Below are 70,580 nucleotides of genomic sequence, written 5' to 3'. Positions count from 1 at the left end.
ATTCTTTGAAACTTAGATCTATTCCTCCTAAGCATGATGTCAATGAGTCTCTCAAAGCCATGAGAATTTACATTGATGAGTGCAAAGAAAGAACCGCTAGGATGCGTGCTAAGAAAGATTGCTTTATAAAAGCGTGTTCTTCTAATTTCTATGAAAACAAAGATGAAGATCTAAAATTTATTGATGTGTCCCCTATTAAATCTTTGTTTTGCAATATGAATCTTGATAATGATGGGACTGAATATGATCCACCTTTACTTAGAAGGCATTCCAAAAATTTGGAGTTTTTAGATCTTGATGCTAAAATTGACAAAAGTGGGATTGAAGAGATCAAAACCCTAGATGTTAATAAACCCACTATTTTGGATTTCAAGGAATTTAATTATGATAATTGCTCTTTGATAGATTGTATTTCCTTGTTGCAATCCGTGTTAAATTCTCCTCATGCTTATAGTCAGAATAAAGCTTTTACCAAACATATCGTTGATGCTTTGATGCAATCTTATGAAGAGAAATTTGAGTTGGAAGTTTCTATCCCTAGAAAACTTTATGATGAATGGGAACCTACTATTAATATTAAAATTAAAGATCTTGTGTGATTTGGGTGCTAGTGTTTCCACGATTCCAAAAACTTTGTGCGATTTGCTAGGTTTTCATGATTTTGATGATTGCTCTTTAAACTTGCACATTGCGGATTCCACCATTCAGAAACCTATGGGAAGAATTAATGATGTTCTTATTGTTGCAAATAGGAACTATGTGCCCGTAGATTTTATCGCTCTTGATATAGATTGCAATCCTTCATGTCCTATTATTCTTGGTAGACCTTTCCTTAGAACGATTGGTGCAATCATTGATATGAAGGAAGGGAATATTAGATTCCAATTTCCATTAAAGAAAGGCATGGAACACTTCCCTAGAAAGAAAATAAAATTACCATATGAATCTATTATGAGAGCCACTTATGGATTGCCTACCAAAGATGGCAATACCTAGATCTATCCTTGTTTTTATGCCTAGCTAGGGGCGTTAAATGATAGGGCTTGTTGGGAGGCAACCCAATTTTATTTTTAGTTTTTTTGCTTTTTCTTCTGTCTAGGAATAAATCGTTGTTCTAGCCTCTGGTTAGATGTGTTTTTATGTTTTAATTAGTGTTTGTGCCAAGTTAAACCTATAGGATCTTCTTGGATGATAGTTATTTGATCTTGCTGTAATTTCCAGAAACTTTCTGTTCACAAAAACAATTGTTAAAAATCACCAGAACGTGATAAAATGTTGATTCCAATTGCTTCTGATCAATAAACAAATTGCCTAGGTCGTCCTATTTTTGCTGATTTTTTGGAGTTCCAGAAGTTTGCGTTAGTTACAGATTACTACAGACTGTTCTGTTTTTGACAGATTCTGTTTTTCGTGTGTTGTTTGCTTATTTTGATGAATCTATGGCTAGTAAAATAGTTTATAAACCATAGAGAATTTTAAATACAGTAGGTTTAACACCAATATAAATAAAGAATGAGTTCATTACAGTACCTTGAAGTGGTCTTTTGTTTTCTTTCGCTAACGGAGCTCACGAGATTTTCTGCTGAGTTTTGTGTTGTGAAGTTTTCATATTTTGGGTAAAAGATTTGATGGATTATGGAACAAGGATTGGCAAGAGCCCAAGCTTGGTGATGCCCATGGCACCCCCAATATAATCTAAGGACACCTAAAAGCCAAAGCTTGGGGATGCCCCGGAAGGCATCCCCTCTTTCGTCTACTTCCATCGGTAACTTCACTTGGAGCTATATTTTTATTCACCACATGATATGTGTTTTGCTTGGAGCGTCTTGTATGATTTGAGTCTTTATTTGTTAGTTTACCACAATCATTCTTGCTGTACACACCTTTTGAGAGAGTCACACATGATTCGGAAATTATTAGAATACTCTATGTGCTTCACTTATATCTTTTGAGTTATATAGTTTTGCTCTAGTACTTCACTTATATCTTTTAGAGCACGGTGGTGGATTTGTTTTATAGAAACTATTGATCTCTCATGCTTCACTTAGATTATTTTGAGAGTCTTAAATAGCATGGTAATTTGCTTAAATAGTCCTAATATGCTAGGTATTCAAGAATAGTAAAAAAATCTTATGAGTGTGTTGAATACTATGAGAAGTTTGATGCTTGATGCTTGTTTTGAGATATGGAGGTAGTAATATTAGAGTCATGCTAGTTGGGTAGTTGTGAATTTGAGAAATACTTGTGTTAAAGTTTGTGATTCCCGTAGCATGCACGTATGGTGAACCGTTATGTGATGAAGTCGGAGCGTAATTTATTTATTGATTGTCTTCCTTATGAGTGGCGGTCGGGGACGAGCGATGGTCTTTTCCTACCAATCTATCCCCCTAGGAGCATGCGCGTAATACTTTGCTTTGATAACTTGTAGATTTTTGCAATAAGTATATGAGTTCTTTATGACTAATGTTGAGTCCATGGATTATACGCACTTTTCCTCCTTCCACCATTGCTAGCCTCTCTAATACCACGCACTTTTCGCCGGTATCATACACCCACCATATACCTTCCTCAAAACAGCCACCATACCTACCTATCATGGCATTTCCATAGCCATTCCGAGATATATTGCCATGCAACTTTCCACCGTTCCGTTTATTATGACACGCTCCATCATTGTCATATTGCTTTGCATGATCATGTAGTTGACATTGTATTTGTGGCAAAGCCACCGTTCATAATTCTTTCATACATGTCACTCTTGATTCATTGCATATCCCGGTACACTGCCGGAGGCATTCATATAGAGTCATATCTTGTTCTAAGTATTGACTTGTAATTGTTGAGTTGTAAGAAAATAAAAGTGTGATGATCATCATTTTTTAGAGCATTGTCCCAAGTGAGGAAATGATGATGGAGACTATGATTCCCCCACAAGTCGGGATGAGACTCCGGACTAAATAATAATAATAAAAGAGGCCATAAAAAAAGGAGAAAAGGCCCAAATAAAAAAATGAGACAAAAAGAGAGAAGGGACAATGTTACTATCCTTTTACCACACTTGTGCTTCAAAGTAGCACCATGATCTTCATGATAGAGAGTCTCCTATGATATCACTTTCATATACTAGTGGAAATTTTTCATTATAGAACTTGGCTTGTATATTCCAATGATGGGCTTCCTCAAAATGCCCTAGGTCTTCGTGAGCAAGCGAGTTGGATGCACACCCACTTAGTTTCTTTTGTTGAGCTTTCATATACTTATAGCTCTAGTGCATCCGTTGCATGGCAATCCCTACTCACTCACATTGATATCTATTGATGGGCATCTCCATAGCATGTTGATACGCCTAGTTGATGTGAGACTATCTTCTTCCTTTTTGTCTTCTCCACAACCACCATTCTATTCCACATATAGTGCTATGTCCATGGCTCACTCTCATGTATTGCGTGAAGATTGAAAAAGTTTGAAAATGTCAAAAGTATGAAACAATTGCTTGGCTTGTCATCGGGGTTGTGCATGATTTAAATATTTTGTGTGGTGAAGATAGAGCATAGCCAGACTATATGATTTTGTAGGGATAACTTTCTTTGGCCATGTTATTTTGAGAAGACATAATTGCTTAGTTAGTATGCTTGAACTATTATTTTTATGTCAATATGAACTTTTGTCTTGAATCTTTCGGATCTGAATATTCATACCACAATTAAGAAGGATTACATTGAAATTATGCCTAGTAGCACTCCGCATCAAAAATTCTGTTTTTATCATTTACCTACTCGAGGACGAGCAGGAATTAAGCTTGGGGATGCTTGATACGTCTCCAACGTATCTATAATTTTTGATTGCTCCATGCTATATTATCTTCTGTTTTGGACATTATTGGGCTTTATTATTCACTTCTATATTATTTCTGGGAGTAACCTATTAACCGGAGGCCCAGCCCAGAATTGTTGTTTTTTGCCTATTTCAGAGTTTCGCAAAAAAGGAATATCAAACGGAGTCCAAACGGAATGAAATCTTCGGGAACGTGATTTTTACAACGAACATGATCCAGGAGACTTGGACCCTACGTCAAGGAAGCTTCTAGGAGGCCACGAGGTAGGGGGGCCGCGCCTACCCCCCCCCCCCCAGGGCGCGCCCTCCACCCTCGTGGGCCCCCTGTTGCTCCATCGATGTACTTCTTCCTCCTATATATACCTACGTACCCCCAAACAATCATATACGGAGCCAAAAACCTAATTCCACCGCTGCAACCTTCTGTACCCACGAGATCCCATCTTGGGGCCTGTTCCGGAGCTCCGCCGGAGGGGGCATCCATCACAGAGGGCTTCTACATCAACACCATAGCCTCTCCGATGAAGTGTGAGTAGTTTACCTCAGACCTTCGGGTCCATAGTTATTAGCTAGACTGCTTCTTCTCTCTTTTTGGATCTCAATACAATGTTCTCCCCCTCTCTCGTGGAGATCTATTCGATGTAATCTTCTTTTGCGGTGTGTTTGTTGAGACCGATGATTGTGGGTTTATGATCAAGATTATCTATGAACAATATTTGAATCTTCACTGAATTCTTTTATGTATGATTGGTTATCTTTGCAAGTCTCTTCGAATTATCAGTTTGGTTTGGGCTACTAGATTGATCTTTCTTGCAATGGGAGAAGTGCTTAGCTTTGGGTTCAATCTTGCGGTGTCCTTTCCCAGTGACAGTAGGGGCAGCAAGGCACGTATTGTATTGTTGCCATCGAGGATAACAAGATGGGGTTTTTATCATATTGCATGAATTTATCCCTCTACATCATGTCATCTTGCTTAAGGCGTTAATCTGTTCTTATGAACTTAATACTCTAGATGCATGCTGGATAGCAGCCGATGTGTGGAGTAATAGTAGTAGATGCAGGCAGGAGTCGGTCTACTTGTCTCGGACGTGATGCCTATATACATGATCATACCTAGATATTCTCATAACTATGCTCAATTCTGTCAATTGCTCAACAGTAATTTGTTCACCCACTGTAAAATACTTATGCTCATGAGAGAAGCCACTAGTGAAACCTATGGCCCCCGGGTCTATCTTCATCATATTAATCTTCCAACACTTAGTTATTTCCGTTGCCTTTTACTTTGCTTTTATTTTACTTTGCATCTTTATCACAAAAATACCAAAAATATTATCCTATCATATCTATCAGATCTCACTCTCGTAAGTGACCGTGTAGGGATTGACAACCCCTTATCGCGTTGGTTGCGAGGATTTATTTGTTTTGTGTAGGTGCGAGGGACTCGCGTGTAGCCTCCTACTGGATTGATACCTTGGTTCTCAAAAACTGAGGGAAATACTTACGCTACTTTGCTGCATCACCCTTTCCTCTTCAAGGGAAAACCAACGCAGTGCTCAAGAGGTAGCAGTGAAGCAGAATTTTGTCTTCCATCTATGTCAGAAAGGTTTTGTTCATACCAAGCAGTGGACTTTTGATTTCCTTCAGTGAGCGTCCTCTCTCGAAATGATGCAAGAAATAATGTGGTCAAGATGCATCCTCGCAGAGTGGCTAAGAAAGTTTTGGTTTATCTTGACTTCATAGTGTAGTATTTGTGGTACGACTGCAATTGCTTCAAGACGGGATACCCCAAGATCTCCTGTTAAATGGGTTTGTTAGTGTGGATGCTATTTTGTCAGGAGGAACTGTCTCATACGTGTGTCGAAAGCTAACATGTACTAGCATGTACACATTGCTATTTTGCCGGGAGGAACTGTCTGTCTCATATGTGTCGGATTTTCAAACGGGTACATGCTATTGTTATCCTCAATTTTACATCTTCAAATCTCCATCCTTACGATGTTAAGACCGTAATCCTATATACCTAGACAGCATTGCTAAATCTCAGACAAGATCTTGCGTGAAGATCCATGTAAAATTTTATTTTATTTTTGTATGTTTTGTCACTTGACTGAGATTTAGATTAAATCTCAGATGACTGAGATATAGCTACACCTATATTTAAATCCTTCATCGCTACTACCTCTATTATCTTAACATGCACACATGTCATCTCATCAGAGTCCCACCACAACATGCATACTAGCATGAGAGGAACTTCTTCATTATTAGTTGATCTCATGCACATATCTCATCTTACCACACATGTCATCTCATCAAAGGTCCACTCAACATGATAAGAAGTATTATATTACATTATGTCACTTATGTTCAAAATATTTTTCGCCACAAATAATCAAATACAATATATAATATTCATTTATACACTAGTAGAAAAATAGGCTTCCATACGCCCCCATTAGGCCCCAAAATTATCGAACCGCGACAAAAGGGGTCTTTAGTCGCGGTTCGGGAGGAGACCCGCGACCAACTATCTGGGCCCAGCGCACTCGGTCGACAGCTGGCGGACGGGAGGGGCTTTAGTCTCGGTTGGCCTGGCCAACCGGGACTAAAGGTCCCCGAAGGCCTTTAGTCACGGTTGGCCAGGCCAACCGGGACTAAAGGCCCATCCAGCTGGCGGACGGGAGGGGCTTTAGTCCCGATTGGCCTGGCCAACCGGGACTAAAGGTCTCCGAAGGCCTTTAGTCGCGGTTGGCCAGGCCAACCGGGACTAAAGGCCCATCCCTATATATAGGACTCAGCTCACTTCACTTCACTCAGCTCACTTCACAATTTTCAGAAGGGGGTGGTGGGTTTGCTTTTGGTTCCTCCTATGCACACAAGGTGTTCGATGAAATGCCCGAGAGCCTGAAACAAACATGATATGAAGTGTCCGAGCCACACTTGAGCTTTCTCATTTATTTTTCCTCCGCGATCGCGGTTAGCAACTTGAACCTTTCATGTGTCATTGATAAAATATGCATGTGTGTAGTTCATTGTTTAATTTGTATTATTTCTAGCTAGTTAGTTTAACAAATGCATGATGGTTAATTATATACTTTATATAATAATAATGCAGATGAATCGGCAATGGATGTACGGTCCCCGACTCTCCGGCGAGTTCACTACGGGTTTGAAAGATTTCCTCGTAGTGGCAAATGCGAACAAGCAGCAAGGTTTTATTATCTGTCCATGTGCTGTCTGTAAGAATCAGAAGGGTTACTCCTCCTCAAGAGACGTTCACATGCACCTGCTTCGGCACGGTTTCATGCCAAGCTATAATTGTTGGACCAAGCATGGAGAAAGAGGGGTTAGAATGGAAGAAGATGAAGAAGGGGATGATATCGATGACAACTATCATGATCATTTCGGTGATACTTTCATGGAGGATGATGCTGAAGGTGGGGAAGGGTTAGGTGAAGGTGAAGAAGAGGCACATGATGAGCCCGCTGATGATCTTGGTCGGACCATTGCTGATGCACGGAGACGCTGCGAAACTGACAAGGATAGGGAGAATTTGGATCGCATGTTAGAGGATCACAAAAAGTCATTGTATCCAGGATGCGATAATAGTCTGAAAAAGCTGGGCTGCACACTGGATTTGCTAAAATGGAAGGCACAGGAAGGTGTAGGTGACTCATCATTTGAAAATTTGCTGAAAATGTTGAAGAATATGTTTCCGAAGAATAACGAGTTGCCCGCCAGTACGTACGAAGCAAAGAAGGTAGTCTGCCCTCTAGGTTTAGAGGTTCTGAAGATACATGCATGCATTAACGACTGCATCCTCTACCGCGGTGAATACGAGAATTTGAATGAATGCCCTGTATGCACTGCATTGCGTTATAAGATCAGAGGCGATGACCCTGGTGACGATGTTGAGGGTGAGAAACCCAGGAAGAGGGTTCCCGCCAAGGTGATGTGGTATGCTCCTATAATACCACGGTTGAAACGTCTGTTCATGAACAAAAAGCATGCCAAGTCGTTGCGATGGCACAAAGAGGACCGTAAGTCCGACGGGGAGTTGAGACACCCCGCTGATGGAACGCAATGGAGAAAGATCGACAGAGTGTTCAAAGATTTTGCAGCTGACGCAAGGAACATAAGATTTGGTCTAAGTACTGATGGCATGAATCCTTTTGGCGAGCAGAGCTCTAGCCATAGCACCTGGCCCGTGACTCTATGCATCTACAACCTTCCTCCTTAGTTGTGCATGAAGCGGAAGTTCATTATGATGCCAGTGCTCATCCAAGGTCCAAAGCAACCCGGGAACGACATCGATGTGTACCTAAGGCCATTAGTTGATGAACTTTTACAGTTGTGGGCCAGACCTGGTGTACGTGTCTGGGATGAGCACAAAGGAGAGGAATTTGACCTACGAGCGTTGCTTTTTGTAACCATCAACGATTGGCCTGCTCTCAGTAACCTTTCGGGACAGACAAATAAGGGATACAATGCATGCACGCACTGCTTACATGAGACTGAAAGTGTACGTTTGGTTAATTGTAAGAAGAACGTGTACCTGGGTCATCGTCGATTTCTTCCCCGAAATCATAACGTAAGAAAGAAAGGCAAGCATTTCAACGGCAACGCAGATCACCGGCCGAAGCCTGCGGAACGTACTGGTGCTGAGATATTTGATATGGTCAAGGATTTGAAAGTCATCTTTGGAAAGGGTCCTGGCGGACAATCAGTTCCGCGGGGAGTTGACGGGCACGCACCCATGTGGAAGAAGAAATCTATATTTTGGGAGCTAGAATATTGGAAAGTCCTAGATGTCCGCTCTGCAATCGACGTGATGCATGTTACGAAGAATATTTGCGTGAACCTGCTAAGCTTCTTGGGCGTGTATGGGAAGACAAATGATACAAAGGAAGCACGGCAGGACCAGCAACTTTTGAAAGACCCAGATGACCGGCATCCGGAATGGTTTCAAGGTCATGCCAGCTACGCTCTTACCAAAGAAGAGAAGGTCATTTTTTTTGAATGCCTGAGCAGTATGAAGGTCCCGTCTGGCTTCTCGTCGAATATAAAGGGAATAATAAACATGGCGGAGAAAAAGTTCCAAAACCTGAAGTCTCACGACTGCCACGTGATTATGACGCAATTGCTTTGAGGGGGCTCCTACCGGAAAATGTTCGAGTAGCCATTGTGAAGCTATGTGCATTCCTCAATGCAATCTCTCAGAAGGTAATCAATCCAGAAGATCTACCACGGTTACAGAACGATGCGGTCCAATGCCTTGTCAGTTTCGAGTTGGTGTTCCCACCATCCTTCTTCGATATTATGACGCACCTCCTGCTCCACCTAGTCGAAGAGATTTCCATTCTCGGTCCTGTATTTCTACACAATATGTTCCCCTTTGAGAGGTTCATGGGAGTATTAAAGAAATATGTTCGTAACCGTGCTAGGCCAGAAGGAAGCATCGTCAAGGGCTATGGAAATGAGGAGGTAATTGAGTTCTGTATTGACTATGTTCCTGACCTTAAGCCGATTGGTATTCCTCAATCGCGGCACGAGGGGAGACTAAGTGGAAAAGGCAAGATCGGAAGGAAATCCACGATATGTATGGACGGTCATTCTATGACTGAAGCACACCACACAGTTCTGCAAAATTCCAGCTTTGTGGCTCCGTACTTCGAGCAACACAAGAATATTTTACGCTCGGACAACCCGGGGAAGCCTGAATCCTGGATTAGAAAGGCCCACATGGAGACTTTCGGCAGTTGGTTGCGAAAACATTTAATGAATGACAATGATGTTGGAGATCAGCTGTACATGTTGGCCAAGAAACCATCTTCGACTATAACGATTTTCCAAGGGTACGAGATAATGGGAATACATTTTACACCATCGCCCAAGATAAAAAGAGCACCAACCAAAACAGTGGTGTCCGCTTTGATGCAGCAACCGAGAATGGGCGAAAGGTCACATATTATTGTTACATAGAGGAGATATGGGAACTTGACTATGGACCCTCCTTTAAGGTCCCTTTGTTCCGGTGCAAATGGTTCAAGCTAACAGGAGGTGGGGTAAAGGTGGACGAGCAATACGGAATGACAATGGTGGATTTCAACAATCTTGGTTTACCTTGACGAACCATTCGTCCTTGCCAAAGATGTCGCTCAGGTTTTTTATTTGAAGGACATGAGTAGCAAACCGAGGAAACGGAAAGATAAGAAAACGATCAGTACATCATGCGATGATCCAAAGCGCCACATTGTTCTTTCAGGGAAAAGAAACATCGTGGGAGTGGAGGACAAGACAGACATGTCAGATGATTATAATATGTTTGGTGAAATTCCGCCCTTCAAAGTGAACACTGACCCAAGCATTAAGTTAAATGATGAGGATGCTCCATGGATACGGCACAATCGTAAGCAAGCAGGGACACAAGGGAAGAATTGATGTGTAATAATTTAGTGTACCAAACTTTGTATTTGGTCGATGAACTGAATGATGTATCAAACCTTTTGTCAAACCTTCAAGGGATTTTAAAATGAATTATTTTTATTTTTCTGATTTTTTGATATATAATTGTATTTTTAAGATTTTAAAATGAATTAGTTTTATTTTTTCTGATTTTTTTGATATATTATTTGTATTTTTAAGAATTTAAAATGAATTAGTTTTATTTTCTGATTTTTTGATATATAATTGTATTTTTAAGATTTTAAAATGAATTAGAAACAAAATAATATAAACTTTAATAAAATAATTATCATAAAGAACTTTTTTTGTTAGAAACTTTAATAGCAAAAATAATTATCATAAAGTAAAATAAATAAGTAATTAGAAACAAAATAAAATAAAATAAATAAGTTTTTTATTGTAAGTAGAAACAAAACAAAATAAATAAAGCAAAAAAGAAAACAAAAAACAGGCAAAAAATAAAAAATATGCCACCTACTGGGCCACCACGGCCTGAATACGACTAGAAACCCATCAATGGGCCAGGATTCAGGCCCGCAGAAGGCCCAGTAGGCCCACAGGCACATAGTGACAGATTAGGCCCGTAAGCCTGCATTTGAGAGGAGCTCGAAGTGGTCAGCGCAGCCGCGCTTATAAACCACTGTCGAAGCCTCTCGGCTAGCGAGGTGGGACTAAACATCCCACCGCACCGCGCCAGTTCCAGCACAATGCCTTTAGTCCCGGTTGGGGAGGCGGACCGCGACTAAAGGGTACCCTTTAGTCGCGGTTGTTGTCCCCAACCGCGACTAAAGGGTCTTTCTGCGCGGGAACGAAAGCGGCGCCAAAACCCTTTAGTCCCGGTTGGGGAGGCGGACCGCGACTAAAGGTGCCCTTTAGTCGCGGTTGGTGTGGCCAACCGCGACTAAAGGGTACCTTTAGTCGCGGTCCGCCTCCCCAACCGGGACTAAAGGTACGTCTATATATACTGCACTTAGCAGTTTCGCCACTTCCCATTCTCCTCTCTCTCGACGCCGAAGCCCTGCCCCGACGCCGATCGACGCCGAAGCCCTGCCCCGACGCCGACGCCGACGCCGAAGCCCTGCCCCGACGCCGACGCCGAAGCCCTGCGCGCCGCCGCCCCCGTCCCCAGTGAGCGCCGCCGCCGCCCGTGCCCTGCCCTTGCCCGCCGCAGCCCCTGCCCTTGCCCGCGCGCCGCCCGCCGCCCGCCGCCCGCCTACCGCTGCCCCTGCCTGCCGTCCTCCGCGCGCCGGCAGAAGAAGAAGAAGGAAGAAGAAAAAGGAAGAAGAAGAAGAAAGAAAAAGGAAAAAGGAAGAAGAAGAAAGAAGGAAGAAGAAAACAAAAGAAAAACAGAAGAAAAACAAGAAAAGGAAGAAAAAAGGAAAAAGGAAGAAAAAAAAGAAAACAAAAGAAAAAGGAAGAAGAAAGAAAAAAAGAAAACACAAGAAAACACAAGAAAAACAAACAGAAGAAAAAAACAGAAGAAAAAAGGAAAAAGGAAGAAAAAAACAGAAGAAAAACAAAAGAAAACAAAAGAAAACAAAAGAAAAAGGAAGAAGAAAAAAAGAAGAAAGAAAAAGGAAGAAAAAGAAAGAAAGAAGAAAGAAAGAAGAAAAAGGAAGAAGAAGAAAAGGAAGAAGAAAAAAAGAAAGAAGAAAGAAAGAAGAAAGAAAAAGGAAGAAGAAAAAAAGAAGAAAGAAAAAGGAAGAAGAAAGAAAGAAGAAAGAAAAAGGAAGAAGAAAAAAAGAAAGAAGAAAGAAAGAAGAAAAAGGAAGAAGAAAAAAAGGAAGAAGAAAAAAAGAAAGAAGAAAGAAAGAAGAAAGAAGAAGGAAGAAGAAAAAAAGAAGAAAGAAAAAGGAAGAAGAAAAAAAGAAGAAAGAAAAAGGAAGAAGAAAAAAAGAAGAAGAAAGGAAGAAGAAGAAAGAAAGAAAAAAGAAAAAGGAAGAAGAAGAAAGAAAGAAGAAAGAGGAAGAAGAAAGGAAGAAGAAGAAAAAAAGAAGAAAAAAGGAAGAAGAAAGAAACCAAATGAAAACCAAAAAGAAAAACAAAGAAAACAAAACAAAATACTTGGCAGTGCTCAATAATCTTATTTTTTAATTCCTCCTCCTCTATGTCCCCTTAATCTTATTTTTTAATTCCTTTATACTTAAAGAATTTTTACTACATGCAGGAGTGACATATGGCGGACGATAGAGCCGAGCCGCTTAGGGATCCGGAGGCTGAACGTTATTTAATGGGCATCATCAACAACGAGATTCCTTATGTGCCGGGCACAGAATATGAGCAACAAGAGGATGTAGTCTCTTCTTTTCTGAACCTTGATGGTGGAACAGAGATTGTCGATGATCAAGAAGGTGAAGGAACGGACATTGTCAACGGAGGTCAACCGTCAACAAACGACGATCTCGAATTGCAAGTAGCAACCACCTCCGGCGAGGTATATATATACATTGAGCCTCTCGTGATACAAACTTACTGAAATGTGAATACATATGTATTAACGCGCGCGACTCTCTTTCTTTTTTAGCCCTCCGGATCGAGTACGACAAAGTGTGGCAAATCCAAGGCGATGAAAACAGGAGAAACATATGCCATTGAGTTTGTCAGTGAAACCGGCAAGCCCCTACAGCACACCTCAAAGTTTATCAACCAATGCAGAGTCGTTGTTAGAGACAACGTCCCGATCACCGTCCAGGAATGGAAGGAGCCAAAGAAGGCACGTCTTGGTTTCAGTTTTGTCGACAAGAGAACGAAAAAGGATTGCTGGAGAAAGCTTATGGAACATTTCATTCTACCTCCGGATACAACAAAGTCGGTGAATTCGGTAACGAGGTTCCGGGTGGACGTCAGAGGAGGAGGCTAGTTAAAGAGTTCGCTCTTCAGAAGATGGGCGAAGCATTCCGGAACTTCAAGAAAAATTTAACCCGTGACTATGTCAACAAGGGCAAGACTCCGGATTTCAATGGACAACATGAGAAACTGAAAGATGATTGGCCAGAATTTGTGAGGCAAAAGCAATCGGAGCATTTCAAGGAAATATCGAAAAAAATAAGGATAATGCGAGTAAGAAAAAGTTCCATCATATTATGGGGCCAGGAGGATACCGCCTTTCGGAGCCTAGGTGGCAGAAGATGGAGGAGGACCTGAGGGTGCGAGGAATCCCTCTAGGTACAGAGGGATGGGACCCAAGGGCCAAAAGCTGGTGGTACGGGCATGGGGGATCGCTAGACCCGAAGACAGGGGTGTGTGTTCACCGGCAGAGACAGTTTGCTCCCACCCAAGCCCTTATTGACGCAATGACCCAAGCTCAAGAGGGCTTGATCAAGTTCAACAGAGAGAAAGACGCACTGACAACAGCCCTCGGGAATGATGAACACGGAGGACGTGTACGAGGCAAAGGCAAAGTTCCGTGGAAAGTAGGGTTTTCCCAGGACAATGACCCGTACTGTTACAGAAGCCGTAAGAGAAAGATGGACCGGGATGCAGATCTTATGACGAAGTTTGCATCGGAACTCCATGAGTTGAAGCAGACCGTGCATGAACTAGTGAAAGAAAAATCGGCTGCAGGGCCGCATGAAGATCATGAAGCGGATCGCGGAAGCCAGCAGCGGAGAAGCAGCGTGGCTTCCACGGATGCCCCGCCTGGTGCTAGTGCACCGATGATCGAGATTCGTGCACTGGAGCCTCACTACCCCGTGGATGATGTAAAGGAGATGAAAGAATGTGATCTGCATTATCCCGTGGGGAACGTTTCCACGAAGGTAGCTAGCGGCAGTGCTTTACCCTGTACACCTGGAGCACTCCACCACAACAACCCCATTGCATATGGCTATGCTCGTGTCACGGTGGAAGACATAGTCCAAGGGTTTGAGGACTTGGAGATTGACAAACCTACACCCGAAGGTGAGAGAAGACTTGGAGATGTCAAGCGCCAGTTCATTCTATGGAAAAAGAAGTACATAGTGTTTCCAGGCGAGGCGCCAAGGCTAGCAAGTCCACCCCCCTCCGATGGTGGTGGTGGTGGTGGTGGCGGTGGTGGCGGTGGTGGTGGTCGTGGTGGTTCACCTACACCTCCTTCAAGCCATTCGACGCCGTCCCCCGATCCACAACCTCCGGCGGGTACGACGCCCCCCAATCCTCCTCCGGCGGGTACGACGCCCCCCAATCCACCTCCGGCAAAGAAGCAGAAGCAGGCGGACAGCAAGGAAACCCGCTCCTGGACTATTAACCCGGACCCTTCTGTACCTAAGACCACAAGGGTACCGGAGCCATCACTGAAGCCTCTCCTCCCAAGGCCTGGGGAACTTAGTGAAGCTGAAACCAAATTGGCCGCGTCTGCTGATTATGAGAAATGGAAGGCGGATATGAAGGCGAAAAAAGAGCCTGAGCCCAAGCAAGTATTCACTGAGAAGCAAAAGAAGTGGGCTAAGGATTTTTTGACGACACCGTCCCAAGCCGAGCTGAATATGCCTGACGACTATGGAGATGAACTTCGTAGGCAAGCAAAAATATTGAAGGAGGAGAAAGAAGAAAGTAAAAAAAAAGTGGTGTGACGCCCCCGATTTGACCGTACACTAATCATGCACGCAAATGTGTACGATCAAGATCAGGGACTCACGGGAAGATATCACAACACAACTCTAAAACATAAATAAGTCATACAAGCATTATAATACAAGCCAGGGGCCTCGAGGGCTCGAATACAAGTGCTCGACCATAGACGAGTCAGCGGAAGCAACAATATCTGAGTACAGACATAAGTTAAACAGGTTTGCCTTAAGAAGGCTAGCACAAAAGTAGCAACGATCGAAAAGGCAAGACCTCCTGCCTGGGACCTCCTAACTACTCCTCGAAGCCGAACTCCATGTAGAATCATCCTCGGGATCTCTAGCTCCTGGACTCCAGCATCTGGTTGCGACAATCAGGTATAGGAAGGGGAAAAGAGGGAGAAAAGCAACCGTGAGTACTCATCCAAAGTACTCGCAAGCAAGGAGCTACACTACATATGCATGGATATATGTGTAAAGGGCCATATCAGTGGACTGAACTGCAGAATGCCAGAATAAGAGGGGGATAGCTAGTCCTGTCGAAGACTACGCTTCTGGCCATCTCCATCTTGCAGCATGTAGAAGAGAGTAGATTGAAGTCCTCCAAGTAGCATCGTATAGCATAATCCTACCCGGCGATCCCCTCCTCGTCGCCCTGTTAGAGAGCGATCACCGGGTTGTATCTGGCACTTAGAAGGGTGTATTTTATTCAGTATCCAGTTCTAGTTGTCATAAGGTCAAGGTACAACTCCGGGTCGTCCTTTTACCGAGGGACACGGCTATTCGAATAGATAAACTTCCCTGCAGGGGTGCACCACATAACCCAACACGCTCGATCCCATTTGGCCGGACACACTTTTCTGGGTCATGCCCGGCCTCGTAAGATCAACGCGTCGCAGCCCCACCTAAGCACAACAGAGAGGTCAGCACGCCGGTCTAATCCTAAGCGCGCAGGGGTCTGGGCCCATCGCCCTATGCACACCTGCACGTTGCGTACGCGGCCGGAAGCAGACCTAGCCTAGTGGCGTTCCAGTCCAATCCGGCGCGCGCCACTCAGTCGCTGACGTCAAGAAGGCTTCGGCTGATACCACGACGCCGGGATACCCATAACTACTCCCGCGTAGATGGCTAGTGCGTATAGACCAAATGGCCAGACTCAGATCAAATACCCAGAACTCGTTAAGCGTGTTAAGTATCTGCGAACGCCGACCAGGGCCAGGCCCACCTCTCTCCTAGGTGGTCTCAACCTGCCCTGTCGCTCCGCCACAAAGTAACAGTCGGGGGCCGTCAGGAACCCAGGCCCACCTCTACCAGGGTGGAGCCACCTGTCCTTTCAGCCCCCTCATCAGAATCACTTGCGGGTACTTCTCGAGCCGACCCGACTTTAGTTACCACATGTGTCATGTATATAATGTATATAGTATATACCCGTGATCACCTCCCGAAGTGATCACGGCCCAGTAGTATAGCATAGCAGACGGACAAGAGTGTAGGGCCACTGATGGAACACTAGCATCCTATACTAAGTAGTAGGATAGCAGGTAAGGGTAACAACTGTAGCAACAATGACAGGCTATGCATCAGGATAGGATTAACGGAAAGCAGTAACATGCTACACTACTCTAATGCAAGCAGTATAGAGAAGACTAGGCGATGTCTGGTGATCAAGGGGGGGCTTGCCTGGTTGCTCAGACAAGGAGGGGTCATCGGTGACGTAGTCGACCACAGGGGCATCATCATCGTCACGGGGTCTACCGAAGAGAAGAGGGGGGAGAAACAGTAAATACATAGCAAGCAAGTGCATAACAAGACAACAGGCAGAGCTAGACGTGTTCTAACGCGGTATGAGGTGATACCGGTGAAGGGGGAAACATCCGGGAAAGTATTCCCGATGTTTCGCGTTTTCGGACAGACGGACCGGAGGGGGAAAGTTGCGTGTTTGCTATGCTAGGGATGTGTGGCGGACGAACGGGCTGCATATCCAGATTCGTCTCGTCGTTCTGAGCAACTTTCATGTATAAAACTTTTTCATCCGAGTTACGGTTTATTTTCTATGATTTTTCAAAGATTTAAACAAATCCTGGGATTTCTGCATTTAATTTAATTCGAAATAATAAAAAGACAAATTGCTATGGGTACACAGGAGTGTACCCAGCAATGTGTGCATCTGTATGACATGTGGGGCCAGGGGCTGGGTTGACCCAGTTAATATTTTGACTAGTCCAATGTGAACAGCGTATGTGGGTCCCAATTGTCATTGACTCATTTTAATTAACAGGTTTTTGACTAAGTTTACTTAGCTTAATTAGGGGGTTTTGGGCTAAACTAATTAGGGCCTCCCTAATTAACAAGGGGGTCGGGCCCATGTGCCAGTGGCCCAAATCGGCCTCTGGTGTGGCTGTGCCGGTACGTACGTACGCGTAGAGTACGACGCCGGCGGCCATGGTGTTGGCCGTGGGAAGGCTCGGCACAGGGGGCGCGAGCAGGCCCGGGCGGAGGTGGGCGCCGCCGGCTGAGGCGGGCGACTGGGGCGCGATCACATGCGTAGGGGGTGAGCGTGGGCGAGGAGGCGTGCGGGCAAGGGCGGTCTCCGACGGGCGCGGCGAGGCGCGCACGCAGACGTCGTCGGCAGTGGAAGGGGGACTGGGCCTGGCGCGAGGCAGTAGCAGCAGCAGGCACACGGGAGGGAGGCAAGGCGCGGGCGGCGGGTTGGCCGGAGGTGGTTGGTGGCAACGGCGGCGACAAGCAGAGCGGGGGGCGGAGCTCGGATGTGCGCGGGTGTGGTGCTGCGGCTCGAATTCGAGCAAGCGAAGCAGCTAGGTGGCGTCTACGGACCACCACGAGCACACTTGTGTGCTCGATTTGGCCCAGGTCATGCGCTCTCCACGACGGCGACATGGCCGGAGGCAGGGAGCTTGCGGTCATGGCGGACCTACGCCCTAGAGGACGAAAGAGCCGGCGAGTATAAGGGGGAAAGGTGCGGGGGGTCACAACGGTCGCAGAGTAGGGGACGGCGAGGCCGGGGACGACTTGGTCGCAGCGAATCGACGAGGAGTAGCTCCGGGCACCGAGGACGAAGACGGGATGATGGCGACGAGTTGGGGCAGCGAGGCGACGAGGAAGTAGGGTCAGGAGCGCCGTAGTGGTGCTCCTCGGCTCGGCTCGTAGTCGAAGGCGACGAGGCGGAGGGCGGCGAAGGCCCTGGCACGGTCCTAGGTGACGGGGACGGCGGAGAGCTCGTCGGCGTCGGCGGTCATGGCGGTGGTGCGGTGGCGCGGTGGATCTGGAGAGCGAAAGCGGCGCGAGGAGGGAAATGGATGGGGACGCCAGGGGGATTGGAGAGGGGATCGAGGAGTCGGGGCGTGGCAGCCTTATTCTCTCGCGGGGTTCATCGCCGGCGAGGGGGTTCGGCGGCGACCAGCCTCCTGTAGCGACGGGGTCGGGGGAACAGAGAACCGACCGGGGAGGGGGAGTGGGCCGGCTAGGGTGGGTCGACGGCCAGCTGGGCCGAGGCCCAGCGGGGAGGGGGGTTCTTTTCCTTTTCTTTTTATTTTTATTTGTAGTTTCTTTTATTTTCTTGTTTTACAAAAATTACCACTAGTGCCTAAATTTGTATTTATCAACAAACTACTGTGAGATTAATCCTTAACCCATAATAAAATAGTTTTATCATTTTATAAATTCAATAGGCATTTGTTTAATTGTTTTCACTATTGTTTTAATTGTTTTAGAGCCTTTAAACATTTTGTCAAAGCTTGGTTTCTCCACCATAATTACTTACGATTTATTTGTCACTTTTAGAACATTTTAGTTTTGACATTTGAAAAGTTTTATTGTTTGCTATATTTTGAATTGATTTTTGAATCGGTTTTGAACTAACGAAGGATTAGAAACAGTAACGGAGGTGACGTGGCATCATTAGCAGAGTTTTACTGTAGCTTGATTATCCGGGCGTCACAATTCTCCTCCACTACAAGAAATCTCGTCCCGAGATTTAAGAGGGGAGTAAGGGGGGAAGGTTTGGTAACGAATCTAGCGGGTCTTCTCATCCTGGCTTGCTCTTCTCGAAGAGGCTGGTCCAATACATTGATGTCTTCATTCTGCTGTTTCAGGTCATCATGATAAAGTTGTCATCCTTTCTTCGGGAACTCCACCGTACTTACGACAGAGTAAGGGGGTATTCTGGAAGAACGGACTTCTGCAGGGTTTACTATCTGGTCAATATCATCGGGGAAGGTGGCGGAAAGTATCTCTCGAACTAAACCTTAAGAAAAGCCGAGAGCAAGTAAGAAAGTACCATGAGAAGTTTCAAACGGGTAGGCAATCGTTCGAAGCCTGAAACAAAGTGTGAAAGGGGTTCAAAGCAATCGGAATAAGTATTATGTCTGATGCCAGTATAGATCAGTAGGACGATGGTCCGTGAATTACATACGAGGCCACGCGCGATGAATAAATTTGGGAACAGGGGCTGTACAGGAGAGTCAGGTTTCGATCCTGTGGAACAGTGGGTTATGGGCCCACCATGTGGGTTAAAAGTAGGAAGGGCGGTGACATCTTGCACGATCATGATAGCAAGGCATGTCAGAGGGTAGCCTGTCAGTTATATGTCAGCAACATAGTCGGTACCAAGGGCGAGGGACGAAGAGAACCATTTTCCTGCTCGTTGAAACGAGGCGGACCATTAGGCAAAGTTCTCGTCCATCGGTGGTTACCGAAATGTCACCAACAATAATAACAGGGTCTTACTGACAAAGTTGTACACCGAGGTGTTTACATAAGCAGGAGAATATTACTGCTTAGATCATATAGATCACCAGAAAGGTTAAACCAAACAATGGAAAGGAAAATATGATTATTAGATTAAACAGAAGAATGGAAAGGAAAATGTGTTTAAACACATATTTCAAGGGTATATCCTTCCCAAGGACAAGCAGAGCATGATATCCATGACGTGATATAATGTAGAAAACTCTTTAGGTACGGGAGAGAAATTTCATGACATTACCCATACAACGGTGTGTGGATAATTGAGCAGGAAACAAATAGCTTTGGGCTTCAAATGTTCCTGTTTAAAATCAGAGTACCATAGACATGCTTCGAGATAGCATTGACATGGTCAACAGGTGAAGATCAGACTTTGGAAACAAAAAGGATCCATCAGGAACAACTTATAGAGTAAGTCTTACAATTTCCTCATGGAAGAATAGCTAGCCTTGCTAAAAAGTAAAACTTATAACAATAGGTCCTCCCGCCAGGTGTGTTAGGCATGACATCACCTTACCGGGTCATAAATAGGCCAATGTTATAACTCTTGGAAATATGTTCCAACCATCATATCTGACCGAGATTCAGATCTGATTGATGTCAGGATAACTCAAACTTAGGAGGCCTGAGAAGAAAGGTGCAACACAAATTGTCGAAACGACATCGAAGATTCTCGGGCGATGAACTATGGATGCGAGTTCCGGACCTGAGTTCACCATTACATCAAGGAGAGGTGAGGAGGTGACTGATTGACTCAGCGACAATCCATTGAGATTTCCAAAAGATGGATTTCCACCACTATGTGAACAAGGAGATAACATTAGCTAGATCGAATGACTTAATGATGTATGCTCGAGGAAAACATACACAGTTAAACATTGGTTGAAATGTGCACCCGAAATATGGGCTAGGTAGCACAATCAATGTTCGAATGATGATTCATTAAGCCATAGACGTAGAATGAAACTATAGACCAATAACTTCAAAGCAATAGGGTTGCTAGAAGTTTAGAATTCACACACCACAGACCATTGGTCGGTATTCCTTTTAGAAACAACACGGGGACCAAGAAAGAATGGTGATGGGGAGAAGTATCACCGTACCAAGATGTCATACGAGGTGGTGAAATTCTTACGACATACTTGACATAAAAGATGGTAATACTCCAAGGTAGAACATATCATAAGCTAGATAGCAAGGAAATCAAGGTACAACACAAAACACGAACAAGTTTGTGTTGAATGGAAGGCGACAAAATGGTCGATGATAAAACAAATCATCGAGGGCAAGGATGGTATTTCTCATCCAGAATTCGATAGATATCTTGGAAGATCTCAGAATGTTGATGATGTTCACGACACATTTGTAGCGAGAATTTATGAAGAGGTAATCGATCGGCGATGACATCAAGTCAAAGGAATGATGAAGCGAAAAGTTATTGGAACCAGGGGTACGACACAAACTCGAAATCAAGCTTGCTGTTCAAGGCGAAATGATATGACGAGGAAAATCGACGTAAGCTTAGCTCAGCGTCGAAGGTGGTGCTCCGGGAATAAAGACCAGGTAGCACAGTTAAAATCGGCACGATAATAACATAGCCGAGCAGGCTAGGGATGACGTGATCGAGTACGAACTCGTAAACAAAGGAGATTATTAAGAGTTGTTTAATCATGATGCGGACTCGATTCAGTTATCGATGTCCTTGAGTGTTTAATAACTCGGAGCCCGTGAAAATTTGGAATCCATGAGAATGTAATACTTGATGGAGAACTCATAAGAAGTTATGCAGTTCCGTGATAATTCGAGATGCCAGGGGGTATTACTCGACGACAAACCAAAGTAGAGGTTGGACTGGGGTATTGCTCTTACAGAAGACAAGTGCTTAAACTTGTACGAGAAATGGTATTTAAAGGAGAACATGGTCGGAACCATGATTGGAAAAGGCCAGATCCCAGATATAAGATGAACTTATACCAATGGAATAATTAATTTAAGAAAAGCTTTAATGATAAGATCTACATCGGGTCCATGGGCATGAACGCAAAGTTCAAGGTCGACTCCCACTTCTTCAATGCATAACCTTTCATTCACTTCTCGCGTTCGATGAAGTTGTATGGTAGAAAATTATCTGGTAAAATACCAGAAGGGTATGGCTTGTGAAAACCTTCGGGTTCATACGGTTTTTAGGGAAGGTATAGGTTCAACCCATCAAGGCATCTTAGGAACATATACCACAAACTTCGGAGTAAATATTACAAGCTCGAAAGAAGAGCATTGTTCAAAAACAGATGATACAATTTACCAAAGGCATTATATACCCATGGAAAGGCTCACAAGGTTATTCAATATGAAGGACACTGTCGGATAAAATCCAACAAAGGAACCGATGGTCCACTAGGGATCTGATGTGAGCATCGGTACTCAACCAGAGGAAGAAGAATGCAAGGAGATCTGATTATAGAAACAATTGACTAACTCAAAGTTCAAATGCAAAAGAATTATGATTTCCAAATCATGGGGTCAGAAGCAACGCTCTGATCAAGGATGGATAAGTTGAGTAGGCTTAGGGGTACAATCGATGGCAATTTGATAGGTCGAGATCCAGCTCACGTTTAGAATGGCGTCTGAGCCGGAAGAATGAATTCTAGGATATGATTGAGGATTGCGAGCATTCGCAACAAATTGAATCAACGGACTCAAACTGATAATGACAAGAGATGCCAATAAGATTACGAGACTTAAGATTAATCATAATGCAAGTAAGCAAGAATTTCAAGAGCAAAAAGGCTCCTGCAGATTTTTGGAAAATCGAATGATATTTTGCACACTTTTGTGAAATACCTGAATCAACTGGGGATGAGCGGATACTCGGTAAGTGCGAGGATTATCCGTAGGGGTATTCAGGTGTCAGAGAACAGCAAGGCAGTAAGCTCAATGATTCTCGGAACAACAGAGATAATTTCGGGGTATCTTGTAATAACAAGATCAACTGGGAAACATTGTATGAATGGCGAGTATACGTGGTTATTCATAGGAGTTTATCGATGAAAGGGAATTGCAAAAGCAATGAACACAAGTTCTCGGGTTATCAGCGGATAGTATCTTCAGGGTCTTCACGTGCAGCAGACGATCATCAGTAATAAGGGCTCTCCGGGTGAAAGTGATAACGAGATCCTAATGTTAGATTTAGTAAAATTCACTTAACCTGAATAGAAGAGAGATCAGAGTCCCAGAGTATAGACAAGGAGTAAAAGATCCTAATACCACCCAATGGCGACGTGGGCCCGTAAGACACACAGCCATGTTAGTAAAAGTTTTTTTTGCAATGTCTAGACTCAACTTCGGCCAAGGAGTTTGGGAAGGGGGATTCCTACAGGCAGTTGGCTCTGATACCAACTTGTGATGCCCCCGATTTGACCGTACACTAATCATGCACGCAAATGTGTACGATCAAGATCAGGGACTCACGGGAAGATATCACAACACAACTCTAAAACATAAATAAGTCATACAAGCATTATAATACAAGCCAGGGGCCTCGAGGGCTCGAATACAAGTGCTCGACCATAGACGAGTCAGCGGAAGCAACAATATCTGAGTACAGACATAAGTTAAACAGGTTTGCCTTAAGAAGGCTAGCACAAAAGTAGCAACGATCGAAAAGGCAAGACCTCCTGCCTGGGACCTCCTAACTACTCCTCGAAGCCGAACTCCATGTAGAATCATCCTCGGGATCTCTAGCTCCTGGACTCCAGCATCTGGTTGCGACAATCAGGTATAGGAAGGGGAAAAGAGGGAGAAAAGCAACCGTGAGTACTCATCCAAAGTACTCGCAAGCAAGGAGCTACACTACATATGCATGGATATATGTGTAAAGGGCCATATCAGTGGACTGAACTGCAGAATGCCAGAATAAGAGGGGGATAGCTAGTCCTGTCGAAGACTACGCTTCTGGCCATCTCCATCTTGCAGCATGTAGAAGAGAGTAGATTGAAGTCCTCCAAGTAGCATCGTATAGCATAATCCTACCCGGCGATCCCCTCCTCGTCGCCCTGTTAGAGAGCGATCACCGGGTTGTATCTGGCACTTAGAAGGGTGTATTTTATTCAGTATCCAGTTCTAGTTGTCATAAGGTCAAGGTACAACTCCGGGTCGTCCTTTTACCGAGGGACACGGCTATTCGAATAGATAAACTTCCCTGCAGGGGTGCACCACATAACCCAACACGCTCGATCCCATTTGGCCGGACACACTTTTCTGGGTCATGCCCGGCCTCATAAGATCAACGCGTCGCAGCCCCACCTAAGCACAACAGAGAGGTCAGCACGCCGGTCTAATCCTAAGCGCGCAGGGGTCTGGGCCCATCGCCCTATGCACACCTGCACGTTGCGTACGCGGCCGGAAGCAGACCTAGCCTAGTGGCGTTCCAGTCCAATCCGGCGCGCGCCACTCAGTCGCTGACGTCAAGAAGGCTTCGGCTGATACCACGACGCCGGGATACCCATAACTACTTCCGCGTAGATGGCTAGTGCGTATAGACCAAATGGCCAGACTCAGATCAAATACCCAGAACTCGTTAAGCGTGTTAAGTATCTGCGAACGCCGACCAGGGCCAGGCCCACCTCTCTCCTAGGTGGTCTCAACCTGCCCTGTCGCTCCGCCACAAAGTAACAGTCGGGGGCCGTCAGGAACCCAGGCCCACCTCTACCAGGGTGGAGCCACCTGTCCTTTCAGCCCCCTCATCAGAATCACTTGCGGGTACTTCTCGAGCCGACCCGACTTTAGTTACCACATGTGTCATGTATATAATGTATATAGTATATACCCGTGATCACCTCCCGAAGTGATCACGGCCCAGTAGTATAGCATGGCAGACGGACAAGAGTGTAGGGCCACTGATGGAACACTAGCATCCTATACTAAGCAGTAGGATAGCAGGTAAGGGTAACAACTGTAGCAACAATGACAGGCTATGCATCAGGATAGGATTAACGGAAAGCAGTAACATACTACACTACTCTAATGCAAGCAGTATAGAGAAGACTAGGCGATGTCTGGTGATCAGGGGGGGCTTGCCTGGTTGCTCAGATAAGGAGGGGTCATCGGTGACGTAGTCGACCACAGGGGCATCATCATCGTCACGGGGTCTACCGAAGAGAAGAGGGGGGAGAAACAGTAAATACATAGCAAGCAAGTGCATAACAAGACAACAGGCAGAGCTAGACGTGTTCTAACGCGATATGAGGTGATACCGGTGAAGGGGGGAAACATCCGGGAAAGTATTCCCGATGTTTCGCGTTTTCGGACAGACGGACCGGAGGGGGAAAGTTGCGTGTTTGCTATGCTAGGGATGTGTGGCGGACGAACGGGCTGCATATCCAGATTCGTCTCGTCGTTCTGAGCAACTTTCATGTATAAAACTTTTTCATCCGAGTTACGGTTTATTTTCTATGATTTTTCAAAGATTTAAACAAATCCTGGGATTTCTGCATTTAATTTAATTCGAAATAATAAAAAGACAAATTGCTATGGGTACACAGGAGTGTACCCAGCAATGTGTGCATCTGTATGACATGTGGGGCCAGGGGCTGGGTTGACCCAGTTAATATTTTGACTAGTCCAATGTGAACAGCGTATGTGGGTCCCAATTGTCATTGACTCATTTTAAATAACAGGTTTTTGACTAAGTTTACTTAGCTTAATTAGGGGGTTTTGGGCTAAACTAATTAGGGCCTCCCTAATTAACAAGGGGGTCGGGCCCATGTGCCAGTGGCCCAAATCGGCCTCTGGTGTGGCTGTGCCCGTACGTATGTACTCGTAGAGTACGACGCCGGCGGCCATGGTGTTGGCCGTGGGAAGGCTCGGCACAGGGGGCGCGAGCAGGCCCGGGCGGAGGTGGGCGCCGCCGGCTGAGGCGGGCGACTGGGGGCGCGGCCACATGCGTAGGGGGTGAGCGTGGGCGAGGAGGCGTGCGGGCAAGGGCGGTCTCCGGCGGGCGCGGCGAGGCGCGCACGCAGACGTCGTCGGCAGTGGAAGGGGGACTGGGCCTGGCGTGAGGCAGTAGCAGCAGCAGGCACACGGGAGGGAGGCAAGGCGCGGGCGGCGGGTTGGCCGGAGGTGGTTGGTGGCAACGGCGGCGACAAGCAGAGCGGGGGCCGGAGCTCGGATGTGCGCGGGTGTGGTGCTGCGGCTCGAATTCGAGCAAGCGAAGCAGCTAGGTGGCGTCTACGGACCACCACGAGCACACTTGTGTGCTCGATTTGGCCCAGGTCATGCGCTGTCCACGACGGCGAAATGGCCGGAGGCAGGGAGCTTGCGGTCATGGCGGACCTACGCCCTAGAGGACGAAAGAGACGGGGAGTATATGGGGGAAAGGTGCGGGGGCTCACAACGGTCGCAGAGTAGGGGACGGCGAGGCCGGGGACGACTTGGTCGCAGCGAATCGACGAGGAGTAGCTCCGGGCACCGAGGACGAAGACGGGATGATGGCGACGAGTTGGGGCAGCGAGGCGACGAGGAAGTAGGGTCAGGGGCGCCGTAGTGGTGCTCCTCGGCTCGGCTCGTAGTCGAAGGCGACGAGGCGGAGGGCGGCGAAGGCCCTGGCACGGTCCTAGGTGACGGGGACGGCGGAGAGCTCGTCGGCGTCGGCGGTCATGGCGGTGGTGCGGTGGCGCGGTGGATCTGGAGAGCGAAAGCGGCGCGAGGAGGGAAATGGATGGGGACGCCAGGGGGATTGGAGAGGGGATCGAGGAGTCGGGGCGTGGCAGCCTTATTCTCTCGCGGGGTTCATCGCCGGCGAGGGGGTTCGGCGGCGACCAGCCTCCTGTAGCGACGGGGTCGGGGGAACAGAGAACCGACCGGGGAGGGGGAGTGGGCCGGCTAGGGTGGGTCGACGGCCAGCTGGGCCGAGGCCTAGCGGGGAGGGGGGGTTCTTTTCCTTTTCTTTTTATTTTTATTTTTATTTGTAGTTTCTTTTATTTTCTTGTTTTACAAAAATTACCACTAGTGCCTAAATTTGTATTTATCAACAAACTACTGTGAGATTAATCCTTAACCCATAATAAAATAGTTTTAGCATTTTATAAATTCAATAGGCATTTGTTTAATTGTTTTCACTATTGTTTTAATTGTTTTAGAGCCTTTAAACATTTTGTCAAAGCTTGGTTTCTCCACCATAATTACTTACGATTTATTTGTCACTTTTAGAACATTTTAGTTTTGACATTTGAAAAGTTTTATTGTTTGCTATATTTTGAATTGATTTTTGAATCGGTTTTGAACTAACGAAGGATTAGAAACAGTAACGGAGGTGACGTGGCATCATTAGCAGAGTTTTACTGTAGCTTGATTATCCGGGCGTCACAAGCGGGAAACAAGTTGACCAGCTCGGGATGCAGAATAAACAATCGATCCCCCCGCTCATAGTGAAAGCCGGTCCGGAAGAGGACCCCGAGATCATAGCAGCTGCGGCAGCACTTGGATTGACTGTAGCGAGTGCCATGAAACAAGCGTCCGAGATGGGTTAGACTCTTCGTGCCTTCTTAGGCCTTGAGGATGCGCCAGTATGTGAGATAGCATTACAATATGTGCGGAATGGGCCTCTCGTCGAGCCTGCGCGGGAAAAGAGTCTACCACCACAAATGCGAAATCTGCTACGTTGGTACAAGCAATTCATAACATGGGCCGACAAAGAATATGTTTATGCGGATGTTACAGATGAGCATCACACCAAACGGTACTCTGTAGAAGTTCATATGAGTGAATTGTTCCAGCTGTTCAATCTGCGCGACCTCGACAAATCTATGCTGAGTTGCTATGTTCTGTAAGTGATTTATTTCTACCTCATCTCGTTCTTCATTGCCTGCAATATATATATATATATTGTCCTAACTATATTGTTGCGTACGCTATTATGCAGATTGAAGATTTGGGAATGCAAAATAAGAAACATCCATGATGTTGGGTTCATTGACCCACATATCGTTAATGGACATGTGTTACAACATCACCCCGAAGACGTGGAGAAAGACTTGTACAAGTTTCTTAGAAAGCATCAACTCAAAAGTCATATTCTATTTCCTTACCATTTTGGGTGAGTGTTTCTCTCTTGTGCCCATTCTCTTTTGTTTACTCCATGCATGGTATGTCTAATCGATGAGTTATGCATGACTGTGCATGTAACGTGTCCGCAGGTTCCACTGGATTCTGCTAAATATTGAACTTCACACCTCCAGAGTTCTAATCATGGACTCTATGGATTCGGATCCAAAGCGTTGGGCCGACATGAGAAAAATGTTGCAAAAGTAATTATTTTCAATCATTTGAGCTCTATATCGATCGGTCTCTTTCGTTCATTTCCTAATATCAAGTAACTAATAACTCCCTTGTTCATTTAATTTTCTTTGCCCTGTAGGGTTTGGAGACGGTTCTCAGAAGAAATTGTCGGTGAATTCAAACATGAGCTAGATTTCAGAAGGTTAGTTAATGTGGATAAGCAGCCACCGGGGACCAATCTATGTGGATACTATGTTTCTGAGAACATCCGGAGACACACCTCTGAGCGGAAGGCATTGGATAGCGTGCGGAACGCGACGGATAACTTGCGGAGGAGGCTTAGTCCAGAAGCTCGCTTCCGACCAATTCAAGAAGAATTAGCAGGATTTTTCATGAGGGAAGTCATCAATCCTAAAGGAGAACACTATACCGAGGACGAAGAAATTTATATGCATACCCGAGATTGAAACTTGTTCGAAGTTGTATATGGTCATCCATCCTAATTGTGTATGGAAACTTGTTCGAAGTTGTATATGGTCACCCGAGATTGAATATATATTACATATTCCTCTTGAATTCTTCTTGTTTGAAATTTCATATGCATGTATATAGTAGCGTAGAATATGTGTACTGAAACTTTATCAAAATTAAAATAAAACACAAAATAAAATATAAAAGAAATAAAACACTCCAAACTAAAAAGAAATCAGGTTTAGGGGGGCTAAAACCCTAAACCTGCGGAGGAGGCCTTTAGTCCCGGTTGGCCACGAGAACCGGGACTAAAGGTCCTCCGCCCTGACGGACCACTGGCGCCCACGTGGACGGGCCTTTAGTCCCGGTCAGCCACAAGAACCGGGACTAAAGCCTTTAGTCGCGGTCTGTAAGAGGCGCGACTAAAGGGGGGGTCTTTAGTCGCGCATATTTAGTCCCGGTTGCACAGCCGGGACTAGAGGCTGTTGCGAACCGGGACTAAAGGGCTTTTTTCTACCAGTGATAGTTTTATTTTATATATTATTACTTCAACTATGCATGTTTCGTACAATCATATCACTAAAATATATTGCAATTGATTCTTGCGGCAACGTGTGGGGTATTCTCTACTAGTATGTATCATGCACATCCAACTAAACCAAAACAACTATTACCTCTGATCCATAACAAGTGTCGTAGTTTTAAACTGACCCCAATTCAAAGCTACAACACTCAATTTGGATTGGAGGGTGTATAAAACATTTCTCGCCACGCCGCGTGGTGAGCAATCATCAATCATTAACAAGACTTTCCGCAAAAAAAATCAATCATTAAAAAGAACATTTCTCAAAAAAAAACTAATAAAACAACTAAAACATCGGGCGCGGCACAGCGTGCAGTACAAATATGCGCCCGGCCGGCACATAGATGCAAAAGGCGCGAGAGCTGCACAAATATAAATCTTGAGCTGGTTGATTCGAGGTATGGCGGGGGTGGTGCAGAGCGTGCAGGCCTTGGCGTCGTCGCTGGGTGCGCTCCCGCCGGAGTTCGTGCGGCCCGAGCACGAGCGGCCGCGCGCCACCACTTTCCGCGGGGCCTCACCGCTGCAGATCCCAGTGGTCGACATGTCCTTGCCGGACGCCGGCAGCCGCATGGTGGAAGCGGCGAGGGAATGGGGGATCTTCCAGGTGGTGAACCACGGCGTGCCGGCGGATACCGTGGCGGAGCTGCAGCGCGTGGGGCGGGAGTTCTTCGCGCTCCCGCAGGAGGAGAAGCAGCGGTACGCCATGGACCCGGCCTCGGGGAAGACCGAGGGCTACGGCTCCAGCGTCCAGAGGAGCACCGGCGACAGGAAGATATGGTCCGACAACTTGTTCCACGCCATCTCGCCGCCGGCCGCGGTGAACCACGGCTTCTGGCCGGACAAACCCAGGGGGTACCGGGAGGCCAACGAGGCGTACTGCGGCCACATGAGGCGGCTGACGGGGGAGGTACTGGAGCGCCTCTCGGCCGGGCTGGGCCTGGAGAAGGGCGCCATGGCGGAGGCGTTCGCCGGCGGCGACGACGGCCTGGTGCTCATGCAGAAGGTCAACTTCTACCCGCCGTGCCCGCAGCCGGAGCTCGTGCTCGGCTTCGCGCCGCACACCGACCTGTGCGCGCTCACGGTCCTCGTAGCCAACGACGTGCCGGGCCTCCAGGTGTCCAAGGACGGCCATTGGTACGACGTCGAGCACGTGCCAGGAGCCCTCATCGTCAACGTCGGCGACCAGATCGAGGCAAGCTAACACTCCATTCTTCTTCACTTTGATCGTACCGTCTCCTCAACCTCAAGTGAACGTCCTACATGTGTGTTTGTGGCAGATTTTGAGCAACGGGAGGTACAGGGCGGCGCTGCACCGGGCGACCGTGAGCAAGGAGAAGACGCGGATGTCGTGGCCTGTGTTCGTGCATCCGCGAAGAGAGTACATCGTCGCGCCGCACCCGCGCCTCGTCGCCGGCGAGATCCCTGCCAAGTACGACTACAAGGCCAAGACGTTCGAGGACTACACGTACTGCAAGATCAACAAGCTACCGCAGTAGTCGATCGTCGTCCGAGCCGCCGGCTGGCCATGCATTGCTTGCACGCATGAGCAAATGCAGTGATATCAACATTCACCTCTATGTAATAATGTTATCCTCTATGTAAGTTTATATTTTGAGTATTTTCTCTTCCTTATTATCTTCAGCGTGTGGTCCGTGTGAGTCAGTTTCATTATCCTTATCAATCATCACCTCTCACACACCCAGCGACATTGATTTGATATCCTAATCGTGAAAGTGATGAATGGAGAGGGCATTGTCTCTGTTTTTTCTAGAACATGCATTTGTCTCTCTCTGGTGAGCAGTGGGGCAGCAGGATCGTCTTCACGTGTTGCGGGTTTCTTCTCGGAAGCGTCTGTTTCACATTCAACTGAAAACGAACTGACCTGCAACAAAAAAAAATCAGCCAATAAAAACATGACAGTTGTATGTATGAAACCGAACTGACATTCGACTGAAAACAAATTCATCATCGCTCACAAACTTCAACCCACTCCAAGAAGGACTAAAAGCAATCCATCTATATCTATATCAATATAAAAAGACCCAAAGAGGCAGATCCAATTGATCTCGGCAATCAAACTAAGTCAATCCAATGACCTAGACTGCTTTAATGATGAGCGTTCAACATGTTTAACGTGAGATTAATCTTCTCTCCCCGGGGGCGCGGCATCCGATTTAATCAAAGAATAGATCGATTCATAGATTAGATTAGGTCAATTCAATTTTCGAAATTCTATGAGATTAGGTTTTCTTTAGCCACCAAATAAATCTTTGAAAGACCCAAATTCCGGTGAGAAAAATCATCGGTGCAGCAATCTTTATCCGAGACGGCGGCCAAATCACTTGATGCATCCTCGATCCCTGTGCTCCAACAGGCGATGGTACGGTGGACGGACTCCTGCATCGGCCGCGCCCGCCTCTACATCAACCAACTCCGTCCGCCTAAAGACGCACCGGACACCAGCGCTGGAGCACGGGAGGGACCTCGACAGCCAGTACCCGGCGAGCCACATGCAACAAGATTGCATCCACGGACAGGTGTGCTTGTTCAGCAATTACTATCGGCTAGTTCTTACGTGAACATGCATCATGCCAGGGCAACATGGGATGTGGAATACATCCACGATCCTAGATCGATTCGCCGGTGCACACGATGGCCTCCATCATCGAAGCTGCGGCCTCGCCACGGGACTTCGTGCTGAAGCGCCAGCCGCCAATCAGCTGTCGTCGTAGTCGCGCACCAGCAGGCTTCGAGTCGCTCACGTACGAGCCGAACCGGCCAAACAAGGCCAGCGATTTCACCGAGCAATCGCATCGAGCGATCTCCACTGGTTCCGCGCCGCGACATCGAGCGCTGCACCTCCAGGCTGCCGCTATCTACATCGACATCGTGCCATTACATCTACGTTGAGCCAGCTAACCTGCACCGAGCGATCTACACCGACCCGCGCCACAACATCAAGTTATACGACTACATCATGTCCAAGAAAAAAAATCTTCGTCGAGCACATGTACGAGAAGCGACCATAACATGCACCGTCCACACGCCAGGCCGGTGTGGAGAGAGATGCAAGTCTTCGTCGACTTCTCCGGCGCGACACAACATCAACACATCGTCGCCGCGAGGGACGCCTTCAAGCAACATCATCGTCAACACACTATTGCAACGCCATAGCCGACACTTCATCGCCAAGGCCTCCATCAACATGGTTCTCACCAACATCTTCGTCAACACACCGCCGCCGCCTCATCGACAAGATGGACACCTAGCGTCCTTTGACAGACTTTTCTGCAAGGCGCGACCTCGACGACGGCAATGATCGCGTCACGACGACGGCATCGACGGCGTCATACACGACGGCACGACTGCATTGACAAGGCGTCACTACAGTGACGACCCCAACACGGCCACACGGTTCTAGCAAAACCGATGTGTGCTCGATGGGTTTCCTTCGGTCCTGGCAAAACCGGTGGACTCATCGCCGACGACACCCCCTGACATCCGCAAGGTGCATCGTCCACGACTGCAGCTCCGTTATTACAACATAGCGCAATTTTTTGCGCCTCCGGCGTTGTGCAGCTTCATCATCCACGACGACTACACCATCGACCACGACTACCTCGACCATCGCTACATCACCATGATCGGCTACCTCGACATCGACATCAAGGGCAACATCTACAACAACTCATCGGCAAAAACCCCAGTCAACAGCGTATGCGTCGTCATTAGCGTCCATGCCACTCCCGCTGTGACTGCGGGAGGGAACAGAGGAGAGACGAGGAAGGCACCAGAAGGGACGCAGTCACGGCCCCAGGTGCCAACCCGTCAACCATTAGAGACGCAGTTGATGATGGCGCAGCGAAGAAGACGACGGAATCGCAAGACTTAACATTCAGTCATAATCGTCCGTTTCACTCCAGCTATGACTGAGGGGGAATGTTAGAATACATATATGTGTAAGATATAGAGATAAACTAGGATTCTAGAGTCCATCTTGTATTCCAAGTCATAGGTGTCTTGTACTCCAAGTCTCACCCCATATTGTACTCTATATATATCCCCACGAGGGTCCAGATCAATACAACACAACATTAGAGTTTAATATTTTCTACACAATTAATATCATACGACATATTGCACTAATCACATAATTAACACGCAAATAATAACATACCTAATATTCGCATGCAATTAATATATTGCCTAAATATTAGCGTGCGTCGCACGTGCGCATTTACTAGTTAGGAGAAAAAATCCAGGCTAGGATGCAAAAAATCAAAAAAGTACATCAAGTCATATACAACGACTGAGAATAGTAATTCTGGGAGAACAAAAATGAATAAGAAAATATATAGTATGAATCATAGCGCGGTATCTGATGGTTAGAAAATTTGGATGAAAGCAAACTGAAACCAGTCTGCTGAAAAGTAGCATTCATGTACTTCTTTTGCCGAGGAGAAAGTTGGCCTCCCTCTCACTGGTCCACGGAGATCACATAAAAAAAAGGTAATTATTAATTTTGGTACCATTGCGACAATTGAAGCTGGTGGGGACATGCGGTAAAATGCGTGTGTGCTGCTTGTCTCCACTTTAAAAATGCCAAACACAAATTTTACGGACTGACTGTGCGCAGCTGCACCGCCGGGTCCACGCCGGCCTAGCCGTGGACAGGAGTGGCCTGAGTCAAAGAAGTCGTCCCATCGCCTGCCTCCTATCTACCGGTCCACCTCGTCGTGCTGGGGCGCTCGACCGGATGGGCGGCGGCAATTTAGGGAGCTTTCTGGGCGTGCAAAAATCTGGCGCGGCGGTGGGGCGGATCCTGGGCCGCAGGGAGCCGCGCCTTCCCGTCTCCTCCAACTCTGACAAGACGCGGGAGAGAGCCGAGAGAAATAGAGGGGAGGGCTGGAGGCGGCGGTGCTCGGAGGCTCGTCCGCCGGCGGTCGGGCTGCCAGAGCCGGCGGGGCCGTGCGTGTAATGGAGGCGCGATGTGCTCCTCTTCTCTGGTGACTGCGTGTGGAGAAAAGGTCAGGGGAGACCGGGTTGAGTAGTAGCGCCGTCTCGGCCCGGGGACACTTGGCACCTGACAGCGGGCCCCAGGCGTCAGGTTTGGAGTTAAACCGCTCTAGTTTAGTTATCACCGTTTTTTGAAAACTGTCACCACATGGTGGTTTTGAAGAAGAAAAAAAATCGAATTGTGACGGTTTTCTGAATTAGGGTCCTTAATTCTGGTGGTCTTTTACAATTTACTCTCCTGTGTGTGATGTACGTGCACTTTCTCGTGGCAGTGTTGCTATACTTCCACGACATTATACTTGTACTTCTCTTGGCAGCAGTTGTGTAGCCAGCTTGAAGCTACGCCTCGTGCCAACATCATTGTTACAGTGTAGAACAATGCTAATGTAGCTGTAGTAAACGAAGGCTCAGCCCTCCACGCCCCAGGCCACAGCACCATTACCTGGGACTGGCTACGCCGCTACTTGGCTGTACACCACAAGTGCTCCCGATAAAGCACAACTAAACAGAAGCACACATATGCTCCATGCAATGCATAACACACATGTGCTTTCGACACATGGAAAACAAAAAAAAAACAGGAAAAAAAATAACAAGAAAACTGAAAAAAAACAAAGAAAAAACAAAAGAAAAAATGCGTCCTAATTCAAGAAGCATTCAACGCGTGACACGTGGCGGCGCTGGTACGCACATGTGAAGTAGAAAACTGTGTGTTGTAACGTGCTGTCAGGGGTAACCCCAATTAATTTTCTCGCGGGCAGCATGTTGTTGGGAGAAGCTATGTCTCGCTTCCAGCGAGCTGTATAGGACCTCACCTCAAGCTCAAGCTCGAGACTATTCGGTTGCCCAGGTTCCTGGTTTTTCATTTATTTTTTTTTTTTGCAATTTTTTAAATAAAATAATATATATAGTACAGAATTAATATTTGCATTAAAAAAATAAAACTAGCAATTTAAAAATATTAGCATAGTACAAAAAATTGTTAGTGCAATTTTAAAAAATATCAGTGACCATACAAAAAAGTTTGTGGCAATGAGAAAATGTTCCAAATTTCAAAACAATGTATACTGAATTTTCCGAAAATTATATAAAATGTAAAACATTGTTGGGGTAATGTAAAAAATAATGTTATGTACCACTAAAAACTTGAAGTGATTTTTTAAAGAAAAATATTCCCATGTTTCAAAAAAATATACCATTTTAAAAAATGTTTATATAATGTAAAAATGTCCGAGTGGTTTATAAAAATATTTTTCCATTAAAAATGTACTCCCTCCGTAAAGAAATGTAAGAGCGTTTAGATCACTATACGCTCTTAGATTTCTTTACAGAGGGAGTACGTGATATTTTAAGAAATATACCTGTGTTTCTAAAAAACATACTTGATTTTTTTTAAATCTATACAATGTATAAAAATGTTCATAGATTAAAAAAATATTTACATTAAAAATTTACAGTTTATATTTGGAAAATATTATAGTGTATTTGAAAGGCTGTTCAAAACTTGAAGTTTTTGGAAAATTTACACCATGTATTTAAAAACTGACTACTTGTATGAATAAAATGTTTCACGTGTGCACAATAAATATACATTATGTGTGGATAAAAAGTAGACATATCTTAAAAGAAGAAAACCAATAATGAATAAAAAATAAAACCAAAGAAAACAAAGAAAGAAACCAAAGAAAAACCAAACTATAACATAGAAATAACAAAACCCGAAGAAAATCAGTGAAAAGCAAAGTATAAGGAAGAAAAATAAAAAAAATCAGTGAAAAAACAAAAGAAGACAAAAACAGAAGAAAAACCCAAAAAACGGAGCAGAGTGAATCTACAACCCACACGAGCGGCAACGAGCAGGCCCGCACTAATGGGCTGGCCTGGTAGTCGCTCGCTCGTAGGCAATTCCTATTAGGCATTGGTATGGACCGCGTTAGAAGCATGCAACATGGGGGTTTCTTGAAGGACCGCCCTCGCTGCCGCCGTCACCATGAAATTTTGGTTCCCTTGCCTCTGGTTGCCATCTTGGCATTGAGACATGGGGGCCTCGGATCTTCGAGTGTCCTATGTTCTTCATCAATGTCTAGTGATCATTGTGCTTTTATGAGAATAAAATTACTCTTGTTCTTTTGGCGGTTCCATGAAGCTATAGAGTTTTGTGTCCTCACAAATTCGATTATTTGGATCTGATGAGTTTATATTAGTGTGTCGACCTTTTCTTGTTGATTTAATTCTTTGTGGATGTGAAATCTTTCATCGACACTATGGTGTGCATTTCTAGGGATCATCCCAACCCAAGTACGTTCATCGATCAAGAATTTCCATCTTTTTGGATGGGTGACTCAAGGCACTTCCAAATACCATTATTGGCTACGTTCGTGCAGGTGAAAGAGAGATAACATCGTTGCTGTAGTCCAATTGCAGCCTATCTATCAATGTATTAGGAGTATTTCTTCTACCAGAGATTGATACCACAAAGGAGGTGTTTTTCAATAAAGTTCATTGTAATTCTTTGTCATAGGAGTTTACTTTGTATCTTTTTGAATTTTAGATCTCATTTAGTGCATATGTAATTGTTATGAGTATGAATAAAATTGCAGATGTCATTTTTTAAATGAGATAGCTCTCACGGCATGTTGTGATGTTGCTGGTATATATAGAACAAGACCGAAACCACATGGGTGGATGGATGGATGGATGTTCTAGTTCATGATGACCCCACATATTACCCCCGTGGTGCCAAACCTGTGGTGAGTTCATGAGTTTTCTGCAGAGTTCGTGAGACGCGCAGAGTGACGGATAGAGTGGACCGAATTTGATTTTATTTGCATATAAGTAAATGGGTAAATTGGCTTAATTGCTGCACTTTTTGCAATATATACAGTGCTAAAGTGAGTGAGGGTCACTTTGGCTGTTAGCCCGGCCTGAATGCTTAGTTTAGTGGGCCAAAATAATGAGAAGGGCCCTGAATTTTTAGAGGAACATGAATAATCAGCCAGAATTATCAATGTTGCCGCCAAAAGCAATGCCTCGACCCCAACATGAACGCCGCCACTGTAGAAATCTCGCCCTTGGATGTCTTCCGGTTGCAAGGCAAACCAATTGATCAGGTCACCATGGATGATGGGGGTGGTGGTGGTGACGTCCCGACCCCAAACAATCCCTTGGACACAACGCGTGCAGTGCACTGGCCGCTTTAACGGCAAGCACTTGTAGTTGTAGGAGGCAAATTTGACAATTTTGACCTCGGGACGAAATCATTTCACAGAATGAACTGGGTGCGAAACTATTTCACTCCCCTGACCTTTTTGTGTAGCGCCCGCCACGCCGGCGCCACACCCTACTGTGCAGCGCCTAGCGCGGCGGCGTTGCACTCCTGTCCACCGTGGCAGCCCCTGGGCCCGCACCCAGCAGTGCAGCGCCTCCGGGCTAGGCGCCACACATGTAATGTGCAGCGCCTAGCGGCTAGGCGCTGCACTGTGACTTATCCAGCCACTTGGCTGGGCCCCCCTCCCCCACCCCCCACACCACACACTCCCTCACTCTCTCCCCGAGCTTTGCCCCCTCTCCCACTCTCTCCCCCTCTCAAATCTTCTTCCAAATCTTGCAAATTTGAAGAATTTGTCCGTGGATTTCGAAGTCAAACCCTCCCTCAAGGTAATAATCTCCGATCCCCTTGTTTTGATCCAAGTAAAGTTCTCCCATTGCTCATTTGTTGCTAGTTTGGGGAAACCCTAGTTTTGTTTGGATCTAGAGATTTGCATGGAGATGTGAGATGTTTGTTTGCCAATTTCTATGATTAGGCTTTGTTAGTATGCTAGGGTTATTCTTATGGGTGTTCTTATGTTGTTGCTAGGGTTAGGTTTAGGGCTAGGGTTATGGTTAGGGTTATGGTTAGGGTTAGGGTTAGGGTTATGGTTAGGGTTAGGGTTGTTGTTTCATATATATATATATATATATATATATATATATATATATATATATATTAGGGTTTTTATTCCGTGTTAATCCTTGGATTAGTACTCATGGAAGCAATGTTACCTTGTGTTCTTTGAATGCTTATAGGGATGGGAAGAACATGTGTGTTTGTTCATCATGGGGACAAAGACGCCTTTTTGAAAGGCAATAAAGAACCGGACCCGGATGAGCTTGACATGGTGTTTGATAGTAGTCCTAGCTATGTAGAGCTCTTGCAACAAGTTAGGAAATATTTGAATTGGATGGACCCTAGTGATATCATTGAGTTGGAGGGAAGGCATAATGTTGGTTTTGGAATGCACATCCGTTGGAAGACAATGCGTGTCAACTCGGAGCAACGTTGGGTTGCATACAAGGAGACGGTGGCCGAATCACTAGACAAAGCTCTTGAGTTATTTGCAACGAAGAAGGTTGATTCAAGTTTGCATTTGGACTTGAACCGGAACCCCTCCCCTTTGGTTGCTAGTAGCCCCCCACCCTTGAAGCGAGATGAAATTGTTGAACCTCTTTTGACCCAAGAAGTGAGGCCAACATTGAGCCCGTATACAATCAACTAAGATGAATCTTTGCAAGAGGACAATGATGAGTATGCGGACGATGACAATGAAGTTGATCTCTAACAATGTGGGTGATCTCGACAAATATCATTTGCAAGAGACAATGGACCATTCCATCCCTTTTTCCCGTGCATATGCATCGGACTCGGATGACGATGGTCCCGATGAACAAGTTGATGCGAAGGGGTTCACGGTGAAGGAGGCCGAAGCTTTCGAGAAGGTATTTGGTCGGGATCATCGGACTACATTGTTCAAGGATGTTAGTCTCGCGGATGAAGCCGTGGTAGATGGTGGCCAATGTGTACCTCTTGGGGTTAGGCCAAGCTCTCACCGTGATTTGGTAGACGACAAGAACCGGAATGCTAAAGGTTCTAAGTTCGACAGCTTGTTGGAATTGAAGATGTGGCTCGACAACTACTCGATTACGCATTATCGTCCACACAAGGTGGTGAACTCGGACGTCAATGTGCGCTACACGGTTGCATGTGCATGTGAAGATGAAAAGGAGGTCCAACTTGGACTTACAAGAGGCCGTGGTGGTGGTAGAGCTCGTGGAAAGGAGGTCCAACTTGGACTTACAAGAGGCCGTGGCGGTTGTCCGTGGATTGTGCGTGAAAGACCATGGAAAGGAGGTCCAACTTGGCATGTAGTGAGTTGTGTGCCAACTCACATGTGCCAAGGCAAAAGGGTGGATGGCAAGATTGTGTCCCAAGACCACAAACAACTCACGTCCGAGTTCATCGCTTACAGGCTCTCCAACTCAATATCCACACTTCCAACAATGAGTGTCCAACATTTCATTGACCTTGTGAAAGCCATCTTTCATTACAAGGTGAAATACGGCAAGGCATGGAAGGCAAAGCAAGACGCATTTAAGATGTTGTATGGTACATGGGAGGAAGCATACAACCGAATCCCTAGGTTGTTGTTAGCCATGGCCGCGACAAACCCGGGCATGGTTCATGTGGTCAAGCCTCATGGGCACCAAACAACGGTTCATGAAGGAAGGAAAGTCAGAGTATTTGGCCGTGCTTTTTGGGCGTTCGAGCAATGTGTGAGGGCTTTCGAACATTGTAGTCCGGTCATCGCAATTGATGGCACGTTCTTGACCGGACAATACAAGGGCACCTTGTTGGTTGCGATAGCAAGTGATGCCAATAACCGGGTGTTGCCATTGGCATTTGCTTTGGTTGAGGTGGAAAACAATGACAACTGGGAGTGGTTTCTGCATCTTTTGAGGACAAAGGTGTTACCCGCTCAAAGGGAAATTTGTGTCATATCGGATCGGAATCAAGGAATTCTTAACGCCGTGGAGATTGACATTCCTGGGCATGCTCCGTTGCACCATCGATGGTGCATGAGGCACTTTTGTTCGAACTTCTATAGGGCATGTGGCCTTAAGGAGTTGGCCGATGATCTTCAAGATTGTTGTCTCGCTTTCTCCGATAAGCGCTTCGCCACTTTGTACAACAAATTGCTCGCACACAAAAAACTTGATCCCGGGGGTCAAGAATTTCTCAATAGGCACATTCAATACCGGAACAAGTGGGCACGTGCTTTTGATGAAGATGGCCAGAGATACGGTCAAATGACAAGCAATATGGCCGAATGCTTCAATAGGGTGCTCAAAGGTGCACGTGGATTACCCGTGACGGCAATAGTTCAATACACATTTGACAAGATGAATGCGTACTTTGTAAAGTACTCGATGGAAACCGATGCACAGATAGCGGGTGAGAACCCATGGAAGTACAAGTACAAGTTCCCACCCAAAATTGATGAATGTTTGGTATTTCAATCACGGAAGGCGGACTCAGAAGAAGCTATATTATATGACAACGAAGAGTGGAAGTACGAAGTGAAAGAGCCATGAGGAACCACAAACGATGGCCGGCAACATGGAGGTCGGGCTTTCAAGGTGTCGTTAACACAATGTGATTGCACTTGCGGGAGGCCATTGTTGCTTCATCTCCCACGCTCACACTTGTATACCGCCGGTCGCGTTAGGACTGTGGACATCAATCACCCACGCACCGCGAGGGAGTCGGAGTTCTCAATCATGACGGTCAAGAAAACATAGGCTCCCCGCTTTCACCCATACTTTGACCAATCACAATGGCCGGAGTATCATGGAGTTCAACTATGGCCGGATCCGGGCTTGAAGGTTGTTAAACGGGGTAGACGTAAGACAAAGCGTCTTAGAGGCGACATGGACGGATGGGGCCATGGTGGGCGCGGCGAAGCCGGCAACGACCAATTCCAAGAGCCTCGTGAGAGCTCCCGTTGTGGGGAGTGCAAAGGTCATGGCCACAACAAAAGAAAATGTACGAAACCAAGGAAAAGGTCCAAGAAAAATGATGCAAGCACAAGCCAACAAGGAGCTACACAAGGGAGCCAACCAAGTGGTAGCCAACCTAGTGGTAGCCAACCTAGTGGTAGCCAACAAGTGTCAAGCCAACCAAGTGGTAGCCAACAAGTGCCAAGGCAACCAAGTGGTAGCCAACAAGTGCCTAGCCAACCAAGTGTTAGCCAAAGAGGATCTAGGCAACAAAGAGGTCGGCAACTTGGACTTACAAGAGGTCGTGGTGGTGGTAGAGGTGGTGGTGGTGGTCTAGGCCGTGGTGGTGGTAGAGCTCGACGTGGTGGTAATGGCCGTGGTGATGGTCTCGGCCTTGGTGATGGTCTTGGCCTTGGTGGTGCACTTGGCCGTGGTGATGGACAAGGGCAAGTTCGTTATAGAGGAATGTTTGGATACCTAGATGGACCGTTTCCGTATGTTCCTCACTAACTATAATGTATCATATGTTCTTGTTCTTTCATATGTTCTTCTTTTTCATATGTGCTTCCATTTGTTCTTATTGTCCTTACTAACCATTATGTTTCACTCATTGTAGGTATGGCGGCTTCCCAACCCAACAAACCAACGATGAAGGAGGATGGCGAAGATGAGATGGCGGGATGGTGGGAGAAGGCTGCGAAGAAGCTTAGAGAGGAGGATGCAGCCAAGCTAAAGAAGAAGAAGGAAGAGGAGCTTGAGAAGGAGAGGAAGCGAAAACAGACTGCGGCAAATGCGATGCGCGCTAGGGAGCAAGCGTTGATGAGGAAAGTTGAGGAGGCACAGAAGAAGCGTCAATAGGATTTTGAAGAAAGAACCATGAAGCTTTGGGCAATTGCAGCTAAAAAAGAAGAGAGGGACAATCATATATTCATGGAGAGGGTGGTTAAGGAGGCTCACCTCATAAGAAAAAGGGAGGAGGAAGAGGAAGAAGAGAGGAAGAAGAAGAAGGGAAAGGGCCTTGCTCTACGCAATAGAGCTATGTCATCCTCTTCGATTTGGTTGTGAACTACTATGTCTCCTCTTCGATTTGGTTGTGAACTATTGTCTCCTCTTCGATTTGGTTGTGAACTACTATGTGTCGTGAACTACTATGTCTCCTCCTCGATTTGGTTGTAAGAACTACTATGTGCGATGAACTACTATGTCTCCTCCTCGATTTGGTTGTAAGAACTACTATGTGTCGTGAAGTACTATGTGTTATGAACTACTATGTGTCGTGAAGTACTTCGTGCATATGTTCTTTTCACAGTTGTTTGCTTGCTACGTATCAATCCTACTTCACATCTGGGCGCTGCAATCTACAGTTGTTACTTACTATGTTTGCATATGCTAAAAAATTCACTAAGTCCAAGTGCAACGCCTAGCATCTGGGCGCTGCAATCTACCGTGTGGCGCCTAGCTGTTGTGGCTCTCTGGATAGCTAAAAAATTCACTAAGTCCAAGTCCAAGTGCCTCAAACTGGAGGCCTACCTTCTGTGGCTCTCGGGATAGCTACAGACCTGTGCAGCGCCTAGCCCGGAGGCGCCACACTCTAAAGTGCAGCGCCTGGCCCCTAGGCGTTGCATGGTATAGTGTGGCGCCCCCGGGCTAGGCGCTGCACAAACACTTAGCGAATTTTTTGCCTCAAACTGGAGGCCTACCTTCTGTGGCTCCCTGGATAGCTACAGACCTGTGCAGCGCCTAGCCTGGAGGCGCTGCACATGTCTGTAGCTATCCAGACAACAACAGAAGGTATGGCAAGTTATAGACCCGTGCAGCGCCTAGTCCGGAGGCGCCACACTCTACTGTGCAGCGCCTGGCAGCTAGGCGTTGCACAGTATAGAGTGGCGCCTCCAGGCTAGGCGCTGCACAGGTCTGTAGCTATGCAGACAGCAACAGAAGGTATGGCAAGTTACAGACCTGTGCAGCGCCTAGCCTGGAGGCGCCACACTATACTGTGCAACGCCTAGCGGCAGGCGCTGCACAGTATAGTGTGGCGCCCCCGAGCTAGGCGCTGCACAAACACTTAGCGAATTTTTCGCCTCAAACTGGAGGCCTACCTTCTGTGGCTCTCTGGATAGCTACAGACCTGTGCAGCGCCTAGCCTGGAGGCGCCACACTCTACAGTGCAGCGCCTGCCGGCTAGGCGTTGCACAGTAGAGTGTGGCACCTCCAGGCTAGGCGCTGCATAGGTCTGTAGCTATCCAGACAGCAACAGAAGGTATGGCAAGTTACAGACCTGTGCAACGCCTAGCCTGGAGGCGCCACACTCTACTGTGCAGCGCCTGGCGGCTAGGCGTTGCACAGTATAGTGTGGCGCCCCCTAGCTAGGCGCTGCACAAACACTTAGCAAATTTTTTGCCTCAAACTGGAGGCCTACCTTCTGTGCCTCCTCCCCCCCCCCCTCTACTGGGTCATTTTCAGCCACAGTTCAACAATTCGTATAATAAACATTAAGGTTCAAAAAGGGTTCACCACAGACATCATTTCTTAGAAAGGACCATCACAATAAGTTCAAGTTTAACATAGAGCTACCACCACTCCAAGTTCAACGACATAATAAATTCCACATTACTAATGGGTACGACCACTCCAAGTTCAACGACATAACAAATTCCACTCTAAGTTCAACATTATAAAAAAAAATGACGATGACTAGTGCTTTCCACGCTTGATGGCTCCTCCCCCCCTCTTGACGCTTATCTTCTTCACCTTCCTAGGAAGAGGAACCCGCTCCGGCTCCGGCTCCGGCTCCGGTTCGTCCACGTCATCTACATAGTCATCCAAATAGTCATCCAAAGCCGCCATCCGCGAGGTGCCGACCGTCCTTTTGCCTCTTTGGCCTCTTTGGGTGAAGTCTTCAGGTGTGTACTTGTTGATTCCCGTCCTAGGCTTCAACTCGTATGCAGACCGAGCCTGGTACCTCCCCACGGTCATATCATCAGCAACCTATGCATCAACAGAAGATATGGAAAGACCGTGTGTGAGGATATAGTTAGCAATGCATCAACAAATGGATATATATCGTCGTGACATACCTCTTGGGTGACCACACCCACGTCCTCATCCTCGAAAGGTTCACCATGGCCCTGCCCCGAAGCGGGATCTGATGGTGTCGCCGACCTAGACCGTTCTGGTGATACATACTCGGGGTCACGACAACCGAAAAGGTTTGATAGCCGCCTTAACTTTTGGCCCTGGCGCTGCAACATGTACAATTGAATGAGACATGGAAGGTAGCAACAAATGTTAAGTGCTAGTTTGAAGGATATGTGAACCTTAATGAATGCTCGAAGTGCACCTTCCCCATCGCTTTTGCCAGCCGGGGTTGTTTCCAGAATAGTCTCGGTCTCATCAGCTGCTTTCTTGATCTGGGCACGCTATGAACAGAAACGGTATCAAAGTGTTAGGCAAGCGAAGATGTGAATAGTGCGAATGGAAAAGCAAAAAGGGCTAACCACAAAGTTCATCATTGGAGCTGAAGGGATCACTGAGTTGCCTTTCCTGAATAATGCGTTGTACTGGTGCTGGGCTACCTCATCAAAAACGGTGGGTTCTTCCAGAATCTCCTCAGCATACGCCGGCTGGCATACCTCCACGCGGGTACTTGCAAGAAACCATGTGAGATAGTTGTTGAACGCGATCGGGCAGTGCTCACGAAGCTGGGCTCGTTTTCCAGCCCTTGCTTGCTCCACACTAAGAGCGAACTGCATGACATACTTGCTGTGATGCTTGGCCCAATCCTTGATCTTCCGCTGCTTTTTCCTATCCAACCTGCAAGTTAGAAACAGAATATTAGCATCATCGAAACCGTCGAGAAGCTGCTAAGTGCTCAAGGTTAATTATATCTTACGCGTGTAGCAACTTGTCCGTGTCCTCCCACTCCGGCGGGTGTGGCTGGAACAAACCAAACTGGCGGAAAACCCGATGTGGCAAGTGAAGCTCAACCGCCCAGTTGCATATCAGTGGGCACCGCATATGCCAGAGATCCCTATCCCTAGTGCAGATCGGATTCAGCCTGAACTCTATAGGGTTACCAAAACTCTCTCCTTTTCCATACGGCTCCCATTCCACCTGCAAAATGGGATTGAATGCAAAATTGATATCGAGTTACGATACAAGCATGATAATCACTTATGCAATGTCGGTTCACCTGCTCAGGCGTGATCGCGTCCAGCTCGCTCTTGTACAACTTGTACATTACCGAGGGATCATCCGTCGTCTCATTTAACACATCCCACTTGTAAGCCCAAGTGGGGAGCCGTAGTGGGTCGTCTTTATCGTCCCAATCCTCGTACTTCACGGTCTTCGGTCGTCCAACCGGCAAATGCTCCCAGCTCCATATGGAAAGTGCGAGCAGACAACCACCAATACCTCCAGTGTGCCTACAACAGGCTTCGTCCAACTGCACATAAAAGAGAACATGGTCAAATTTGCCGCAAGAGCGCATTGATAATGTATCAATGAAGTGAAAAGGAAACAACTTCATACCTGTCGATACAAGTAAGCCGGTGTCGCCGAACCCCAACTCCATTTGCTATCGAAGACGGTCAACGCCTTCAGCCACATCCATGGAGCATTCTTGCCTATGCCATCAGCAAACATTGTCCTGGATATCACGTACCACATGTAGACACGAGCATATGTCTTCACCATGTCCTCATTAGCATCCTCAGGGCAATGACTGAAGTTCGATGATATCCACGTGAAAGTAGCGCCCGCTGCGAATCTTTCCTTCTTCTTATCTTCTACTTCTGGTTCCCGAGGCTCCGGAGGAACCATACCGATAAGGGCATGCATCTGCGCGCGCCACCATCAGAATCGGTGTTCATACATAAAGGATTGCCATCGATAGGAAGACCGGTGATCATAGCAATATCCTGCAGCGTCATGGTCATCTCCCCGGTCCGAAGATGGAAAGTGTGTGTCTCCGGCCTCCAATGATCAATAAGCGCCGTGAGTGCTGCAGCATTGTTGGGTGGCGTCGACCCGCGGACCAACTGAATGAAAGGGAGAAGTCCTGCCTCCCTTACATACGGTGTGTACCGCTCATCATAGCGCATCCATCCAAGGCTGATCCCGTGAGACCGAAGCTTCAGAGGTGCAAGCTCCTACAAACAAACAAATCATAACATTACATATGGGGCATTTGTGTTTGAAAAAAAATACGAATTTCATAACACCGGCCACTTTCAGTATTACCCGCTGCTCCACCGACATAGCGTACGACCGGTGTTGTTTGTCCCAATGATCATCGAGAAGCCAAACCATCCTAACAATTTCAACAAAGCATTCTTGTCAACACGATTATCTTTTCAATTCAAAAAAACTAAAGTAGGCCTACTACATGCAAGATTCAAAGCATATGTATCCAAAGCATTTTTCTCAATACGAGTATAATTCAAAGCATATGTATCCAAAACTAAACTAGGCCTACTTCATACAAATAACTTTTCCATAGAAATAACATGTCAATCTATATATCCAACCATATCTTTTCAATAAAATAAAATACACTAGGGTTCCACAAATCAAACAAACAAGGGTTGTAATACATGCAAATTTCTAATACATGCAAGATTCATATCTAATCAAATCAAACAAGGATTCCCCAAATCTTTAAAATACCATATTTTGTATGGATAGAAAGAAGGGGATCGGAGGAGAGTACCTTCTAGGATGGATTGGTGAAGAAATGCACGGACCAAATCGTCGAATCTGAAGGATTTGGGAGAGGGGATTGAGAGGGGGAGAGGAGGAAGCCGTCGGCGCTGTTCTGTAACTCCTGGAACGAATGGGTGGGGTGGGGGGAGGGGGAGCGGGCGGCTGGCATCTAAGTCACAGTGCAATGCCTAAGGGCTAGGCGCTGCACATTACATGTGGGGCGCCTACCTCGTAGGCGCTGCACTGCTGGGTCCGGGGCCCAGGGCTGCCACGGTGGACTGGAGTGCAATGCCCCAGAGCTAGGCGCTGCATCGTTGGGTGTGGCGCCGGCCTGGCGGGCACTGCACAAAAAGGTCAGGGGAGTGAAATAGTTTCACGGGCAGTTCATTCTGTGAATTGATTTCGTTCCGAGATCAAAATTGTCAAATTTGCCGTTGTAGGAGCATCCGTGAGCTTTGACTTTGACCCTTCCGTCCGCACCGACGCAAGTCACAGGTCAGGTCGCCGGGATCAGGTGAGTAGAATACTGGACTATGAACCTCGGCTTTGGAGTGGACCGATCAATCAAAAAAGAAAACGAACATGGGTGTATGGGCGGTGGCTGAACGTAGGTGGATGATGTACTATTTATGGTTGAGCGACTTAGCCCCATGGTTACGGATGAGTTCATGGTCGGAGGACTCGGAATTCCTGTACTCATGAAACCAAGTATGAATGTTGGTCTAAAATGTTACATCCTTTTGCTCCGTGCCATGAAACAAATTGATGCTAGTGGACAATCATGCATCACACAACAACTCGTCCTCCCGCACGTTGAAACTTCCTCCTCTACCCTTTTTCTTTGGATCGTCCACAAATTCATCCAGATCAAGGTCGTCGTCATCCTGCTCCGGCACCAAGTCATCTACCTGTCCGTCCTCCTAGCTAGCAGCCTCTGCCTCAGTCTTGGATCATCTCAAATATCTGTCTGTCTGCGTCATCGTACTCCGGCTAGCCCGGTTGAGATATACCGGCGAACAGAGAGCGGTCACCAAGCCACTCCACGCCCGACGACCTCTGAACAAGCTGCGACGATGCAAACTTGGCGAAATAGAGCAACGCCTCGTTGACGCTGATGTAATCAGGCACGTGCCTGGCGGCGGATGCCGGGGAATGCCTGCCGAGTTGTCGGGCGGCGTAGAAGTAGGGAGGCTTTTATTGTTCCGGCCAGGACAACGTATGCATGGACGGCGATGGTGGCGCCGCCCCGCATCCCAGGGCCCGCCCACCCCCTGCACCATGTGCGCACCCTGCACCCCGTCCGCTGCCACGCTCACCGCCCTTCTTTTTGAGTGGTGCCTCCTTTGCCTTCTGTCTGAGGTGGTGGGCTTGTCGTGTCGCCGAGTTGATCTTTCTGGAGGACGCCTTCGTCAATACCTCCATCTCTGCTATCTCCAACAGCTTTTTGTACGGGTCCATGCGTCGGCGGTGATGAAAAGGGGTGGGGATATGGATGGAGAGTGGCGGCATGACAGCAGAGATGGTTAAGAAAAGGGGGTTGTAGGATCATAAGTAGGTCTAGAGGGGGGATGATTAGACTACTTAACCAAATAAAAACCTAGCCTTTTCCCAATTTTAGTACTTGGCAAGTTTTAGCAATTCACACAAGTAAAGCAACATCCTACACATGCAAGTCTAGACAGTAGGCAGCGGAAGTAAAGACTTTGCATATGAACATAAAGGAGGGGATCAGAGAAATCAAACGCAACGAAGACACGGTGATTTTTGGCATAGTTCCGATAGGTGCTGCTATCGTACATCCACGTTGATGGAGACTTCAACCCACGAAGGATAACGACTACGTGAGTCCACGGAGGGCTCCACCCACGAAGAAGCAACCTTGGCTATGCCATCACAACTTCCGTCCACGAAGGACTAGCCTCACTCAGGTAGATCTTCATGAAGGAGGCGATCTCCTTGCCCTTACAAACTCACTGGTTCAACTCCATAAGATTTTGAGGCTCTCAAGTGACACCTAGCCAATCTAGGAGACACCACTCTCCAAAAGGTAATAGATGTTGTTGTTGATGATGAACTCCTTACTCTTGTGTTTCAAAAGATAGTCTCCTCAACACTCAGTCACTCTCTCACATATTTGACAGGGTGGTGGGAGAAGGATTGAAGTGGAAAGCAATTTGAGGGGGCTAGAAATCAAGGATCAAATGGTTGGAGTGAAATCCCTTGATCTCAACACCAAGTGTAGGTGGTTCTCTCTCAGGAAATGGATATGTGAAGTGGTAGCTTTGTCCTGTTGCTCTCTCTGAGAGTAGGTGGTGCGGGTAGGGTATATATAGCCTTCACCAAAAATCTAACCATTACACACCTTTATACACAACTCGGTGGGACCGTGTGAAACCACTCGGTAAGACAGACCAGTGCAAAAGGTTTGAACTTTAGGCATTTCGGTGAGAGCGGATGAATCCGCTCGGTGAGACCGGTTGATGATGACCTAAGAACTTTCCTCGCTTCGGTGACACCGATCTATTTCATTCAAAAATTCCGAAATGAAGACAATGGGTTACAGAAGGTTGGCACATGCACTTCGGTAGGACCGAATGTCATCTCAGCGAGACCAAGTTTCTGTTGGAAATATGCCCTAGAGGCAATAATAAATGGTTATTATTATATTTCTGTGTTCATGATAATAGTCTATTATTCGTGCTATAATTGTATTGTCCGGAAATCATAATACATGTGTGAATACATAGACCACAACCTGTCCCTAGTAAGCCTCTAGTTGACTAGCTCGTTGATCAACAGATAGTCATGGTTTCCTGACTATGGACATTGGATGTCATTGATAACGGGATCACATCATTAGGAGAATGATGTGATGGACAAGACCCAACTTAAGCATAGCATAAAAGATCGTGTAGTTTCGTTTGCTAGAGCTTTTCCAATGTCAAGTATCTTTTCCTTAGACCATGAGATCGTGCAACTCCCGGATACCGTATGAGTGCTTTGGGTGTGCCAAACGTCACAACGTAACTGGGTGACTATAAAGGTGCATTACGGGTATCTCCGAAAGTGTCTGTTGGGTTGGCACGGATCGAGACTGGGATTTGTCACTCCGTGTAAACGGAGAGGTATCTCTGGGCCCACTCGGTAATGCATCATCATAATGAGCTCAATGTGACTAAGGCGTTAGTCACGGGATCATGCATTGCGGTACGAGTAAAGAGACTTGCCGGTAACGAGATTGAACTAGGTATTGGGATACCGACGATCGAATCTCGGGCAAGTAACATACCGATTGACAAAGGGAATTGCATACGGATTGATTGAATCCTCGACACCGTGGTTCACCCGATGATATCATTGTGGAACATGTGGGAGCCAACATGGGTATCCAGATCCCGCTGTTGGTTATTGACCGGAGAGGCGTCTCGGTCATGTCTGCATGTCTCCCGAACCCGTAGGGTCTACACACTTAAGGTCCGGTGACGCTAGGGTTGTAGAGATATATGTATGCGGAAACCCGAAAGTTGTTCGGAGTCCCGGATGAGATCCCGGACGTCACGAGAGGTTCCGGAATGGTCCGGAGGTAAAGATTTATATATGGGAAGTCTTATTTTGGTCGCCGGAAAAGTTTCGCGCTTTATCGGTATTGTACCGGGAGTGCCGAAAGGGGTCCGGGGGTCCACCAAGGGGGTCCACCAGCCCCGGGGGGCCACATGGGCTGTAAGGGGTGCGCCTTGGCCTATATGGGCCAAGGGCACCAGCCCCAAGAGGCCCATGCGCAAGAGATAAGAAAGAAGGGAGAGTCCTAAAGGGGGAAGGCACCTCCGAGGTGCCTTGGGGGGGAAGGACTCCCCCCTGGCCGCACCCTTCCTTGAAGGAAGGGGCAAGGCTGCGCCCCCCCCTCTCCCTTGGCCCTATATATAGTGGGGGGAAGGGAGGGCAGCAAGATCCAAGCCTTGGGCGCCTCCCTCCTCCCCTGCAACACCTCTCTCTCTCTCTCGCAGAAGCTCGGCGAAGCCCTGCCGGAGACCCGCTACATCCACCACCACGCCGTCGTGCTGTTGGATCTCCATCAACCTCTCCTTCCCCCTTGCTGGATCAAGAAGGAGGAGACGTTGCTGCACCGTACGTGTGTTGAACGCGGAGGTGCCGTCCGTTCGGCACTCGGTCATCGGTGATTTGGATCACGGCGAGTACGACTCCGTCATCCACGTTCATTGGAACGCTTCCGCTCGCGATCTACAAGGGTATGTAGATCCACTCCTTTCCCCTCGTTGCTAGTAGACTCCATAGATGCATCTTGGTGAGCGTAGGAAAATTTTAAATTATGCTACGATTCCCAACAGTTTCTAGGGTTTAGTCAGTGGCTCTATCAAGTGTATCTCGGTGGGTCCGGGTAGGAGTGAAATTGGTGGCACCGAGAATGACTTTAGAGTTTTGGACAGATAGGAATGTGAGGGTGTGGTTGAGGGTTTTTGGAGCAATATCTCTAAGCACTCAAGAAAATGACTCATGATAAAAAACTCACCCCCTTTTAATAGTATTGGCTTTCCTATGGACCAAAAATGTAGAGTCTGGGAGCTTTTGCCAATGCTTTGTCCTTTGCATTTGAGGGGTCCACATTCACATCTCATAGCCACATTAGATTGAACTTTCCTGAAATATTCTATGAATAGGCATTAGATCAATGATGTATATGTTGTTATACTACCAAAATCACCCAGGGATTAGTTGCACTTTCAGGGATTTTTGCCGCGGAAACAGTGGGACAGCTCCAAATGTGTGGGCTCCGCCTTAGTTTTGGGTGGGTTGGGAGTGTCGAGTCCTACGTGGCGGGTGTTCGGACTCACGTAAAGCCCCCCTGATTCGCTTCTGGTTTATGGGAAAATGGACACTTGGACTGATCCACGGACAAATGCAGGACACTGTTGGATGGCTTGCGGCGTCCAGATTGCTCTATTTGGATGGATGCCGTAGGCTTGAGGGTCCACTTTGAAGATGTCCTTAGTGGGCTAAAGTAAGGAGAAGGGCGCTGAGCTTCTAGAGGAACGTATCGAGAATTGTTGTCTTTTGCTTTGAAACGGAGGCAAAAAAACTTGCCTCATCAATTAATTAAAAATAAAAAACATAATTGACAGTAAATTAGAAGAAAATACATCATAAATCGTTGAGTAGAACACACAAGATACTTCACAAATAGAAACCAGCCGCCTCCTCCCTCAAGAAAATCTTAGGGTTCCTTTATCTCCCGCCGGCGCCGCTGGTCCGCCTCGTCTCCAGTGGACTTAGGGCAATGGCGGCGAGGTGGATCCTGGCCCTTGCCGATGGGAGGGCTCTGTTTTTAGACATTCCTTCGAGTCTTGTTAGGGTTTGTGTCCTGCTCAGGAACACAAGACGGCGACAGCTCCCTAAAGATGGAGTAAGGTTTTCGCCACCTAGCCACCGTCCCGATGGAGTGTCTAGCATCGTCGGTGGACGCGTGGAGGTGTGTTTTCGGCGGATCCGTCCTTGGTGGATTTGCTCGGACATGGTCATAGTTCGTCTACGTTTGTGTTTCTTCAGGATGCATCCTTCTGATCTACGCTACTCTTCATCGGCAGCGGTTTTTGTTCTGCTGCGTTGGTCTCATGTGGTCTTAGCACGACGACTTCCTGACTATCTACTACAACAAGTTTTGCCAGGCTCCAGTGAGGGAGGGGCGATGACGGTGGCGCGCCGTCGACTTGCTTCAATGCTTGTAGTCGATGCAAGGTGGACTACGGATTTGGATGTAATTTTTATTATTTCTGATTTCCGTTGTACTGTCATGATTGAAAATTAATAGATCCGACGTTTTCTCGCAAAAAAAAGTACAAAAGAAAGCCTTGAGGAAGCACACCGGCGTCATAGTCATCAGGTCTCCTCGAGCAGGCATCATTGTCATCCCTTCTCCTTGAGGAGGCGACTCCGACTTTGCCACAAGCGATCGCCGACCCAAACTCATCCCGTAAAGGGTGTGTGGAGCCACATGAAGATCTATGCCAAACACTCAACATCCGTGACGAGACAACGCGGCTCTGATTCTAACGGAGAGCTATGAAGGGGAACTATACATGGTTGATGTTGTCGAAGAAGGCTAAACAGACCACTTGTCTCCCGTCATCCAACGCCCCCCCGCCATCGTTGCTCTGACTTCATAACAACAAAACAATCCGTGGCCATCCTGCAGACACAACGGATAGGAGCCGATTATGACAACCAATGTCGTGACCCCGACATCGATCACACTCGCCGTCGTTGCCACGAAAATCTCTACGACAACGTTGTCGTCTTTCATTGGACCCGCTCGTCGACCCCTGCATCACTCAGCCCCGTCATTGCTGCCACAAAAGCCTCGACGCCACCACCTCCACTCACCCAGTAGTGCCTCCGTCCGAAACAACTAAAAAAGATGCCCCCCCGCCCCCCTATGGTGGTGGCATTGCGTCGGGGTGTCATCATCGTCCGAATCTTGAGGAGATACGAGGTTACCCCTCGGGTTGGCCGAGAGGAAAGATGGGCACCACACCTCAGCGATGTGATGTCTCCGAGGAGAGAAGGTGGTGCACGATTCCGTAGTTTTTGTACGCTTCCCCCTCCCTTAATTTTTCATCGATAGAAACCAGGGTTCAACTACAAACACGAAACCGGAAACAAAGGCCACCCACTCACCCCCCCCATGGCGCAACTCATGATGACCTGAACCTCACACCACACGCCACTCGTGCCAAACCAAAACCGTGGTGAGCTCATGCAATGCAAGGAGGGCAGAGCTTCCCGTACAACGTGTCATCAAGCTACATTAGCGTTTTATAAATTTGATTAACACCCACCAAAGAATTGAATGGCCGAAAGCATGGAAACAGATCATCATCATCATCTCGAAAACAGGAAATATATAGTAATCTCCATTTAAAAGCGTCCAAATATACATACGAAAACCGCGTTCGTAGGGCAGGATGCGTGCATGCACTCTTCAACAAGATCACGCACGCCCCACCACTGCAGAAATCTCCCATGGATTTGGGTACCTTCCCCTTGCAAGGCAGCTCAGGTCACCATGGATGATGGGGTGGTGGTGGCGGCGGCGGCAAGCACTTGACACTTGTGTGTGTGTGAGGCCTTTAGCTTTGACCCCGGTGGACCGGACCGCGTACGCGTGCGCCGCGCAGCACTCGCCCGCCCGTTGCCACGTCCGGCCCAAAACATGGCATGCATTTACGAAGGGAAAGGCAGCAAGATGAAGCGGGCCCTGTGCCTCTATATAAACCTCGCCGCCTCCTCCTCCTCCTCGCCGCTCCATCCCTTTCCCAATTCCAGTCGCCATGGCCGCACGGAGAGCCGCGCTTCAGGTAAGCAAGGCAGCCATCTGTCCGTCCGTCCGTCCGTCTCTATGACGATTTTGCTCGGCGCCGGCGCGGGCGCGGATCGGGACTGACGGATGGTTTTTGGTTTCTGCTGCAGGTGACGGTGTGCGCGGCGGCGGTGGCGCTGGCGCTGTGCGCGGCGGGCATTGGCGCGACGCCTGCGGCGAGGGGCGCGGGGTGCCGGAAGCACGTGCGGAGGGTCACGGAGTACGGGGCGGTGGGGGACGGGAGGACGCTCAACACCAAGGCGTTCGTCCGGGCCGTGGCGGACCTGGGCAGGCGCGCGGGCGACGGCGGCGCGGCGCTGGTGGTGCCGGCGGGGCGGTGGCTGACGGGGCCCTTCAACCTCACCAGCCACTTCACCCTCTTCCTCCACCGCGGCGCCGAGATCCTCGCCTCCCAGGTGCGCCCCTCCCGGCGGCGACCCCATCCGTCCATCTCGATCCTTCAGTTACCCGTGTGATTAATTACTCGCAGTAATTACGTACTGTGGCACGGCGTGGGGTGGGGCTACTGGTGACGGACGGGACGGCACGGCACGGGGCCGGTGGGAAAGGCGCTTGGCCGCTTGCGTGCGAAGGTCCAGGGACAGAGTGGGCAGCGGCTATTGGATTGGGGTCCCCTGCCATCGCCATGACCATTGTCGCTTCCTTCCTCCCTTTTCAACCATGGCATCATCATCTGCCGTCCCCGTGCTCGTGATGGCGGATTGATTCCCTACTCTAAATAGGATGCTAATTACTAGGAGTAGCTGCTAAATGCCACCATTACATGCCTATTTTGTTTTTCTCTACTAGATTTTACTATCTGGCACGATTCAAGGTACGGCTTAGGGTAGGGCAGGAGACCGTAACATTTCGGCGCTTGATTAATCTGCTGGGACAAACAAACCCGGCCGGCCACCATGTCCTTGCTCCTCACCGCCACCGGTCGCTGCCAATTGCCATGAGAGAACGAGTCAGTCGGTGGTTATTGATTACATGTACAGAAAAGTTGCTTACTAGTAGTACTAACAGTAGCACGGACCGTTTGACCACAAGGTCAGCCGACATTGATGTGCTTATCGAGTACTCGTGGCCGTGGGAACCAGAGAAAAAAAAAAAGGAGAGTTCTCTGAAAATTCCATGCGTGCTTGGACGCCATCGCCGTCCCATTCAGTACCTTTCTTTGGCTGCATTCATCCCGTGGTATGACGCCCTTGACGAATCGCCCCGTGTTGATGCTTCTGTCGCCCGCCTGCATCCGTCTCGTGATCTACCTGACTTGCTGAAGACAAATCCAACCTGTTTGTCCGTGCAGGACCTGGACGACTGGCCGCTGATAGCGCCGCTGCCGTCCTACGGGAGGGGGAGGGACGAGCCCGGCCCGAGGTACAGCAACTTCATCGGCGGATCCAACCTCACCGACGTCATCATCTCCGGTAAGATAGATAGATCATTACAAAACTGATGACGAGCAAAATTCTACTGTACCGGTAGCAGCAGCAGAGACCTGACCAAAACATGTTTGCAGGTTACAATGGCACCATCAACGGGCAGGGGCAGGTGTGGTGGGACAAGTTCCACGCCAAGCAGCTCGACTACACGCGCGGCTACCTGCTCGAGCTCCTCTACTCCCGCGACATCATCATCTCCAACGTCACCTTCGTCGACGCCCCCTCCTGGAACCTCCACCCCACCTACTGCACGTAAGAAAACACCATCTCTCTCTGAATCCACACACACACACACACACACACACACACACGGTCAGTTTGATCGTGGTAGTAGATAGCTTGGTTGTTCGATCATGTATCCATCGTGCTCACCTCGCTGGCGTGTCCTGTGTTGAGCAGCAATGTGACCATCAGCGGCGTCACGATTCTCGCGCCCGTCCACTCGCCAAACACCGACGGAATCGACCCAGGTAAGTAGATCAGTCACGCTTTCAGTATGATGAACTATCCAGCAGTGTTCTTCATGAGAAGCATGAATGTGTTTCTGAATCTGAACTCGGTGAACTGCCATTGCTTGTGCAGATTCTTCGTCTCATGTCAAGATCGAGGACTGCTACATCGTGTCCGGCGACGACTGCATCGCGGTGAAGAGCGGCTGGGACGAGTACGGCATCAGGTTCAACATGCCCAGCCAGCACATCGTCGTCAGGAGGCTCACCTGCATCTCCCCGACGAGCGCCATGATCGCGCTCGGCAGCGAGATGTCCGGCGGCATCCAGGACGTACGCGTGGAGGACAACATTGCCATCAACACCGAGTCGGCCGTCAGGATCAAGTCCGGCGTCGGGAGGGGCGGCTTCGTCAGGGACGTCTTCGTGCGCCGCCTCAGCCTCCACACCATGAAGTGGGTCTTCTGGATGACCGGCAACTACGGCCAGCACCCCGACAACTCGTCCGACCCCAAGGCGCTGCCCGAGGTCACCGGCATCAACTACCGGGACGTGTTCGCCGAGAACGTGACCATGGCCGGCAGGATGGAGGGCATCCCCAACGACCCCTACACCGGGATATGCATGTCCAACGTCACCGCGCAGCTCGCACCCAAGGCCAAGAAGCTGCAATGGAACTGCACCGATGTCCAAGGAGTGGCATACGGCGTCTCGCCGGAGCCATGCCCGGAGCTTGGGGCAGAGGGCAAGCCGTGCACGTTCCCAGAGGAAGAGCTCGTCATCGGTCCGCCTGAACTGCCCAAATGTACCTACTGATATAGTATGTGGTATGCTATAGCCATCAGGGTTTGAACCAAAGAGATGATGTACTCTGAGTCTTAGTATAGTCAAGCAGGCAGTTTGAAAAATGCTGTAGAATAAGCATATGTGTGCAATGCAATGAACTCCCAGAAGGAATAGCCTGACCAAAGCAAAAATTTCCATTTTGTTCTGTGGCAGTAGGTACAACATGAACTGCAAGTTATAACAGACAGCGAAAGGATCATCAAATATCTAAACCAAACTATGCAAAAGGATCACAATTGACAAAGTGGGAAGCAAAGCTCAAACGCCGCTCGATCTTCACTTTCTTCCCCTGCCCTTGCTCATGAAGTGGTGGCGCTTCAACCTCTTCTTCTTGAACTGATCAGACTTGATGTTCTCGGCGAATGGCATGCCGAGGAGCGCGAGCAGCCTTTGCGCCTCGTTGTCGGTCTTGGCGGTGGTCACAATGGTGACGTCCATACCGTTCTTCTTGCCGCCCACCTCATAGGGAATCTCCGGGAACACGCCCTGGTCGCGGAGGCCGATGGTGTAGTTGCCGTGGCCGTCGAAGCTGTTGGGGTTGACACCTAGGAAGTCCATGGTCCTAGGGAGCCCAAGGTTGATGAGCCTATCCAAGAAGTTGAACATCACCTACATCCACCAAAGGTGAAACTGAGCTCATGAATCGAACAAGTTGGTTTTATTGCTCAAACTACAGCTTAACTGAAATGCAAGATTCCAAACTGCTAGAAATTTCATATGCCAATCTTCCAAAGTGCAAGTGTGGCAGTTCGACAGAGGGCTCACCCTGCCGCGGAGCGTGACGGCGATACCAATGGTGTTGCCCTCGCGGATCTTGAAGCTGGCGACGGAGTTCTTGGCCTTGGTCTTGACGGGGTACTGGCCGGTGATGGAGGCGAGGTCCTTCATGGCGGCCTCCAGGCCCTTGTTGTTCCCCGCATCCACCCCCAGCCCGCAGTTCACCACAATCTTCTCAAGCTTGGGCACCTAGCAGCACCGATAACAACCAATCAATCAAGAAACAACTACCGGACAGGCCAATCTACGACGCAAGAAATGGGCTCGATTCATCAGAGCAGAGCAGGGGAGGGTGCTACCTGGTGGACATTGGTGTAGCCGAACTCCTCGGTGATGACGGGGATGACCTTGGTGTCGTAGACGGTCTTGAGGCGGTGCACCTTCTGGGCCTCGGCGGGGTCGACGAGGATGATGCCGGAGGGGGTGGCCGGCGGCGGCTTGGGCGGCGCCTCGGTCGCCGCGGCGGAGGCGGCGACGCGGACGGCGCGGCGGGGGGCCGGCGAGCGGCGGAGCTGGAGGCAGCGGCGCGCGGAGGGGGCGGCGACGGGGAAGGGCGACGGCGCGGAGGTGGGCAGGGTCACCGCCGTGGCTGCCATCGGAGCGTGCGGGGGATGGCAGAGCGGGCGAGGGCTTTATGCCATGGGTGGATGACGAGATAAGGCGTAGTGGGTGTGGCTCCACGCTCACTCTCACTGCAACTGGGCCTCCGATAAGGCAAAGGGATCGTTACACTGGGCCCGTTGCTGCTGGGCCAAGCTTTTTTCGGTCCAGCCCAAACGAGTCGATCGGCTCCGTCTCGGCCCGGCCTTATCCGCGCCGTGCCAGCGGCAGGAACCTCGAAACCCTGGCCCGGAGCGGAAACCAGGCGGCACCCCCTGTCTGTCGCCGCCGATTCGGAGCTGAGTCCACCATGGCCGCCGGCGAGCAGCGCAGCGCCGCGAAGATCTCCTCCTCCGCCGCCACCAATTCCTCCGGGAGGCCCGTCACTCCGTTCTGGAAAGGTCTGGCGGGCGAGCTGAAACCCTTGTTTTTGCTCTGCGCTGTTTCCACGTTGTTGTTATAGCTTGGTTCTCGATGCAGAGAAGTACGAGAGGGATGCGCGGAGGTACTGGGACATCTTCTACAAGCGCCACGAGGACAAGGTTGCGATTCTTGGTTTACTCTAGTTTTGCACTAGTTCTTGCTTTGAGAAGGATGTGGTGTGGGCTGTGGCAGTGTGTGTGTGTGTGTGTGGGGGGGGGGGGGGGGGGGGGGGGGGGGCTGTGACTGCATAAGACCTGGTGGTGGCTAGGTGATGTATGCCACATCCAGAGGCAATGAATTGGGAGCCATGTGGGCTTCTTTTTTTATCAGGAAAAAAATTAGTTGAATTTTGTGGCGGAAGTGAAGTAGTTGAATCTTGTGATTCTATGTTGCAGCCACAATGTTTGGTTACTGATATGGTCTTGTACGATCCTTGGTTTACTCTAGTTTTGAGAAGGACGTGCAGGAGGGAAGCCCCTCGGTTACATCTTAAGTATCAGTGGCTTAATAGTGCGCAGTTGTTGATACTAACCAAAAAGAAAGACTAGCTCCGGCAGAAATGCAGAGCCATCGCAGAGTATCAGAGTGATTTCCGCATAGTCATGCGGTTTTTACCGATCATGGGTTTTCAATTCATTTTGATTTTCTTGTAGTACATGAAATGCAATCCTTGTTAATGAAATTGCTCCCTATTCTTTGTTAATGGTTGTGGTATATATCTCAACAGTAAAGAGGAATCTCGTCATAGCTCTTACTGACCATTACATCCAATGATCCGCTTAGCTTATTGACTCTTTAATCTTTATCAGACATGCTGCTTCCATTTGTGAACCTCTGTTGCAAGTGTATGTGATTGTGTAAAGGTCTTCTTGTTTAGGTTTATTCTGTCATGCATTTGATTTGTACCCTTCCATTTTTATTTTATTTTTAGTTCTTCAAAGATCGACATTACCTGGATAAAGAATGGGGGAAATACTTTGAGGTCCAAGATGGGGAAAATATGGCAATCTTGGAGGTGTGGACAGTGTTCATCTGAATCTACGGTGCAGTGCAGATGACTGAATCTCTGCATCGAGCTTATTTCTTGTTTTTTCTTGCTTGCATAATATTAGCATGACTGGTGTAAAGTTCAATATAGGTTGGCTGTGGAGCTGGAAATACAATATTTCCACTGCTGGCTACATATCCAGATATATTTGTTCATGCCTGTGATTTTTCTTCACGAGCTGTTGACTTGGTTAAGGTAGTTGTTTCTCTCTGTCATAGCTGAATCACTAGTCCGGTGCTGAGTTTTATCCATTGATGTCGAAATGGGTTGTATCATACATGCAGAAACACAAGGACTTCAGATCTGACCGGGTTAATGCATTTGCATGTGATATTACATCAGAACAACTGACAGAGGCTGTGGAGCCGTCCTCTGTTGACATTGTGACAATGGTAACGTGTTGTACTCTGATTACACATTCACATATCTATTTGCACAATATTTTAGTGTCTGTTCATATTTATTGTCAAACCTGTGAGCGTACAACTAACATATTTAGTAGATATTTATGCTCTCTGCAGTTGCACCAGATAAAATGCCTTTAGTTCTGCAGAACGTCAGAAATATCCTCAAAGTAAGTACTGCCTTTACTCCAAACTATGAGCCCCCTAAGTGTTTCATTTCTTGGATGTCATCCTAATGACTGAACTCGTGTATTCTGTATCAGCATGGTGGCCGCGTACTCTTTCGAGATTATGCCTTCGGTGACCTTGCTCAGGTTCGCATTTCTTTTGTGCTTTTTGAGAAACAACACTAGGACATGCCATTTTCTGGCTTCTACAAATATATTCATTGCCCTCTCTTGGCAGCGTAAGCTTACATCTTAGCATATAAGGTCATGTATTGAATAAGGATGTTTTGATATGTTAGACAGGACACATGAGTTTCCTCTGCCTGGCTCGAGTTATTTTAAGCTATGATTTTTCTTTTTGGCAACTTGCTTCAAACATAGAAATTACCTCCTCGTGTCTGCTTTTTGTTGGCTATCATTTCTAAATGTGCACTCACTTCTTTTTTCTTTTCTCGTTGAGGTATCCCTGTATGCAACTTTCCTATTTTACCCATGTCTCCCCTTAAGTGATCATGATGCACAGGTTATATAGCCTTATAGGATAACTAATCCACTAATGTAGCGTCTTTGGAAGACTCCTACCTTTTAAGACCATTAATTGTATGATATCCGACAAGCCTGAAGTTATTATGTATGTAGGTGTCTTATGATCTTGTACATATTTGCAGGAAAGGCTTATGTCCAAAGGCCAGCAAATAAGTGAGAACTTTTATGTCAGAGGTGATGGCACGGTGAGTGGACTGCAGATAAACATATTCTGTAGTAGAGGTTCACAAAATGTCACAAACTCACAGTAATGCATTCCGTGGGCCACCCATAGTTTTCAAATGAATGCACAGTGGACTTAATCTCCAAATGTCGGTGCCATGCAGCGTGCGTACTACTTTTCAAACGAGTACCTGGTGGATTTGTTCTCAAAATGTGGATTTACTCTTGAGGAAATTTGTGTACACAACAAAAAGGTTGAGAACCGTTCACTAGACTTGGTGATGAACAGGTGATCGTGGTTTTTTGCTTGTACTGCAAATATTATCTTTTATTTATTGCATCACTTGATATTAAACTAAGAAAAAATAAGTTAATTATATGATTCACTTCAAAGTTCAAACAATGGTACTTCTGTAAGAATTTTAGAAGAATAAAGGGAAGTTCGATGAGGAACCTAAAAACTAATTGTACATCTGTTACACCTCTATTTATCTTCCCTGATTATTTCAATCTTTTGTACAAATGCTTGAAATGCTTAAATATTCATTTATGTTACTTAGGAATTGGATCCAAGCTACCTTTACCCTTAATCCAGCTGGTCCTCTAAGTCCAAATAATCAACATGACCACAATACTTGTGAAGGGAAGGATGATAAGCTAGCTGTTGACATGTCTCAGAAGAAGAGCGAAAGTGAAGAAATTGACCTTTCTGTGGATTTTAGCAATATGTTCGGAACGTCGCACTATCTTAATGAGGTAAAATTGTTGGTGTTTTTAGTTTTCTATTTGAAGTAAGAAATCTTGGATAAAGTGAGTCAACTATGACCGCTAACTAACCAGCATGTGGCAAGGCTACAAAGGCTTTTTCCAGCTCTATTCCCTGCCCAATTTAAAACAAGGACACTATCGTTAATTCGTTCACTTGGGTTTGCTGGATAAGGGTCCGTGGCATATATAAAAGAACAAACACTGTTGGAGATCCTTGTTGATCTGCAGCCTTAATTTAGAACTCGATGGTTAGCACTTGGCAATGCGTGCAATCAGCTTCAGCTGTTAGTCTAGTTTTTATTGCAACTGCAGTTCTGTGCTCTCTTTTTTTTTTGTGAACATAGCGTTCACTGTTCATCTTTAGTCACTGTATTTACAGAGGGGTTTCAGTTAAATTATGGCCAGCACAACACCAGTAGTAATTCTAAATTGAGTATATTTGAGCCATGAATTTCGACATGTTTTCTTGTTTATGTTTAATAATGTAATCTTCTAACACTGCTATTGTTTGTGAAGTAATTGGGCATAACATGTTTTTTATTACTTGTAGGCACAAATTATTAGGATTAAAGCAAAGGGTCATGACTTCAAAATAAAAATGCTCGCGAAAGAATACCAGCACACCTGCAAATCAACTGGACTAATGCTCTGGGAATCAGCTCAGTTCATGTGCAGTCTTCTAGCGGAGAATCCTTCCATAGTCGCTGGCAAAAGGGTGCTGGAAATGGGCTGTGGTTCAGCTGGCATCTGCTCAATGGTTGCTGCCAGTTCTGCTCAGTTTGTTGTAGCCACCGACGGGGATGCAGAATCGCTCGATCTTCTCAGACAGAACACTTCCTCCAATTTGGATGCTGAACTCCTCAACAGAATTTCGATTAGGAAGCTGTTCTGGGGTGACGAAGATGATGTGAAGGCGGTCAGAGAGCTTTCTGGCGATGGTGCAGGCTTCGATTGCATAATAGGCACCGATGTGACCTACAACCCTGATGCTACACTTCCTCTCTTCAAGACTGCTAGGGCACTGATTTCTGACGGTGGCGATGCAGGTTCAAAGGCAGCCCTTATTCTTTGCTACATCCAGCGCCGTGTTGACGAGGATTCGATCCTCTCAGCTGCAGAGGCCCAGGGTTTCTGGCTCGTGGACAAATGGATAAATGGAGTTCATGAGAGCAATGGTATCATTAGCTCTTGGTTCCGTGGCAATGATGTTTGCGGTGCTTTCCGGAATGTAACGCTGTCCATATTGTACTTTGAGGTGTGATACATTGGTGTTTACCTGAATCTCATGGTTAATTTGCAGATTTTGTTTTACTTTCATGTATCGGTTGTACCGAACGAATGAAATTTTTTTTTTTGTAAGTGGCAGTTGTATACTGAAGGAATGTTATTTGTTTTTCGTCTTTCCAAGGCCTGCTATGTTGTTTCGTGTTCAAGCCGACTGCAATTTATTACTATGGATCAGTCGATCAGATATCTTCAGCGGTAGCAGATGGCGCGCTGCTGGGACCCTGATTGTTCTCCGTGCCAGTGTGTGTTCTACACTCATTATAAAGTTTCCTTATATGTGTCGATTGGTTCATGTGCATAATCATATATACCGTGTGCCCTGGCTCTCCCCGGCGCGACGGCGAGGCTGGGCAGTGCGGATCTCGACGGGCGTCGCCAAGGACGTTGGTGAAGATAGACGAACGGGATGGCCACGTACAGTTTACGCAAACGCGTAGTGTTGGCGGAATCCTGACGGCGGAAGCGGCTACGCATGATTGGTTTTGCCCCGGCTATATCTGCAACCTGGGCCAGCATATCACCAGGTTGGTGCAGGCGCCCCATGTCATCACAGGAGCTGTTGCTGAGTGATTTGAAATTTGCTTTCATCCTTCCTTGCTGATGGATACCGTAGTGGCACTTGCTGCACTTATCGAGTATAGAATAGATCCGCTTCTCTTTCTTCTTATGAACATAATTGGCTTCTTATTTTTAATGAAATGAGATAAATATTAGCGCTTTCTGACACGGAATCCCCTAGAAGGGTTAGGTACATAAGATACGGATAGCCTTTTTCATTGCGATAAAATAAAGCGACATCGTGTCTATTTTTCTTTGCTAAAGGGGGTATTTCCTTTCAGTTAAGGTGTCAGCTAACGGCTTCCTTGACACTAGCTTATAGAGATTACTAGCTTACCCCCGCGCGGCGGCACGCTGCGCCTGTCGATATGGTGCGGTTATATGGATTATGTTTCTCCTTTGTAATAAGTGTTGTTATTTTAGGATGCCAGATGATCGCATGAAAAACTATGGATGTAGGAAAAAAAAGATGAGAGGATGATGCATGTGAACAAACAGGGGAAGACACGATGACACATCTCTAGTAGGGGCGATTTATTTTGCCAAACATGGTGCGAGTCATTGCCAGATTAGATCATCTGGTGTAGCCTCTCATTGGATTAGCTCCTAGAATGAAGTAGTAAAGAGACGCAAATAGTCGGAATTATATATACACCGTATGTAGTTAATAATTTTTTCCTTCTTTCATACATTTTTTTACTATCACCGAGAAGTGACCGAGCCAAGCAGGTGCCCAATCTCGTGCACTGTCGCCGACTACTCCAGGGAAGCGATCGCGTCCAGCGACGCCAGGGACACGTCGCCGGCAGTCACCCATGCCTTTGAGGCGCCCAAGTGGAACCAGCTCGCCGGCGTGCCCGTGAGCCGTCGAACACCTCGCTGTCCCGTGGTGGACATCGACAACCTTCACATGATAGCGACAATGATGCAGTTTCTCGCTCGGCGGAGTAGCAGCGATGGAGGCTGCAGCTCCTCCTCGGCAAGCCCGGAGGTGCAGCGTGGGGAGAGCCCGCGGGAAGCCACTCTGAACCTTGGAGCGCGGCTCCACAACTCGTGATGGGCGAGCTTGCTCCGTACTACACGTCGAAGAAAGGAGGAGCCTAGGAGGGGGGGGCATGCCCGTTGAGGCGGTAAACGAAGCTCCTTTTCATCCCACACGAGAGAAGCGGAGAGAGGCTCGATGTTTTGCGCCGACGCTATTTCTCGGTGGTGCTTCGGTTGAGATGCGAAAGCGAGTGATGACCGCAGAGAAGAGGAAGGAGAGATTTATACATGCTTATGGCGGTGGACGATTCAACCGGAATCTTCCGGAAAACACCTCGATCATCAAGTGCGGTAAGCCGCAGAGGCATCCAGAAGAAGAAGAGATAAGGAAGGAGAAGTAAGCGGTGAGGCAGATAAGAAAGCAACGAAAGCGGTGGATTGGACAGGATGCATGCATCGCACATGCGAGGGATACAGAAGGAATGTCCCCGTATCTGGCCTAGAATCGCGCCCGAGCGGTGCGGTGACTGTCTTGGCCATATCCCTCTGTCGTCTTGTAATTGGATGCAGTTGCCCGTCCTGCTGCCTGCGCATGTGCCTTGTAACTGGATGTAGTTGCCCATCCCCCCATCACCGCTTCGTCCGACTGCTATTGGTCAGCCGCATATCCAAGCAATGTGTTCTGATTGGTCTGCATCATGCGGTGACTGATTTGCCCACGTTCCTTTGCCGAGCATCGATTTGCTTGTTTCTTGTCTGTTCTCGACGACGAAAGCTAAACTGGAAACCAACGCACCGCATGGCCGACTTAATTACAACATAAACGGCTAGAAGCACATGGCAGTGAAGCAAGCACGTTCAAAAAATTTAGCCGATGCATATACGCCCACACATGCATTTGTACACAGCCACATCCCCAAAAAATGCACGCGTCAACAACCCAAACACCCATAGGTTGGTTTCAAGATCAAACAATCATCTGAACCAAAATTGCTAAAGACACCCCAAGTGCACACGGAAAAATGTGAATCAGTTAACAAAATTTTCATCGAAGGCCTACGGCCACCGCGTGATTCTACACGGTAATCTACCAAAATAATGCATGTGTCATCATCCAGCTGATCAAGAAGTCACTTTCACACAAGTGGGTAAACCTGGAGGCAAAAACTTTTCGAGATATAGTGGTTTTGGTATAATGATGGAATCTCCTCTTTGAAATCCTCTAATAGTGAGCTCAATTTATATATAGCTTTGCTTCACTAGCTATATAGCGTGGGACAAATTGACGCTCTGAGCGGTGGAGGACAACATGTTTGTTGTTCTAGTTTTCTGCCTTGGCGACTGGCAGAAGCGACTCTTTAGCCCTACTATCAATCACTTCGGTAAATGGTCTATCCCTATTTGGGTTGAGAATCTAAAGTTGTATTCTTCTTCAGTGGTAGTTGATGGAAGAATAGGTTCCCATATTGGCACTCTCGCTCAGAGATTCTTTCCTTCTTGTTCCACTTTTCGGTAAACTACTTTATTTTTACTTATTCAATTCTTTGTCTTGCTAAACACAAATCCTTCTTTTCTTGTATAGACGAAATAAAAATGAGAACTAAGTAGGTTTTGATCCATTAAAGAAGTCAATGGCACGCACAGAAAGCAGGACTACGCAAAGATGTTAACATGTAGTAGTATCAAATACTTCGTCCCTCCTATAATATAAGATGTTATTACAACCAATGTAGTACCCCCTCTGTAAACAAATATAAGACCGTTTAGATCACTACACAATAGTGATCTAAATGGTCTTATATTTGTTTGCGGAGGAAGTATTATATTAGTTGTAATAACTAAACCCATTAAGGTGGATAAAGGGCGGCCTCCTAGCTATGCCAAGTGGCAGCTACGGGTTGGCTGCTGTGGGAACTATTTTTTTTAGAAAAGTTTTTTCTTTTTTTCTTTTAAGATGGAAGTAATGATATCCACGTGTCATCGGCTGGTTAGCTGATGTGAGAAAGGTTTTAAATTTTTTGAGATGGAGGTGAGGATTTCCCCCCTTTTTCTATTTAAGATGGAGAAACGCACACACACCTTTCTCTCAAGCGGCACGCAATGGCGCGCCCCAACCACTAGTATCTTATATTATGCACGGAGGGAGTGCTATATTTATGCAACTTATGGAAAATGTTACTTGCAATACGCATTGAACCATTGCTTAAAAAATACCTTCATAAAAAATGTTCATGTATTTCAAACACATGTTTGTATGATCCAGATAGTGTTTATATCCAATTTTTTTTTGAGATAGTGACCCACTCATACCATGCGGTTATATCACTTTATATCAAATAGTTTAGCCGATGCTGATATTTTCATGATTAAACCACAACAGATAGCATCAACTTATTTTATTGTGAAGCGCACAAAAAGCATACTAATAAATTGCAAAATTTACAAAATAAGGTAGAAATGATAAGTAAACAAAAACTCCAAAAAATACTAAAAAGGAAAATAGAAAATAAAACAAAATTTTGTAATTTTCTTGCTAAGAGATCATCCCTTACTAAGAAATAAGCAACCTATTTTTCATTTTTCTCTCTTCCATCTCATCAATTATCCTATATGATATTGGTAAAAATAACATCGTTATATATGTCCTAAATATACAGCCGTGCACAAGGAAGGATAAATGGAACACGACACTTTATTAATGCATGCAATGAGCTAAAATAAGAATATTGTTTTCCATTGCCCTGGCTCTAAGATGGACAAATTACTCTCCATTGACTACTAACCGGGGGCATACCCACAAAGTGCTGGGTGGGGGGGGGGGGGGGGGGGGGGTGTTAACTGGACACCGAGGCAGTGCCAAGTGTCCAATGTTTTTTATGTCAATTCGAAGTTGTGATGTCAAATACTTATGTTATATAATTTTTTATATACATCTTGTATTATTATTTTGCATGATATACATTGAATGTTGCCTTTTGATTCTATAAACAATCATAATGCGGCGTGTTACCCATTATTTGTTAAGAAAACACGCATGCATTTCGTCACTAACCATTCTAAGTGATAAACACGACTACCGCACGTATAGTGCTTAGAATGACCTTGATTTATCTGTATTTGGTGGATGATACCCTGATTGCAGTGTTGGATGGCCTTTGAACATTGCCATGTTGTAGTGGATAATTTGAAGGGCTAAATATTTTGTTTCCTAAATCTTATGAAACATGAGTAAATTCTTGCGTAGAAATGATTATTTTGCAACATTGGCCAAGAAAGAAGATCCAGTTCGAAGCTTCAAATAGAGTCACATATTTACACCACTAAAATGCTTTAGGGTGGAAATGTGGCAATCTTATCTATATAAATGTACACCCCTATAAAAGGATCTAAGCATTCTTGTGTTTAACGTTTCCTCAAAATATTTGGCATGACAGGTGGGCGAAGGTGGCAGCGGGTCAACGAGTAGGGACAAGAGATTTTTATTTTCTTGCTCGGTGATGGAGGGGGTTCAACTTCGGGCAAGCCTAGCTTGACTTCCATTCATTTGTTGTTCAACACTGGCTGACTTACCTCTATGTCCACTATCTTCTATTTGTGGGTTCTTCCAACATGTCTGCTCCCAGAAATTTGAAGGAGTCAATGGGCATCATGTAGTGTCTCCAAGATATAAAGCTTATCAATGTTAAGATGGACTAAAAGCTTTTGTGCTCTTTGCCACACTGCTCTTTGCTTGCGGGGCCTTTTTGTATTGGCGTATGTGTTCTCTCTTTTTTAGAGGTGTAGGCGGTGCAGAAGAGTGGAAGGGTGACGACACAATGGATCCTCTCTTCGGCGAGGAAACAACACGGTAGTCCTTCCCAAACCCACAAAACTAACACAAATCAACAAATCAACAAACACCAACACCGCCCCTTTCACACGCGTCAACAATAAAAACAACTCACCACGCACACCACAACACACATCATACCAGCGTCGATGCATGAGATGAAAGAGTCAGACACATGCCACTATGCCACACATGCATGCAAGTGAGCATGATATCCCTAGGCAAGCGGACCATCCACTTGGTCCCCAACCACAATGCGGCAAAAATACCAGGTGCTCCCCAAGCACGTATGCTCCCATGATACGGGAACACCTGGGCCGTCGATCTGAGATCCAGTAGGCGGTGCATGGGGCCACAGGGCTGCATGGCGCCTGGCATGGGTAGGCCCCGCAGCCGTGTGGCGAAGGCACGAGTGACCAGCATGAGGCGCGACCAGTCGCCCGACCTGAGTCATTTTCCTTTCACTTTTAATGGCGCAATTGGACTATTAATCTACGATAACTCAATGCTGCGAGCGATTGACATATGTGCCACGACAAGTCAATTAGTCAATTACACACGTAACCTTCATGTATAGGAGATTCAATTCGACATAAACTAGCTAGCTACTTTCTTTCATGTTTAAGACACGCACATGGTGAATATATGCTCAATTAATTGGTCCCGCGTGCATTATTGTGCAACTTGCTAGAGTATTACTCTCCATTCCAAAATAATAGAAGTTTTACGATTGTTTTAAGTCAATGTTTTTTAAAGTTTGACCAAGTATATAGAAAATCTGGTAGGGTCTACAATATCAAAAATATATAATATGAAATATATGTCATAATGAATCAACTGAAGCAAATTGGTGTTGTAAATGTTGATATATTTTTATATGGACTTGATCAAATTTCATAAAGTTTGACTTAGGACAAATCTAGAACTTTAATTATGTTGGACCAGAGGGAGTATATACTATGGTTTCACTCCGAGTTATTTGACATGCTTATCAACGTATCCATTGAGCATGACAGAGGCTCACATAACAGTTGCCCAAGGCTGAATAACCATATCCATATTTATGGTGACATCTCTTTTTCACCAACTACGTATAGCTATAGCCCTAATTCTCAATGAGATGCAATCATCCCCAACAAAATCATACCAATGACATGGATGAGAGGGAGAAAAGGAAAATTGTGGCGCAGATACAGAGACACAAAGAGAATGGACTTGTGGGTCTGTTAGAAAAACATTAAGAGAGTGAATTGGGTGGAGATAGAGGGCACTAGTACAAAATTTAGTCTATCTTATTTTGAAAAGGGGATGACTCCAGCCTCTGCATCATACAATGCACACGACCATTTTATTAAACATAAAGTAAGTCCAAGTCACCGAGTATCGAAAGAATTACAACAAAACACGACCATATTGGTCGGAAACAAGTTTGCATAGCTCATCCACATAATCTGCTATTGGCACGCCCGTCAAATTGGTTGAACAAACCCCATGCAGCCGTTTTCATACAGCTGCACCGAAAGGCCATACGCCACTGCGCGTCCACACGTTATAGTGATGATCACGTATGGAGGGATGCCGTAATTCTAAAGATAACCTGTAATTTTTTTTTTGGAATAGAAGATCTGTTAGAAACAAACTCATCTCCTGACAATTCCAAATTTCCCAAAGGATAGCACAAACCCCCACACGGATTTTTGCCCTTAAAAGTATGATGGATACCTCCCAATTACCAAACAAATTTGGTGTACTCGTTGGTGGTGTTAAATTGAAAGAAACATGAATTATGTGCCAAATCAATGTAGCGAACAAACTTGATCGAAATAAATGGTGTATTGTTTCTTCTTGATCACAAAAACAACATTTAGTGTTACCCTGCCAATTACGTTTTGCAAGATTATCTTCGGTAAGACCTACCTTCCTCTGCAAGAACCACCTGAAAACTTTGATTCTAGAAGGGACATTTGTTTTTCAGATATGGTTTCTTCGAAAAATAGACCCATAATTCATGAGATCCGCATACATAGACTTCACAATGAATACACCATTGGTAATAAACCTCCATTGGAACGTATCTCGCATCTGAGTTAGATTGACCGACATCAATCTACTAACTAAATGGATCCACTTACTCAATTTATCACCAAGCAAAGCTCTGCAAAATTGAAAATTTAATGGGCAATCCCCCAGAATAGAAGCCACACCGACGCCTCCTTCCTAAAAACAATATCGTCCAGGGTTGGGTGAGAAGTAGCAATGCGATACGGCTGTGATACATCCAAAACATACCTATCCTCTTTGTGAATTAATTGTATATTTCTATGGTTATATTGCTCACTTTGTAAATTTAATCGGTATTTTACCTCTTATGCATATTTAGAAAAAACCCTAGAAGTGAAAGGTAAACCAATGTGACATGTACTTTAGTAACGTTGAAGAGAG

At 46.8% G+C, this 70,580-nt stretch overlaps 5 protein-coding genes across 5 annotated transcripts; 3 read left to right on the top strand and 2 right to left on the bottom strand.

The window, feature by feature from the left end:
- Positions 1-29,287: 29,287 nt before the first annotated feature.
- On the top strand, positions 29,288-30,653 carry LOC109768154 (flavonol synthase 1). Its single transcript, XM_020326888.4, has 2 exons — positions 29,288-30,130; positions 30,216-30,653. Exons 1-2 carry the CDS (start codon positions 29,339-29,341, stop codon positions 30,432-30,434), a joined length of 1,011 nt encoding a protein of 336 aa, XP_020182477.3. The 5' UTR covers positions 29,288-29,338; the 3' UTR covers positions 30,435-30,653.
- Positions 30,654-43,461: 12,808 nt separating this feature from the next.
- LOC109768166 (uncharacterized) lies at positions 43,462-44,534 on the bottom strand. Its single transcript, XM_045227750.2, has 4 exons — positions 44,265-44,534; positions 44,085-44,186; positions 43,845-44,009; positions 43,462-43,755 (listed from the first exon to the last, which is right to left on the bottom strand). Exons 1-4 carry the CDS (start codon positions 44,517-44,519, stop codon positions 43,462-43,464), a joined length of 816 nt encoding a protein of 271 aa, XP_045083685.2. The 5' UTR covers positions 44,520-44,534.
- A 9,183-nt stretch (positions 44,535-53,717) lies between these two features.
- LOC109768155 (probable polygalacturonase) lies at positions 53,718-56,696 on the top strand. Its single transcript, XM_020326889.4, has 6 exons — positions 53,718-53,840; positions 53,953-54,258; positions 55,155-55,275; positions 55,368-55,542; positions 55,690-55,760; positions 55,873-56,696. The coding sequence occupies exons 1-6, from the start codon at positions 53,814-53,816 to the stop codon at positions 56,553-56,555; spliced, it is 1,383 nt and encodes a 460-aa protein (XP_020182478.1). The 5' UTR covers positions 53,718-53,813; the 3' UTR covers positions 56,556-56,696.
- On the bottom strand, positions 56,697-58,042 carry LOC109768156 (large ribosomal subunit protein uL5c). The gene is made up of 3 exons (XM_020326890.4): positions 57,662-58,042; positions 57,351-57,551; positions 56,697-57,194 (listed from the first exon to the last, which is right to left on the bottom strand). The coding sequence occupies exons 1-3, from the start codon at positions 57,956-57,958 to the stop codon at positions 56,862-56,864; spliced, it is 831 nt and encodes a 276-aa protein (XP_020182479.1). The 5' UTR covers positions 57,959-58,042; the 3' UTR covers positions 56,697-56,861.
- A 146-nt stretch (positions 58,043-58,188) lies between these two features.
- Positions 58,189-62,913, top strand: LOC109768157 (uncharacterized). The gene is made up of 11 exons (XM_020326891.4): positions 58,189-58,363; positions 58,443-58,504; positions 59,317-59,400; positions 59,524-59,628; positions 59,718-59,825; positions 59,936-60,007; positions 60,101-60,151; positions 60,673-60,735; positions 60,877-61,001; positions 61,273-61,468; positions 62,031-62,913. Exons 1-11 carry the CDS (start codon positions 58,273-58,275, stop codon positions 62,739-62,741), a joined length of 1,668 nt encoding a protein of 555 aa, XP_020182480.1. The 5' UTR covers positions 58,189-58,272; the 3' UTR covers positions 62,742-62,913.
- Positions 62,914-70,580: the final 7,667 nt, after the last annotated feature.

This window comes from Aegilops tauschii, chromosome 4 (genome assembly GCF_002575655.3).
Source record: "Aegilops tauschii subsp. strangulata cultivar AL8/78 chromosome 4, Aet v6.0, whole genome shotgun sequence".
In the NCBI taxonomy this organism is placed as follows: domain Eukaryota; kingdom Viridiplantae; phylum Streptophyta; class Magnoliopsida; order Poales; family Poaceae; genus Aegilops; species Aegilops tauschii.
The sequence above is the reverse complement of the archived record's forward strand: the minus strand, read 5'-3'. Positions and strand labels throughout refer to the sequence as shown.

Excerpts from the sequence above, each read along its gene's own strand:
- LOC109768157 (XM_020326891.4), top strand. The coding sequence starts at position 58,273 with ATGGCCGCCGGCGAGCAGCGCAGCGCCGCGAAGATCTCCTCCTCCGCC. Across the intron at positions 58,505-59,316 it reads ACAAGCGCCACGAGGACAAG|TTCTTCAAAGATCGACATTA; the intron begins GTTGCGATTCTT and ends TTTTATTTTTAG. Across the intron at positions 60,736-60,876 it reads ATGTCAGAGGTGATGGCACG|CGTGCGTACTACTTTTCAAA; the intron begins GTGAGTGGACTG and ends GGTGCCATGCAG.
- LOC109768154 (XM_020326888.4), top strand. The coding sequence starts at position 29,339 with ATGGCGGGGGTGGTGCAGAGCGTGCAGGCCTTGGCGTCGTCGCTGGGT. Across the intron at positions 30,131-30,215 it reads ACGTCGGCGACCAGATCGAG|ATTTTGAGCAACGGGAGGTA; the intron begins GCAAGCTAACAC and ends TGTTTGTGGCAG.
- LOC109768156 (XM_020326890.4), bottom strand. The coding sequence starts at position 57,958 with ATGGCAGCCACGGCGGTGACCCTGCCCACCTCCGCGCCGTCGCCCTTC. Across the intron at positions 57,552-57,661 it reads GCTACACCAATGTCCACCAG|GTGCCCAAGCTTGAGAAGAT; the intron begins GTAGCACCCTCC and ends CGGTGCTGCTAG. Across the intron at positions 57,195-57,350 it reads CCGTCACGCTCCGCGGCAGG|GTGATGTTCAACTTCTTGGA; the intron begins GTGAGCCCTCTG and ends TGGTGGATGTAG.
- LOC109768166 (XM_045227750.2), bottom strand. The coding sequence starts at position 44,519 with ATGCAGTTCGCTCTTAGTGTGGAGCAAGCAAGGGCTGGAAAACGAGCC. Across the intron at positions 44,010-44,084 it reads CACTTCGAGCATTCATTAAG|CGCCAGGGCCAAAAGTTAAG; the intron begins GTTCACATATCC and ends TACATGTTGCAG. Across the intron at positions 43,756-43,844 it reads TGGGTGTGGTCACCCAAGAG|GTTGCTGATGATATGACCGT; the intron begins GTATGTCACGAC and ends GTTGATGCATAG.
- LOC109768155 (XM_020326889.4), top strand. The coding sequence starts at position 53,814 with ATGGCCGCACGGAGAGCCGCGCTTCAG. Across the intron at positions 55,543-55,689 it reads CTCCACCCCACCTACTGCAC|CAATGTGACCATCAGCGGCG; the intron begins GTAAGAAAACAC and ends TGTGTTGAGCAG. Across the intron at positions 55,761-55,872 it reads CACCGACGGAATCGACCCAG|ATTCTTCGTCTCATGTCAAG; the intron begins GTAAGTAGATCA and ends TTGCTTGTGCAG.